The 52001-nt window shown below is 38.7% G+C and overlaps 1 protein-coding gene across 1 annotated transcript; it reads left to right on the top strand.

Annotated features, from left to right (window-relative positions):
• The first annotated feature begins 1517 nt into the window (after positions 1–1517).
• LOC140152480 (tetratricopeptide repeat protein 37-like) lies at positions 1518–46816 on the top strand. The gene is made up of 20 exons (XM_072174813.1): positions 1518–1569; positions 31519–31794; positions 32264–32407; positions 32525–32686; positions 33209–33340; positions 34361–34447; positions 34670–34790; positions 35176–35316; positions 35677–35778; positions 37454–37662; positions 38085–38197; positions 38420–38540; positions 41337–41416; positions 41683–41779; positions 42463–42581; positions 43237–43275; positions 43453–43537; positions 43723–43754; positions 44392–44750; positions 45061–46816. The coding sequence occupies exons 2-20, from the start codon at positions 31534–31536 to the stop codon at positions 45672–45674; spliced, it is 3018 nt and encodes a 1005-aa protein (XP_072030914.1). The 5' UTR covers positions 1518–1569; positions 31519–31533; the 3' UTR covers positions 45675–46816.
• Positions 46817–52001: the final 5185 nt, after the last annotated feature.

Genomic DNA, 52001 nt, shown 5'->3' with positions numbered 1-52001 from the left:
GGGGGCTCTCCCCCCTTGAAAAAGGTAAATTAGGCCTACTTCTGAGAGTTATTAATTAACCTCATATTTGGTCATTTTAACTTTAAAAACTCAATTTTTAAGGTTAAATAAATTGCATTTATCCCACTATTGGCCTATATGTCACCAGCTTTAATAGCTTAAATATGGCATTTGTACCATAATTTTTTTCAATCCCACCTCCCCCCATGTCAAAAAGAAATCTACGCCAATGTTCCGGGGACATATTCCAAGCAGATCCCATATCTCCTCAGACCCACTCCAGCCCTTACAAACCCAAACAGCATGAACGATGCCTGCCCCTCATTTATTATGTTGGCTCCCGCCTTCCCCCACCCCACCCCCAAATGAAAATATCTAGTTACGCCACTGTGGGTAAGTAATTGTTCGATTTAGTTGAACATTTCAGCATTTTATTTTAGCGTTCATTTGAGTTGATTTTTTTAAGTAGCTGTTGCTATCATAAGACCTACTCATTTTGAATGCATGATGAATTTTTTAACAACGAATATAATTTTTTTTTAATTCTTTCCTCCTCCTCCTCCTCCTCCTCCTCCTCCTCCTCCTCCTCCTCCTCCTCATCATCATCATCATCATCATCATCATCATCATCATCATCATGATCATATATACCACCTGTCCCTATCCAAGCCTTAATAGTTTGATACTCGTACTTTTCATAAGTAGGCCTATTATTTTGGAGTGTCTATATTATACCAGGTTGGACATCAATTTAATACAATAGAAGAGGACAAAATTGGTAAAGATATAGTAAATATTTGACACAAAACAATAATGCATGCAGAATTAAAACTGAATTTACGGATAAGATGCATATAATATTGCTATATCTTCTACTTAAATAATTATAAATATTGTACCAACAGATAACTTCATGTGAGATCTGAGAAGACTACTGATATCAGCAGTAGATAGCACGTTGGTTGCTTTCCTTTTTAGGGGAATCACAGATTCCTTTCCATTAGGCTTACAGTTTTACCCTTTTTGGGATGCAAAAAAAAAATCACGAGTCACGAGTATAAAGCATATACGTATCATTCATACAAGTTGGACTCATAAAAAGTCAAGTGGAAATAAAATAATACATAAAAGACACGAAAACAGACACAATAATCTTGCATCAAGTTGTGTAGGCCTACGGTATTTAGCCCAAGCACAAGACCGCGGGTCCAGGCTAGTCTTTGCGCCGGGAATATTGCGATAAATGAGACGGCAACCTTGTTAGTACGGTAAACCGTGAGGACCACAGCTTATGTACATCTACCTCCAACAGCCTATACAATTAAGTCGCTGGTTGAAAGGGACGAGGTTGTCAAGCGTTAAGCCTACAAGGCCACTAGGACTAGGTTGAATTTGCGTTGAAGAAATCCGGCTAGAGTTAAGACTCGGGCTTCGAGAGCGGGCTAGGCTTAGTAGCCTCAAAGCCACCTTAAGACTACGGCTTAAAAAGACTCCTGTCGGGAAACTCGCCCTAACTGTTTTGGAACACCGACTGCCGACATTATCGACGCAGTCTCTGAAATTGAAGTGGTAAGTGAGCGAGAATCATTATCTAATTGCAAAAATATCACGCTATCTGCTAAGTATAATATAACGCCTATTTATTCTGATTCTGTAGTAACCTGTTTATTCTCAGAAAATTAGATAAATCTGTCAGACTCTCCATATCCACGCACCATTCTCAAATAGAAACGCACTTTGGTTTTTGATTTAAATGTCGGTTTATGTTTTATACGAAAAAACACTACAACAGCATTTTAAAAATGTTATATCAAGATAGTTTTGCAAACAATTTTGTTAACACTTTTTAACATTATTTAATCTAAGAATGTTTAGCATCAAGTTTTGATTTAAAAATGTTTTCTTGAATGTTGTGATATAACCGTATAGTAGTTGATTAACTTTATGTGCATTTTTGATGTACAGGGTGAGTAAAAAAAAAAGTGCAATAGAGATAAGAATCCATTTTTATTTAAGAACCGATTTGAACCTTTAAGGTTTTAAAACATTTTATAAATGATATATCCATTAGTGACCTTGTGTGAAATAACCAAGGAATTGGCATTTACCGTTTTGTTTTTATGACACATTTTATAGCGATACCCAAGTTTAATGTTTGTCCAAGAAACATCTAAAATTTGAATGTCAGCCCACTCTGTGTAAGGTAGATTTAGAACAACTGCTATTTTCTTAAGGGATCTGGAATGAGCGTTTTGAGCGTTTCGACAGTATTTTTTGTGGGACATGAGAGCACACCAGACATATCGAATTGCATTCTCAATACGAAGAATGTCTTTCTGATATCAAATAATTTTCAATTTTTGAAATTCACGATATAATACAAATTTTATGACAAATTATTAAAATTTGATATTTTTCACATTTTTGATATATAACAGTCCTCGAAGTAAATTTTATAAATCTAATGACATATTCTTAAAGTGTATGTAGCTGGGAGGAAAAGCCGACGATCAATTGAAAATTTTGACCTTTCATATTGAAGATATGGATTTTTTTCCAAAAAGACCTAATTTTTTTGGTGTTTTAGGAAAAAAATCCATATCTTCAATACGAAAGGTCAAAATTTTCAATTGATCATCGGCTTTTCATCCCACATACATACACTTTAAGTATAAATCATCAGATTTATAAAGTTTACTTCGAGTACTGCTAAATATCAAAAATATCAATTTTTAATCATTTGCCCTAAAATGTGTATTACATTGCGAATTTTAAAAATCAAAATTATTTGATATCAGAAGGACATTCTTCGTATTCAGAATGCAATTCGATATGTCTGATGTGCTCTAATGTCCCACAATAAATACTGCCAAACGTTCATACCCCACCCCTTAACCTCATTGGCATTGAAATAAAATGGAGCACCCAAATTGTTATTGTCCTTGGTCTTGTTTAAGGAAAAGAAACATTATTTGTTGTTATTTTCATTTTACCTTTACTTTAAAGATGTTTATTCTCTATCAAAAACATACACATTTGTTGGCGTATTTTTTCAAATGTCGAAATGAAATGCGCGCAAATTGAAGTGGAGTGATTATGAAATATCCAGTAAGTTGGACATATTGTGATTAAAATAACGTTTTGAACCACCAGGTTAAAAACCAGTTTGACCCCTGCAGAAATAATGGTTTGGTCCTGTTAGTTTATTGCTAAAAAATCAATATGAAGTGATATAAGATCAATATGAGGTGATACATGTGTATTGTCTATTTGTTTATCATGGGCACCATCAGTGTTCATTGGGCCAATCAGCGATCACCTTTAACAAGGCTTGATTCTTGTGTGTGTGTATGTACCACCATTATTCTGTCAACATTCATGCAGACAAGTCATGTGGTGAATTTTTTCTCCCGAATTTCGTTGGAGAATTAAAACAAATTTGTCATGATCGTGTATGAAGGAAATAAATTGAGGGGACCGCTGTGGATAAATGATGCTACTAGCTGGAATAAAAACTTTAGGTCTATTATAATTGCACAAGTACCGGGCAATTCGCCGGGTGCATGGCTTGATATTTCATCGGTTATTTAAGTGCATTCATAGACCGTTTAAATCTACATCTAAAAAGAAATACTTGGACGGGACCAATGCAATTGGTATCGACGTCCAGATTCTAGTGGCATCACAAATGTCTAAAACATCGCAACTACAAATGGTAGTAATAGTTTGGTCTCCTTTTCGCATCTGAAGTGGGCAGAAAATAGACGTTTTAATTTGAAGTGTTTACGCACGAAACAACCAGCAGCAGGGCGAGTGAAACCATCGAGATGAGGTTTACAGCGGCCTTGCAGCAAGCATGGAAGGATCGAAGGGTAAATAATTTGCGACATTGATCGGAATTTTATTTGCATCAAATACCTGGTTAAAACTAACCCGATTGAGGGAACGGAAGCCGCTGGATTGTAACAATTCTACGTAAAATAACAGTACTGAAACGTAATTTTCAAGTAAGATGTCTGCAGTCATCTATCCCGAGTATCCATGAAGAGGAGGCAGCAGTGGTGTTGAGGTCATAATGGCAGTCATAATGAGTTGATTTGGTGAGAAACTTGCTTTTAAAAAGTTCGTCATATCAGTTTCAGTATAAACGTAGGGAGATATATTCAATAGTGAGACAAAGTATTAATATTGCTTTATAAAATTTAATTCACAAAAATGACTGAGCTAAAAGTACGTCAAACTTTGATTCACGAAAACAGAACACAAAACACAAAGCCCGTCAATCAATCGGTGGTGATTATGCAAATAGCCGATTTTCTATGACGTGTCAGCAACCCATTACATGCATTACAATGATTGCGACGGTCGTATATTAATATTAATGAGATGACGTTATACCTAAATTTACACTAGTATATAATACATCGTTGAATACGTACGACATTTAGTCGAATCCAAAACAAATTGTATGAGCTTTTATGTATCAATAAACTTGTGCAGTTAATGGGTTAAAATGTTATAAATTAGTATCATATTGGGCTTTTACATTCAATTTACGTTGTTCACGTAATGCATTGACTTAATTGAGAGAAAAATATCGGACTTCTGCAGGACAAAGATAGGCATGACAGGCTGCAGAATTCAACGCACTTGATTATATCGAATTGGCGTGTTTCATTGTTATAAAAAGAAAATATGATCGATATTATTTCAAAACAGGGCGGGGCAATGAATGCCAGAATGAATGACAAGTTGGGGCAATGATTGATATTAAAGGGTGCTTTGATAAAAAGCATGGATCAGAAATAATAAGCGTTGGGTCAAGAGAACTCAAACTTTTTGGGGAGTACCAAGCCTTAATTGGTCCAAGGTCCAATAAATTCACGGATTTTGATTGTTGTAGTGGATTAGAAGATCTCGGGGTTTTCCCCTTGTTGGAGGTAAATTAAAATAAGAGGTGGGCCATGCCGGCGACATGCATCGTACTACTGTTTATGCTCTCTCCATTCATATGCCGCGCTGTTTTTTTTTTTTGTGGGTGGGGCATCTTGTAGTAATGTCAATGACCATCAGGAAATTTAATGAGCAGCTTTAATTCTGAATGGTGCACTCGTGTGCAGTTTTAATTTTGAATGATTTTAATTTTGAATGGTGCACAGTTTTTGCTGATAGCATGCCATCATGAAAAATTGTAAAATGGTTAGCAGGTTTAATATTCAAGGCAATCGGTGAGCGTCATGTAAATAGAGATGCTTGTGTATGAAACTTGCAGAAAATGTCAACAGAATTGAACAGCACTATAATAATTTTAGCATTTTGGAAGGTCGTTTAAGGGTTTCTCGGACAGTAGACTGCCTTGTACTCCACTTATTTGCATACTCTGGCTGTTAGTATTACATGTACATTAAATTAACACTAATCATTTGACCACTTAATGTTGAATACAGTAATTGTAAATTGAACGCATTCATAATGGTTAACATTTATTATCGAAAATAGTCTATGACATATTCTATTTTGTCATATATGCAAAAATTGTGATTTTTAAAGGAGCTTATGGAAAATTTATCATCAGGAAAGCCAAAGTGATAAACAAGTTGTTGGATCATAGTCTATGGTCTATGGTTGGATTGCCCAAATTCTTCCAGCTAATTTGCCGAATGCTTATTGATCAGCAATGAGTTCCAACTCGGCATAGTTTACTTCAATTGTTTACTCCACTCGGTGACATCTTTATGTACCGGATTTTCAAAAAATGAGTAAATATTTTGTTTTTCTTTGAGTAAGGTATTTTCATTAGGCTTGTGTGTATATATAGGTGAAGGACTATATGCTTGCACAATTTGCTCCTCCTTGTTTTTCTCTTCTTCATTGCAGATTAAATACTTCTAGTCGGGTAGCAGAAGGGAAGATGCTTTGCCTGTTTTAAGAGTCGCAATTACCACAGCTACTTGACGTTGATCCCATCATTAACCTACAATACCTACAGGGGCTTACTTTAGCCACATATAACAATGACTTATATTGGTATAGTTTTGCACATAACATGGAATGTTACGAAGGAGGCTAAGGATGGATGCAAATACCACTGAAGAAGTTACTGCATGGTCCTTTATTAAGCAGTCAAAGGATGATACAAGAACAGCGTACAATATATTCAGCACAGATTAATAAATATACTCGATTAACATGATAATGGTATAATTAAACACTAGGTATAGATGCACTTCTGCCTAGGTGAAGAAGAAATTGTATAGTATTGCATGTTGCATTTATAAGCTACACAAGGACTGTTTCGATTGCTTGGGTTAATAAGCATAAAATAAAACGGCATGCAATCATGTATTAAAAAAAACAAAACAAAAAACCATGTACTCACTTCTTATTGAGATGGGACCAAAGTACTGGAATTGCGTGTGATTCAATTTATCGGAACATTTGACTGGCTCACCAGCATGTATTATACAGCATTATCAAATATTACTTTCAGTTGTTGTGTATCGGTATACTCCAAATGTCTGCTTAATGGAAGTATGGAGAAAGTATATTTAGCAATTGGAGTGCTCAAGTTATAAGTTTACATTTGCTGACACTGTGCAGTGGATAAGTTACATTGTACCAGAACAATAATTATTAAGAATTCAATTGTCAGGTTGGCGTAAGTTAGTCAGTGACCAAACTACATTTTCACATTTTCTCCAGAAACTTAAGAAACAGAATTACGGTGCCCGCAAATTTCAAGATTGTTTTCATATATAGTATTTGGTCGCTCTCGTGATGTGTCTTGCTCTTTTCATTTGAGCATTATACCTGGTGTAGATATGTTTGCTTCGCCACTTTGGTATTGTTAGTTCATATTTTGATATTATTGTATTATTAATAATTGTGCAATTTTGGTTATTAATTATATTTAAAAAAGTGTGCTATATGTTTCGCATAATATTTTGCCTACTCCACTCAAGTTATTTTCTTGGTGGTACTCGTGATTGCTCTTTTCATTGAGTATTATACCTGGTGTAAATATGTTTGTTTCGCCACTTTGGTATTGTTTGTGTTAAGTATCCATTTGTTTGCAATTTTTCATATTCAATTTGATACTGTGTTAAATTGCCATTTTGATATTGCATTGAATTGATCATGTGTTTAATTGCTTTGCGGTATACTTCATTTTCATTTTTTTTAGTTTTCAACTCACGTGTTATCTATGTAGTGTACAGCTTGGCTTTTAAAAAAATTGTGTTTTATGATTCTAATTTCATCTTCTGTTTGATATCTGTTTGCAGTATATTGCCGTTGTTTATAAAAAATTACTTTGGTTAAGCTTATTTTGCTTTATTGCTTTTGCCTTCACTTTAAACATTTCACATAGTTGTTTCTTTGCTCATTTTGCATGTATTTTTTTTTTGCAATCCCTTTTGTGCAATGTTCATCGTGTTCCTCATTTAAAATTTAATTGTTATTTTTTAATGATGTATATTTATAGTTCTATGGGCATTTTGTTTTTACGTACTCATGTTTTAATTGTAAAGCGCCTTGTGGTCTTTGATATAATGCGCTATATAAGATTAAGTTGCTGATAATCTGATAATCATGCATAACGGGCGATAACAGATCTATAAAAGGCCCTCGCAATATGTTGGCTACAATATGTTGGCTACAAAACTTGATAAAGTTTTATGAGGTATGGATTACAAATGGGTCACAAAAACTCACAAATTGTTTGACCAAAAGGTATTCACAATATAACGTTTAGCCGAATTTTCCATCTATAACTATTCAGCCACAGTTACATTGTATTGACGATGAATGCATTAAAGTTAATCGTATTATGCAGGTGATACTGCTTGGATTATTAACACTTGTTACTCAAATGCACTCATCTATTTCTTGGCAATACCAAATAATGCAAAAAAAAAAGGAAAGAAAGAAATCTATATACCCCTACCCTTCACCAAAAAAAAAAAAAAAAAAAAAAAAAAAAAAAAAGTAAGGAGTCACTTGCATACATTTTAATGTATGACTAGTGCCTCCTTTGGCAATGTTTTCTAACATGTATTTAATTATGTACATGTATACTTTATATATTTTCATATTGGATTAATATACTATTTTATATCCAAATTAACCTTTCAGGAATTTCTCTCCTAGGATTCCAGGAAGCAATCTCTTGGAAGAACAGTATTCATGCACAGTTATCGTAAAGATTCAGCCCACTATTCACTAATATAATTATTCATTTGTTTAGTTATGACATGATCAGCTCCTGATTCATGATCAATTCAGCTCCCAGGTAGATTGTTCACTGGGGAGGTACTAGATTCCAGGTAGATTGTTCACTGGGACGGTATATCCAATAATATATTCATTATGACATGATCAGTTCCCAGGTAGGTTGTTCACTGGGTTGAGGTAACTTAGGTAGGTTCATCTAGGTCCTGATTCATGATCAATTCAGCTCCCAGGTAGATTGTTCACTGGGGAGGTACTAGATTCCAGGTAGATTGTTCACTGGGGCGGTATATCCAATAATATAGTTTTGTTATGACTTAATCAGCTCCCAGGTAGATAGTTCACTGGGGAGGTATCTTAGGTAGGTTCATCTAGGTCCTGGTAATAATACTAACTATATTTTCAAAGTATTGTGGAAGCTGTTTTCTTAATGTGCATGCTAATTTATTGTAACATATGATATTTGATGCAAATAAATATATGAATGTCTGTCTGAATGCCTGACAGATACGCAATTGGTGTTTGTGGTCGAATTATTTCTGTCTGGGGGTAAAAACTGGAGTTGGAGTCGAATGAGGTACGAAGGACTTAAAGTAATGTTAGAAAGTTTGTTTGAACAGAAAAAAGAAATTAAAATAACACAAAAATCAACCTTATTTAAGTTTCAGAGCTGGTGCCTTTATCGCGCATTGTGTGCTCTCATTCACAATACATGGTACCTCGTGGACAAATAATGAAATTGGGTATCGTAGCAAAAGGACTCATAAAAGGTAAACGGTAGATGTGATTGACTTCATTTTTTCACAACAGGTGACTATTGAGTGTGGCATTTATAGAAACTTTCAATAATTGGAAAGTTCAACGTGGTTCTTACATAAATATCGATTCTTTGCTCTATTGCACTTTTTTTTACTCACCCTGTATGTGTATTAGGCCAAGAAAAAAATTGTTTGCTTGCCCTCCAGTGGGATTTTTAGGGTGGGTCGGTCGGTCGGAAAAATATATGTATTTTTTTAATGACTCACTACTGTATAGGCCTGTAGGCAATGAACATTGGTCATGTGAAAAGATACATGTACTTCACTTCAGACCTTTAATATACGCAAGATAGGCCTACACCATAGAAATTGACTCAATTAGAACGACTGCATACTTACATGCATACGACGCTAAGTATATCGGAAACATACATTGATGAATGGTTATAAATGTTGTAATGTGTTTACAGTAATGATTTTCTTCTTGAGAAAAATGTTGTTGGCCAAATTTAGCTTTGAAATAAAATTTAAGACACAGAAAAAGCAATAAAAACGCTTTAAAATTATAAACTAAAAATTTAATTTTTTTTTAAAGGGCCGACCCTGATTTTGGCCAATTTTGGGTCGGTCGGTAGAGGGCAAGCAAAAAACCATTTTGGCCTTATAAGTTATTACTGGTTTTATCCTGTTGATTTAAAGTATATAGTCGCTGGTTTTATGCTTGGTGTATAATTTCTGAACACTACCTAAACACGTGTTTTTTTGGCATTTGTGTTTGCTATTATGTTGAATGTTATCTATGCCCGTGTTAACGGGGCATAGATATTGTATTTGTTGTGTTTAGTCTTCGGCTTCTCCTTCTCCTTCTTATCTATGCCCGTGGAACGGTGGCATAGATATTGTATTTGTTGTGTTTAGTCTTCGACTTCTCCTTCTCCTCCTCCTCCTCCTCCTTCTTCTTAAGACCACTTCTTTGCACTCCTCTAGCTCAAGAACCAAAAAAGTCTCGGGACCCATACTTGGTACAATGATGGCCCATGACCCCTAGATACATCCTAGGGTACCCCCGACCCAAAGGTCAAAGGTCATGGGCTACAGGGGGGCAATATGTGTAAAATTTCAAACAGCTCTAGCTCAAAAACTATAGCGCCCTCAGGGTTCATACTTGGTACAATGATGGCCTATGACCCTAGAAGTATGCTATGCTAGCCACAACCCCAGAGGTCAAAGTTCATATATGCTTTAAAAAGCAAAATAGGTATGACCGGTTAACACAGTGTATCGCAATAGGTAGAATTTTGGTAGCTACCTGTATTTGCAATGATGAAGGCTTCAAATATACGTCACGACGTACAATGGGGTTAAGAGGTTAACCGCTTAAAGGGACAAAATGTTTTGGGATTAAAGGGGTTTTCTCCAGTCTGGTGGTGTTTCAGAGAGAATGAGGGTCTGATGGAGTATAAGAGAGAGTGATGGCTTGGTGGGGTATTAGAGAGTATAGGGCCAGCCTGGTGGAGTTTTAGAGGGAGTGAGTGTCTGGTGGAGTATAAGAGAGAGTGGGGGTCTGCTGGGGTATAAGAGAGAGTGAAGGTTTGGTAGGGTATTAGAGAGAGTGTGGGCCAGTCTGGTGGTGTTTTAGAGAGAGTAAGTGTATAGTGGGGTATAAGAGAGAGCGAAGGCTTGGTGGAGTATTAGAGAGTGTGGGCCAGTCTGGTGGTGTTTTAGAGAGAGTGAGTGTATAGTGGGGTATAAGAGAGAGTGAAGGCTTGGTGGGGTATTAGAGAGAGTAGGGCCAGCCTGGTGGTGTTTTAGAGCGAGTGAGTGTCTGGTGGAGTATAAGAGAGAATGAGGGTCTGGTGGCGTATTAGAGTATGGTCCAGTCTGGTGGTGTTTTAGAGCGATTGATGGTCTGATGGGGTATAAGAGAGAGTGAAGGCATGGTGGGGTATTAGAGAGAGTAGGGCCAGCCTGGTGGTGTTTTAGAGCGAGTGAGTGTCTGGTGGAGTATAAGAGAGTGATGGTCTGGTGGGGTGTTAGAGAGAGTGTGGGCCACGGGCATAGATATTCGTGTTTGGTCAAACACAACTGTGGGAGTTTCTAGTTATCTATGCCCGTGTAACGGGGCATAGATATTGTATTTGTTGTGTTTAGTCTTCGACTTCTCCTTCTCCTTCGCCTTCTCCTTCTCCTTCTTCTCAAGATCAGTCCTTTGCACCCCTCTAGCTCAGGAACTAAAGTAGCCCCTGGGCCCATACTTGGTACAATGATGGCCCATGACCTCTAGATACATCCTAGGGTACCCCCTGACCCCAAAGGTCAAAGGTCATGGGCTACAGGGGGCAATATGTGTAAAAGTTCAAACAGCTCTAGCTCAACTACTATAGCGCCCTCAGGGTTCATACTTGGTACAATGATGGCCTATGACCCTAGAAGTATGCTATGCTAGCCGCAATCCCAGAGGTCAAAGTTCATATGCTCTAAAAAGCAAAATAGGTACGACCGGTTAACACAGTGTATCGCAATAGGTAGCATTTTGGTAGCTACCTGTATTTGCAATGATAACGGCCTGAATCGTACGTCAAGGAAATTGATCACAAAAATTCCTTAAAAGGGAATGTGTAGGCTTTTGATATTAGTGCCTTGGACCACCTCAAAAGGTTGTCATTGTGGGACATGGCGTATGGTTGGTTAATGGGTGTTAGGAGGGTTAAGGGTTGTCACGGTTTGTAAGGGGTGGTCACCAGTTTTTATAGATTTGGCGCCCAATTGGGCGCTTTTTTTCATTTTAGGTGCTATGAGGATGATACTTATATCAATTACAGTTTAGGGTCTGGTGAGGCATTAGAGAGAGTGTCCGCCAGTCTGGTGGTGTTTTAGAGCTAGGGAATGTCTGGTGGAGTATAAGAGAGAGTGAGGGTCTGGTGGGGTATTAGAGAGAGTGTGGTCCAGTCTGGTGGTGTTTTAGAGCTAGTGAGTGTCTGGTGGAGTATAAGAGAGAATGATGGCTGGGTGGGGTATTAGAGAGAGTTTGGGTCAGTCTGGTGGTGTTTTAGAGCGAGTGAGTGTCTGGTGGAGTATAAGAGAGTGAAGGCTTGGTGGGGTATTAGAGAGAGTATGGGTCAGCCTGTTGGTGTTTTAGAGCGAGTGAGTGTCTGGTGGAGTATAAGAGAGAGTGAAGGCTTGGTGGGGTATTAGAGAGAGTATGGGTCAGCCTGTTGGTGTTTTAGAGCGAGTGAGTGTCTGGTGGAGTATAAGAGAGTGTAGGCTTGGTGGGGTATTAGAGAGAGTATGGGTCAGCCTGTTGGTGTTTTAGAGCGAGTGAGTGTCTGGTGGAGTATAAGAGAGAGTGAGGGTCTGGTGGGGTATTAGAGAGAGTGTGGGCCAGTCTGGTGGTGTTTTAGAGCTAGTGAGTGTCTGGTGGAGTATAAGAAAGAGTGATGGCTGGGTGGGGTATTAGAGAGTTTGGGTCAGCTTGGTGGTGTTTTAGAGCGAGTGAGTGTATGGTGGAGTATAAGAGAGAGTGAGGGTCTGGTGGGGATCTAGAGAGAGTGTGGTCCAGTCTGGTGGTGTTTTAGAGAGATTGATGGTCTGATGAGGTATAAGAGAGAGTGAAGGCTTGGTAGGGTATTAGAGAGAGTATGGGTCAGTCTGGTGGTGTTTTAGAGCTAGTGAGTGTCTGATGGAGTATAAGAGAGAGTGATGGCTGGGTGGGGTATTAGAGAGAGTTTGGGTCAGCCTGGTGGTGTTTTAGAGCGAGTGAGTGTCTGGTGGAGTATAAGAGAGCGTGAGGGTCTGGTGGGGTATCAGAGAGAGTGTGGTCCAGTCTGGTGGTGTTTTAGAGAGAGTGAGGGTCTGGTGGGGTATAAATGGGAGGGAAGGCTTGGTAGGGTATTAGAGAGAGTGTGGGCCAGTCTAGTGTTATGAGCATTACATGTATATCAAATGAAAGTTTAAAACAAGGGGTTTCACATGGTGCTCACCAAGTTTTCGTTTTTGAATAGGGGAGGTGGTTAGGTGTGGTCATCACGGGCATAGATATTCGTGTTTGGTCAAACACAACTGTGGTTATCTATGCCCGTGCAACGGGGCATAGATATTGTATTTGTTGTGTTTAGTCTTCGACTTCTCCTTCTCCTTCTCCTTCTCCTCCTTCTCCTTCTCCTCCTTCTCAAGATCAGTCCTTTGCCCTCCTCTAGCTCAGGAACTAAAGTAGCCCCTGGGCCCATACTTGGTACAATGATGGCCCATTACCCCTAGATACATCCTAGGGTACCCCCCGACCCCAAAGGTCAAAGGTCATGGGCTACAGGGGGCAATATGTGTAAAATTTCAAACAGCTCTAGCTCAACTACTATAGCGCCCTCAGGGTTCATACTTGGTACAATGATGGCATATGACCCTAGAAGTATGCTATGCTAGCCGCAACCCCAGAGGTCAAAGTTCATATGCTTTAAAAAGCAAAATAGGTACGACCGGTTAACACAGTGTATCGCAATAGGTAGCATTTTGGTAGCTACCTGTATTTGCAATGATGAAGGCTTCAAATATACGTCAAGACGTACAATGGGGTTAAGAGGTTAACGGCTTAAAGGGACACAATGTTTTGGGATTAAAGGGGTATTCTCCAGTCTGGTGGTGTTTCAGAGAGAGTGAGGGTCTGATGGAGTATGAGAGAGAGTGATGGCTTGGTGGGGTATTAGAGAGAGTTTGGGCCAGCCTGGTGGTGTTTTAGAGCGAGTGAGTGTCTGGTGGAGTATAAGAGAGAGTGAAGGCTTGGTGGGGTATTATAGAGAGTATGGGTCAGCCTGTTGGTGTTTTAGAGCGAGTGAGTGTCGGGTGGAGTATAAGAGAGAGTGAAGGCTTGGTGGGGTATTAGAGAGTATGGGTGTTGGTGTTTTAGAGCGTATGAGTGTCTGGTGGAGTATAAGAGAGAGTGGGAGTCTGGTGGGGCATTAGAGAGAGTTTGGGTCAGCCTGATGGTGTTTGAGAGCGAGTGAGTGTCTGGTGGAGTATAAGAGAGAGTGAGGGTCTGGTGGGGTATTAGAGAGAGTGTGGTCCAGTCTGGTGGTGTTTTAGAGCGAGTGAGTGTCTGGTGGAGTATAAGAGAGTGATGGGCTGGTGGGGTGTTAGAGAGAGTGTGGGCCACGGGCATAGATATTCGTGTTTGGTCAAACACAACTGTGGTTTCTAGTTAGTCTTCTCCTTTTCCTCCTCCTCAAGACCACTTCTTTGCACACCTCTAGCTCAGGAACTAAAGTAGCCCCTGGGCCCATACTTGGTACAATGATGGCCCATGACCCTAGATACATCCTAGGGTACCCCCCGACCCCAGAGGTCAAAGGTCATGGGGTACAGGGGGCAATATGTGTAATTGGTCTCCCATCCACTCGGAGGCCATGACCGACGAAATGTTCAATGTGTATGAGGGCAGCAGTGGTCTCCCATCCACTCAGCAGGCCATGATCAACGAAATTTTCAATGTGTATGAGGGCAGCAGTCTGAATGCGTGAATGAGTTGCATTATCAATCATGATTATCATGATTATTGCACGCCGGTTTAAATTCTCATGTTTACAAGTGGACCTGGATAATATAATTGTAATACTTGGATTTATGTGGATGAATATATAGTTCTACCATTAGGGTTTACACCCGGTAAGTAGGTTTTATAGGTTTTATAAATGTGATTACAATTTTATTGCCTTAAAATCAGAATTTTCTCTTGACCCACCAAAGGCTGACAATACCGTAGGCCTACCGGTGGCTGACAGTAAAAATAGAGCTCTAATTTTCCTTGCACTGTATCTTCAAATCTGTAGGCCCTATTTTTCCATATTGGCCAGCATGCTATATCATCATGATTACTACGCTCTTTAGCCTGGCTTGAGCATTTTGTTTAAGCCTGGCATTGCTGGTCAATATCAGGACCCAACCAAGCATCATGCCCTGCATCATGAGCGCGAGCATGCAAGTGTCTCTGCACGGCGCGACCGTTTTAACCGGGCCGGCCGTTTACCGAGGACCGTTTAAACAAACTTGCAGAATGATCCGAGAAAAATAGAATGGAACGATGCTCTAAAAATGAATTTAAAAAACAGTTCCAGGTTTAAATTACCTAACCCTAGGTAGCCTACTCACATCGTCACACCTCCGTCACTACGATGACTGATTTCCTATGGTGAGGAACAACAAATGCTAGGCCTAGCTAGCATGCTAGGCCCCCTGTGCCATGATGTTTCGGCTACATGATATTTGTTAAAGTCTTAGTCAGATTCCCTTTTACAAATTAAGCGTACTGCTAGCCATAGACATACCACTTGTTTGTCTGGGCTGCTAGCCGTCCAGCGCGTATTATTTGCACAAGGTCCAATGCACACGCTTGACGTCGCGCGCGTATACGCGATGGTTAAGCTGTCAAATGAAATCTGAATAAGACTTTAGGCCTACCATTTACAAAATGATTGTGAATAAATAATTGTTTATATTGTGAGGAACATGGGAAAGAACAACCAGCATGCCCGGCCAGCATGACTATTATAGGGCCATGAATTTGAGCTTCAAATTACCATACAAAATAATAAATAGGCATACTCAGTAATTTTCTCATCCGGATGATAATTAAAAATCAAGATTCAGATTTTGTTAGTGGTTTTAAAGCCAAAAGCCGGACGTGTAATTTATTTTACAAACAAAATACAAGATTTATTTTCCAATTTTGTCAATAGTCCACCATATATACTGCTATTTTCCTCGGTTTTTTTTTTTTTGGGGGGGCAAATGTTTCATTTCAAAAATATCTAATTGGCAATTTTAATGACTTTATCCTTCAAGTACACTTAAGCAATAACAAATTTGTATTTTTACACCTTCACTGGGATGTCACGGAGGCTAGGCTAGCTAAAATAATTTGATTGTAATATCGTTTGGTTGTAGCTGAGACCGGGGGCAGCTGAGACCTAGACGCAGATCGCAAAGCTCACTCCGGGAGCTCACTCGATTAACGTAAGGCCGTGTAAAATTAATATTTTGGTTCTCGTCCCTCCCTCCTCAATTTCTGGGATTTGTCAGATTTTTTTTTTTTTTTAGATTTTTCAATTTTTTAGACTTTGGAATGATTTATGAAATCTTCATACATATAAATAAGTTTATTAGAGAACAAGCATCACTTCCAAGTCTTTTGTGGTACTCTAGGGGTTTATCCTCAGAATCTCACATTTGAAAAAAAAAAAAAAAAAGGGCCTCATCGTTTCCTCGAGCACTGTTGGAGAAGACCGAAAACTACTGACAATGCTAATTTTACATTGAAAAAAAAAAAAAAAAAAAAAAACACCTCCCTCCCTCATCAATTCATGAAAATCCTCTGGACGAGAACCAAAACATTAATTTTATACGGCCTAACACAGGAACAAACATATCAGGAAAAATTGTTTATATTTATTCAATATTCATTCAAAACAGGACTCTGTTTTGTTTAGAATGTGTGTGCATATTTATTGGTTTACGTGCTGTGATCGGGGCTGCTTTTTATTTATTTTTTTGAGTAGTGGCCATAATTTAAATTGGACGCTGCAATTCGCAAATGCCAATTTTTTTGTCCATGTCCGGGGCCCCGATCACCCCATGTTTTGATTGCTACGTCAGACGCGGAAGTCATTGTTGCGCGTCCGGAGTCAATTGTGAGATATCAGTGACCCCAGACAAACAAGTGGTATGTCTATGTTAGTGACCTCGTATTGCGTTCGCGTTTTCACAAATAATAAAATACTAGCGGGTACCCGCGCTTCGCGCGGGCCCCCGCTAGATGAGTAAATGGGAGCGGTTAGTAAACGGGATCGGTTAGTATAAACGATGGAAATGGTAATCATGTCAATTGGTATCGCTTTTAACAGCTCAATTATTACGCGGTTAGTGATGTGGTAGGCCTACCATTTGTTGCCTCTACTTTGCAAACGACGTTCTTACTTTCCCGTTCTTTCTTTCTTGCTTTCCCGTTCTTTCTTTCTTGCTTTCCCGTTCTTTCTTTCTTGCTTTCCCGTTCTTTCTTTCTTGCTTTCCCGTTCTTTCTTTCTTGCTTTCCCGTTCTTTCTTTCTTTCTTTCTTGCTTTCCCTCCTTTTTGTTGCCTCTACTTTGCAAACGACGTTCTTTCTTTCTTACTTTCCCGTTCTTTCTTTCTTGCTTTCCCGTTCTTTCTTTCTTGCTTTCCCTCCCTTTCTTTCTTGCTTTCTCTCCCTTTCTTTCTTGCTTTCCCTCCCTTTCTTTCTTGCTTTCCCTCCCTTTCTTTCTTGCTTTCCCTCACTTTCTTTCTTGCTTTCCTTTCTTTCTTTCTTTCTTTCTTTCCCTTTCTTTCTATCTTTCTTTCTTTCTTTCCCTTTTCTTTCTTTCTTTCTAAGTTCTTTCTTTCTTTCCCTCTTTCCTTCCCTTTTTACTTATTTTTCTTTGTCTTTCCTTTTTTTTTCAGTTTCTCTCTTTCCTGCGTTCCATTTCTCTTTCTGTTTCTTGCTTGTTCACTTTCTTTCTCTCTCTCTCTCTCTCTCTTTCTTTCTTTCTTTCTTTCTGTCTGTCTATTTCTTCTTTGTTTTCGTTTCTCTCTCCCTTTCTCTTTCTTGCTTTCCCGTTGTTTCTTTTTCTTTCTTTCTTTCTTTCTTTCGTTCTTTCCCCCTTTCTTTCCCTCTTTCCTTCCCTCTTTCCTTCCTTTTTTCCTTCCTTCCTTCTTCTTTCTTTACATAGGCATAAATCCCGGGATGAGTAATAAATTCCTCAATATTTCGATAAGGGGCATGATCTACTGAATCACCCCCGGGGAATCACCTCCATGTTGACGCATGTATGTGGGTTCCTTTATTTCTTTCGTTCGTTTTTTTTTATATGTGTTTCTGTTTCATCAAGTAGGCCTATAGCAACATTGGGTTTCAAGAAGGTTGAGTTACATAGCGTAAATTCCGGTGTTGGGGTGGGTATACCCCCCCCCCCCCCAATGTTTTGATAAGGTCAATGGTCCGTACAATCACCCCAAGTTCACACATGTATAATAGATGTGGGTTTCTGACAAAATTAACCTCATTTTTGGCCAAACTAAAAAGTGCTAATTTTTGCGGCCTTCGTGCGAATTTGTTCCACTTTTGCACAATATAATTCACCAGTAGGCCTAATTAGCTTGCCATAAATTATTCTGTCGCCAAGATGCTGGCTTCACTGTAGGCCTATTGCAAGAAATTGATTTAAACGGACCCATCCCCCATGCCATGCCATGCCAAGAGAAATCTACGCCATCGTTAATGTTGCCAAAAGATTCACTATTAATATGCCTACTTCAAGAAATGTTTTCATCCCTCCCCTAATGTCAAAAAGAAATCTACGCCACGGATATTTAGCGGTTGCGGTTTTATAGTTATACCATGCTATAATCTGCTAATAATGTCCCACACTCCCCATCGAAATTCATCACAACCTGACAAACGAATAAACTCAAATTACTTTCCAATACCGTATATATGCCTAGGCCTACCTTGAATTTAAAATCTTCGGAAAGTCATCACAAAAGAAGTTTCCGAAAGTCATAATTTGCATAAACGAATGCAGTTGATTTATTATTATAGCCGTTGCGGTTACCATGCCGCATAATGCCCACTCTCCGTCGAATATCACTTTCAAAATTATTAGATCACTTGGACCATTTATTTTCAAAATACGTAACTTAAAACCACCTTTGTCTCAGCCATTAATTTGTTAGTTCCGTCTAAGAGATGTGATATTTTCCGTCTTAGATGAAACTGGAAGTTTTGTTACCATTAGCGCGTCGGGAAGTTGCCACGACCTGTGCGTAATCCGCGTATAGCAACGCAGCAACGGACCGTAAATAAGCGGGCCACCATTGGTTGATCTACCGAATAAATCCAAATAATTATTTGTATTTATTAATTTATCTATCTATCTATGCATTTACCATTCATCTGGAAATGCTAGAACTTATTTATTTATCTATTTATTAATTTATAATTTATCTATAATCTCCGAGATGATACCGATGAATCGATCAGTTCCTCTTCAAAGTATCGATTATCGGCAAGTTCCTCTTTAATAGTATATAGATAGATGCTTAGATCACACGCATCATGCATATTCATGAGGTTATGAAAGAATTTTGGTACCTACCTGTATTTGCAATGATGAAGGCTTCAAATATAGGCCTACGTCACAACGTACAACGGGGTTAAGAGGTTAACCGCTTAAGGGACAAAATGTTTTGGGATTAAAGGGGTATTCTCCAGTCTGGTGGTGTTTCAGAGAGAATGAGGGTCTGATGGAATATAAGAGAGAGTGATGGCTTGGTGGGGTATTAGAGAGAGTATGGGGCCAGGTTGGTGGAGTTTTAGAGCGAGTGAGTGTCTGATGGAGTATTAGAGAGTGTGGACCAGTCTGGTGGTGTTTTAGAGAGAGTGATGGTCTGATGGGGTATAAGAGAGAGTGAAGGTTTGGTAGGGTATTAGAGAGAGTGTGGGCCAGTCTGGTGGTTTTAGAGAGAGTGAGTGTATAGTGGGGTATAAGAGAGAGTGAAGGCTTGGTGGGGGTAGGCCCTATTGAGTAGGGCCAGCCTGGTGGTGTTTTAGAGCGAGTGAGTGTCTGGTGGAGTATAAGAGAGAATGAGGGTCTGGTGGGGTATTAGAGAGAGTATGGTCCAGTCTGGTGGTTTTAGAGCGATTGATGGTCTGATGGGGTATAAGAGAGAGTGAAGGCATGGTGGGGTATTAGAGAGAGTAGGGCCAGCCTGGTGGTGTTTTAGAGCGAGTGAGTGTCTAGTGGAGTATAAGAGAGTGATGGTCTGGTGGGGTGTTAGAGAGAGTGGTGTGGGCCACGGGCATAGATATTCGTGTTTGGTCAAACACAACTGTGGTTTCTAGTTATCTATGCCCGTGTTAACGGGGCATAGATATTGTATTTGTTGTGTTTAGTCTTCGGCTTCTCCTTCTCCTCCTTCTCCTTCTCCTTCTCCTTCTCAAGATCAGTCCTTTGCACTCCTCTAGCTTAAGAACTAAAGTAGCCTTGGGGCCCATACTTGGTACAATGATGGCCCATGACCCCTAGATACATCCTAGGGTACCCCCGACCCCAAAGGTCAAAGGTCATGGGCTACAGGGGGCAATATGTGTAAAACTTCAAACAGCTCTAGCTCAAAAACTATAGGGCCCTCAGGGTTCATACTTGGTACAATGATGGCCTATGACCCTAGAAGTATACTATGCTAGCCACAACCCCAGAGGTCAAAGTTCATATGCTTTAAAAAGCAAAATAGGTACGACCGGTTAACACAGTGTATCGCAATAGGTAGCATTTTGGTAGCTACCTGTATTTGCAATGATGAAGGTTTCAAATATACGTCAAGACGTACAATGGGGTTAAGAGGTTAACCGCTTAAAGAAACACACTGTTTTGGGACTAAAGGGGTATTCTCCAGTCTGGTGGTGTTTCAGAGAGAGTGGGGTCTGATGGAGTATAAGAGAGAGTGATGGCTTGGTGGGGTATTAGAGAGAGTTTGGGCCAGCCTGGGGGTGTTTTAGAGCGAGGAGGGTCTGGTGGGGTATTAGAGAGAGTGTGGTCCAGTCTGGTGGTGTTTTAGAGCTAGTGAGTGTCTGGTGGAGTATAAGAGAGTGAGGGTCTGATGGGGTATTAGAGAGAGTGTGGTCCAGTCTGGTGGTGTTTTAGAGCTAGTGAGTGTTTGGTGGAGTATAAGAGAGAGTGATGGCTGGGTGGGGTATTAGAGAGAGTTTGGGTCAGCCTGGTGGTGTTTTAGAGCGAGTGAGTGTCTGGTGGAGTATAAGAGAGAGTGAAGGCTTGGTGGGGTATTAGAGAGAGTATGGGTCAGCCTGTTGGTGTTTTAGAGCGAGTGAGTGTCTGGTGGAGTATAAGAGAGAGTGAAGGCTTGGTGGGGTATTAGAGAGTATGGGTCAGCCTGTTGGTGTTTTAGAGCGAGTGAGTGTCTGGTGGAGTATAAGAGAGAGTGAATGCTTGGTGGGGTATTAGAGAGAGTATGGGTCAGCCTGTTGGTGTTTTAGAGCGAGTGAGTGTCTGGTGGAGTATAAGAGAGAGTGAGGGTCTGGTGGGGTATTAGAGAGAGTGTGGGCCAGCCTGGTGGTGTTTTAGAGCAAGTGAGTGTCTGGTGGAATATAAGAGAGAGTGATGACTGGGTGGGATATTAGAGAGAATTTGGATCAGCCTGGTGGTGTTTTAGAGCGAGTGAGTGTCTGGTGGAGTATAAGAGAGAGTGAGGGTCTGGTGGGGTATTAGAGAGTGTGGTCCAGTCTGGTGGCGTTTTAGAGAGAGTGATGGTCTGGTGGAGTATAAGAGAGAGTAAGGGTCTGATGGGGTATTAGAGAGAGTGTGGGCCAGTCTGGTGGTGTTTTAGAGCGAGTGAGTGTCTGGTGGAGTATAAGAGAGCGTGAGGGTCTGGTGGGGTATTAGAGAGAGTGTGGTCCAGTCTGGTGGTGTTTTAGAGAGATTGATGGTCTGATGGGGTATAAGAGAGAGTGAAGGCTTGGTAGGGTATAAGAGAGTGTGTGGGCCAGTCTGGGGTGTTTTAGAGAGAGTGAGTGTATAGTGGAGTATAAGAGAGAGTGAAGGCTTGGTGGGGTATTAGAGACTATGGGTTAGCCTGGTGGTGTTTTAGAGCGAGTGAGTTTCTGGTGGAGTATAAGAGAGAGTGATGGTCTGGTGGGGTATCAGAGAGAGTGTGGTCCAGTCTGGTGGTGTTTTAGAGAGAGTGATGGTCTGGTGGGGTATAAATGAGAGTGAAGGCTTGGTAGGGTATTGAGTGTGGGCCAGTCTAGTGTTATGAGCATTACATGTAGGCCTATATCAAATGAAAGTTTAAAACAAGGGGTTTCACATGGTGCTCATCAAGTTTTCGTTTGTGAATAGGGGAAGGGGGTTAGGTGTGGTCATCACGGGCATAGATATTCGTGTTTGGTCAAACACAACTGTGGTTTCTAGTTATCTATGCCCGTGTTAACGGGGCATAGATATTCTGCTTATGCTCTTTATTCTTCTCCTCCTCTTTCTTCTTCTTCTCCTTCTCAAGATCAGTCCTTTGCACTCCTCTAGCTCAAGAACTAAAGTAGCCTCAGGGGCCCATACTTGGTATAATGATGGCCCATGACCCCTAGAAACATCCTTTGGTACCCCCCGACCCCAGAGGTCAAAGGTCATGGGCTACAGGGGGCAATATGTGTAAAATTTGAAACATCTCTAGCTAGCTCAAGAACTATAGCGCCCTCAGGGTTCATACTTAGTATAATTATGACCCATGACCCCTAAAAGTATTATATGTTAGCAGTGACCCCAGAGGTCAAAGGTCATAGGCTACAGGGAGCAATATGTGTATATTTAGGAATGTCACTATCTCTACATAAGAGGTATATAGGATGTCAACCTTGAAGGTATATAGGATGTTAGCCTTGTGCTCATCGCGCTATTGCCAATGATACTTAAATCAGGATGTGGCAATAGCTTATTAGCATGTGTCCAATTGATTCTTATGTATATAGGTATTGTTATAAAGCTATTCCAGATGGAGTATGTAAATTCAATGGAACAGCCATTAAAGGGACACTCCGTTTTAGGATTAAAGGTGTATTCAGATTTAAAAAAAAATTTTTGATTTTTTTTTTGCATGGAACATGTTTATTAATTTATTTAAGGAGGAGCGCCCTCAAGCGTTTACACAGAAAATGCAATTAAAGGGGCATTTCTTGATTTTCAATTTAATATTTTAGTCGGTATACTGATAGCCCTTTTAGAATCAAACATATTACGGGGTGTCAGGTGGATTAAAGGTGTCATGATAGGTTAAGGGCCGAGGAGTGTTAGGGTGATGGAATAGCCATTAAAGGGACACTCCGTTTTGGGATTAAAGGGGTATTCAGATTTTTGATTTTTTGATTTTATTTTTTTGTATGGAACATGTTTGTTGATTTATTTAAGGAGGAGCGCCCTCAAGCGTTTACACAGCAAATGCAATTAAAGGGGCATTCCTTGATTTTCAATTTAATATTTGTGCTCATCGCGCTATTGCCAAGGATACTTAAATCAGGATGTGGCAATAGCTTATTAGCATGTGTCCAATTGATTCTTATGTATATAGGTATTGTTATAAAGCTCTTCCAGATGGAGTATGTAAATTCAATGGAACATCCATTAAAGGGACACTCCGTTTTAGGATTAAAGGTGTATTCAGATTTAAAAAAAAAAATGTTTTGATTTTTTTTTTGCATGGAACATGTTTATTAATTTATTTAAGGAGGAGCGCCCTCAAGCGTTTACACAGAAAATGCAATTAAAGGGGCATTTCTTGATTTTCAATTTAATATTTTAGTCGGTATACTGATAGCCCTTTTAGAATCAAACATATTACGGGGTGTCAGGTGGATTAAAGGTGTCATGATAGGTTAAGGGCCGAGGGAGTGTTAGGGTGATGGAATAGCCATTAAAGGGACACTCCGTTTTGGGATTAAAGGGGTATTCAGATTTTTGATTTTTTTGATTTAATTTTTTTTTGTATGGAACATGTTTGTTGATTTATTTAAGGAGGAGCGGCCTCAAGCGTTTACACAGCAAATGCAATTAAAGGGGCATTCCTTGATTTTCAATTTAATATTTTAGTCAGTATACTGATAGCCTTTTAGAATCAAACATATTACGGGGTGTTAGGTGGATTAAAGGTGTCATGGTAGGTTAAAGGCTGAGGGAGTGTTAGGGTGAAAGTCATCACGGGCATAGATATTCGTGTTTGGTCAAACACAGCTGTGCCATCTAGTTATCTATGCCCGTGTTAACGGGGCATAGATATTCTGCTTATGCTCTTTATCTATGCCCGTGGTAACGGGGCATAGATATTCTGCTTATGCTCTTTATTCTTCTCCTTTTTCTTCTCCTTCTCCTTCTTCTTCTCCTTCTCAAGACGAGTCCTTTGCACTCCTCTAGCTCTAGAACTAAAGTAGCCTCGGGGTCCATACTTGGTATAACGATGACCCATGACCCCTAAAAATTTCTCGGGGTAGCCTCGACCCCAGAGGTCAAAGTTCATTGGCTACAGGGGGCAATATGTGTTAAATTTGAAACATCTCTAGCTAAAGAACTATAGCCCCCTCAGGGTTCATACTTAGTATAATGATGACCCTTGACCACTTAAAGTATTATATGGTAGCCACGGCCCCAGAGATCAAAGGTCATAGGCTACAGGGAGCACTATGTGTATTATGTTACCATCTCTACGTGAAAGGTATATAGGATGTTAGCCTTGTGCTCATCGCGCTTATTGCCAAGGATAATAAAATCAGGATGTGACAATAGCTCATTAGCATGTGTCCAATTAATTCTTATGTATATAGGTATTGTTATAAAGCTATTCCAGAGTGAGTATGTAAATTAAATGGAACAGCCATTAAAGGGACACTCCGTTTTGGGATTAAAGGGTATTCAGATTTTTTATTTTTTTATTTTTTATTTTTTGTATGGAACATGTTTGTTGATTTATTTAAGGAGGAGCGCCCTCAAGCGTTTACACAGCAAATGCAATTAAACGGGCATTTTTTGATTTACAATTTAATATTTTAGTCAGTATACTGATAGCCGTTTTAGAATCAAACATATTACGGGGTGTCAGGTGGATTAAAGGTGTCATGATAGGTTAAGGGCCGAGGGAGTGTTAGGGTGATGGAATAGCCATTAAAGGGACACTCCGTTTTGGGATTAAAGGGGTATTCAGATTTTATTTTTTTATTTTTTTTTGTATGGAACATGTTTGTTGATTTATTTAAGGAGGAGCGCCCTCAAGCGTTTACACAGCAAATGCAATTAAAGGGGCATTTCTTGATTTTCAATTTAATATTTTAGTCAGTATACTGATAGCACTTTTAGAATCAAACATATTACGGGGTGTCAGGTGGATTTAAGGTGTCATGGTAGGTTAAGGGCTGAGGGAGTGTTAGGGTGAAAGTCATCACGGGCATAGATATTCGTGTTTGGTCAAACACAACTGTGCCATCTAGTTATTCTTCTCCTCCTCTTTCTTCTTCTTCTCCTTCTCAAGATCAGTCCTTTGCACTCCTCTAGCTCAAGAACTAAAGTAGCCTTGGGGCCCATACTTGGTATAATGATGGCCCATGACCCCTAGAAACATCCTTTGGTACCCCCCCGACCCCAGAGGTCAAAGGTCATGGGCTACAGGGGGCAATATGTGTAAAATTTGAAACATCTCTAGCTCAAGAACTATAGCGCCCTCAGGGTTCATACTTAGTATAATTATGACCCATGCCCCCTAAAAGTATTATATGTTAGCAGTGACCCCAGAGGTCAAAGGTCATAGGCTACAGGGAGCAATATGTGTATATTTAGGAATGTCACCATCTCTACGTAAGAGGTATATAGGATGTCAACCTTGAAGGTATATAGGATGTTAGCCTTGTGCTCATCGCGCTATTGCCAAGGATACTTAAATCAGGATGTGACAATAGCTTATTAGCATGTGTCCAATTGATTCTTATGTATATAGGTATTGTTATAAAGCTATTCCAGATGGAGTATGAAAATTCAATGGAACAGCCATTAAAGGGACACTCCGTTTTAGGATTAAAGGGGTATTCAGATTTTTTAAATTTTTTTTTTTGATTTTTTTTTGCATGGAACATGTTTATTAATTTATTTAAGGAGGAGCGCCCTCAAGCGTTTACACAGCAAATGCAATTAAAGGTGCATTCCTTGATTTTCAAGTTAATATTTTAGTCAGTATACTGATAGCCCTTTTAGAATTGATTCTTATGTATATAGGTATTGTTATAAAGCTATTCCAGATGGAGTATGTAAATTCAATGGAACAGCCATTAAAGGGACACTCCGTTTTAGGATTAAAGGGTATTCAGATTTTTTAATTTTTTTTTTGATTTTTTTGCATGGAACATGTTTATTAATTTATTTAAGGAGGAGCGCCCTCAAGCGTTTACACAGCAAATGCAATTAAAGGTGCATTCCTTGATTTTCAAGTTAATATTTGTGTCAGTATACTGATAGCCCTTTTAGAATTGATTGTTGTTATAAAGCTATTCCAGATGGAGTATGTCAATTCAATGGAACAGCCATTAAAGGGACACTCCGTTTTAGGATTAAAGGGGTATTCAGATTTTTTTAATTTTTTTTTTTGATTTTTTTTTTGCATGGAACATGTTTATTAATTTATTTAAGGAGGAGCGCCCTCAAGCGTTTACACAGCAAATGCAATTAAAGGGCATTCCTTGATTTTTAATATATATTTTTTAAACATTTTAGTCAGTATAATGATAGCCCCTTTGGCATTAAACATATTGTGTGTGTCGTGATGGATTAAGGGTGCTATGGTGGGTTAAGGGGGTTAACCGCTTAAAGGGACACTCCGTGTTGAGCTAAGGGGTAATCAGATATTTACTTTTTAACATTTTTTTTGCATGGAACATATTTATTGCATTATTTAAGGAGGAGCGCCCTCAAGCGTTTACACAGCAAATGTTATTAAAGGGGTATTCCTTGATTTTTAATTACTTAATTAATTTTAATTCTTTTAGACGGTATACTGATAGCCCTTTTAGAATTAAACATATTACGGGGTGTCAAGGTCGATTAAGAGTGTCATGGTGGGTAAAGGGGGTTAGGGTGGAAAACACGGGCATAGATATTCGTGTTTGGTCAAACACAACTGTGCCATCTAGTTTCTAGTTCTCCTTCTTCTCCTTCTCAAGATCAGTCCTTTGCACCCCTCTAGCTCAGGAACTAAAGTAGCCCCTGGGCCCATACTTGGTACAATGATGGCCCATGACCCCTAGATACATCCTAGGGTACCCCCGACCCCAAAGGTCAAAGGTCATGGGCTACAGGGGGCAATATGTGTAAAATTTCAAACAGCTCTAGCCCAACTACTATAGCGCCCTCAGGGTTCATACTTGGTACAATGATGGCCTATGACCCTAGAAGTATGCTATGCTAGCCGCAACCCCAGAGGTCAAAGATCATATGCTTTAAAAAGCAAAATAGGTACGACCGGTTAACACAGTGTATCGCAATAGGTAGCATTTTGATAGCTACCTGTATTTGCAATGATGAAGGCTTCAAATATACGTCAAGACGTACAATGGGGTTAAGAGGTTAACCGCTTAAAGGGACACAATGTTTTGGGATTAAATGGGTATTCTCCAGTCTGGTGGTGTTTCAGAGAGTGAGGGTCTGATGGAGTTAAGAGAGAGTGAGGGTCTGGTGAGGTATTAGAGAGAGTGTGCGCCAATCTGGGGGTGTTTTAGAGCTAGTGAGTGTCTGGTGGAGTATAAGAGCGAGTGATGGCTGGGTGGGGTATTAGAGAGAGTTGGGGTCAGCCTGGTGGTGTTTTAGAGCGAGTGAGTGTCTGGTGGAGTATAAGAGAGTGAAGGCTTGGTGGGGTATTAGAGAGTATGGGTCAGCCTGTTGGTGTTTTAGAGCGAGTGAGTGTCTGGTGGAGTATAAGAGAGAGTGAAGGCTTGGTGGGGTATTAGAGAGAGTATGGGTCAGCCTGTTGGTGTTTTAGAGCGAGTGAGTGTCTGGTGGAGTATAAGAGAGAGTGATGGCTGGGTGGGGTATTAGAGAGAGTTTGGGTCAGCCTGGTGGTGTTTTAGAGCGAGTGAGTGTCTGGTGGCGTATAAGAGAGAGTGAGGGTCTTGTGGGGTATTAGAAACAGTGTGTGCCAGTCTGGTGGTGTTTTAGAGCTAGTGAGTGTCTGGTGGAGTATAAGAGAGAGTGATGGCTTGGTGGGGTATTAGAGAGAGTTTGGGTCAGCCTGGTGGTGTTTTAGAGCGAGTGAGTGTCTGGTGGCGTATAAGAGAGAGGGTCTGGTCCCGGGTCTGGTGGGGTATTAGAGAGAATTTGGTCCAGTCTGGTGGTGTTTTAGAGAGATTGATGGTCTGATGAGGTATAAGAGAGAGTGAAGGCTTGGTAGGGTATTAGAGAGAGTATGGGTCAGCCTGGTGGTGTTTTAGAGAGAGTGAGTGTATAGTGGAGTATAAGAGAGAGAGTGAAGTCTTAGTGGGGTATTAGAGAGAGTATGGGTCAGCCTGTTGGTGTTTTAGAGCGTGTGAGTGTCTGGTGGAGTATAAGAGAGAGTGGGAGTCTGGTGGGGCATTAGAGAGAGTATGGGTCAGCCTGATGGTGTTTTAGAGCGAGTGAGTGTCTGGTGGAGTACAAGAGAGAGTGAGGGTCTGGGGGTATTAGAGAGAGTGTGGTCCAGTCTGGTGGTGTTTTAGAGCGAGTGAGTGTCTGGTGGAGTATAAGAGAGTGATGGTCTGGTGGGGTGTTAGAGAGAGTGTGGGTCACGGGCATAGATATTCGTGTTTGGTCAAACACAACTGTGGTTTCTAGTTCTCCTCCTCCTTCTTAAGATCAGTCATTTGCACCCCTCTAGCTCAGGAACTAAAGTAGCCCCTGGGCCCATACTTGGTACAATGATGGCCCATGACCCCTAGATACATCCTAGGGTACCCCTGACCCCAAAGGTCAAAGGTCATGGGCTACAGGGGGCAATATGTGTAAAATTTCAAACAGCTCTAGCTCAACTACTATAGCGCCCTCAGGGTTCATACTTGGTACAATGATGGCCTATGACCCTAGAAGTATGCTTTGCTAGCCGCAACCCCAGAGGTCAAAGTTCATATGTTTTAAAAAGCAAAATAGGTACGACCGGTTAACACAGTGTATCGCAATAGGTAGCATTTTGGTAGCTACCTGTATTTGCATTGATGAAGGCTTCAAATATACGTCAAGACGTACAATGGGGGTTAAGAGGTTAACCGCTTAAAGGGACACAATGTTTTGGGATTAAAGGGGTATTCTCCAGTCTGGTGGTGTTTCAGAGAGAGTGAGGTCTGATGGAGTATAAGAGAGAGTGATGGCTTGGTGGGGTATTAGAGAGAGTTTGGGCCAGCCTGGTGGTGTTTTAGAGCGAGTGAGTGTCTGGTGGATTATAAGAGAGAGTGAGGGTCTGGTGAGGTATTAGAGAGAGTGTGCGCCAATCTGGGGGTGTTTTAGAGCTAGTGAGTGTCTGGTGGAGTATAAGAGAGAGTGATGGCTGGGTGGGGTATTAGAGAGAGTTGGGGTCAGCCTGGTGGTGTTTTAGAGCGAGTGAGTGTCTGGTGGAGTATAAGAGAGAGTGAAGGCTTGGTGGGGTATTAGAGAGAGTATGGGTCAGCCTGTTGGGGGTTTAGAGCGAGTGGGTATCTGGTGGAGTATAAGAGAGAGTGAAGGCTTGGTGGGGTATTAGAGAGAGTATGGGTCAGCCTGTTGGTGTTTTAGAGCGAGTGAGTGTCTGGTGGAGTATAAGAGAGAGTGATGGCTGGGTGGGGTATTAGAGAGAGTGTGGGTCAGCCTGGTGGTGTTTTAGAGCGAGTGAGTGTCTGGTGCCGTATAAGAGAGAGTGAGGGTCTGGTGGGGTATTAGAAAGAGTGTGTACCAGTCTGGTGGTGTTTTAGAGCTAGTGAGTGCCTGGTGGAGTATAAGAGAGAGTGATGGCTTGGTGGGGTATTAGAGAGAGTTTGGGTCAGCCTGGTGGTGTTTTAGAGCGAGTGAGTGTCTGGTGGAGTATAAGAGAGAGGGTCTGGTGGGGTATTAGAGAGAATGTGGTCCAGTCTGGTGGTGTTTTAGAGAGATTGATGGTCTGATGAGGTATAAGAGAGAGTGAAGGCTTGGTAGGGTATTAGAGAGAGTATGGGTCAGCCTGGTGGTGTTTTAGAGAGAGTGAGTGTATAGTGGAGTATAAGAGAGAGTGAAGGCTTAGTGGGGTATTAGAGAGAGAGTATGGGTCAGCCTGTAGGTGTTTTAGAGCGTGTGAGTGTCTGGTGGAGTATAAGAGAGAGTGGCTGTCTGGTGGGGCATTAGAGAGAGTATGGGTCAGCCTTATGGTGTTTTAGAGCGAGTGAGTGTCTGGTGGAGTATAAGAGAGAGTGAGGGTCTGGTGGGGTATTAGAGAGAGTGTGGTCCAGTCTGGTGGTGTTTTAGAGCGAGTGTCTGGTGGAGTATAAGAGAGTGATGGTCTGGTGGGGTGTTAGAGAGAGTGTGGGCCACGGGCATAGATATTCGTGTTTGGTCAAACACAACTGTGGTTTCTAGTTCTTCTTGTATTTGGTGTTTAAATTGCACTAGATTTATAGTTTTGAATTTTATCAAATTACCACAGCAAGCAAATTGCTAATTGCTAGAGCAAAAAAAAATCACTTTTTGCTATTCGCTGTTTTGCACAATTACAGGCGCTTGCATTTAAAATCATATGTCAGGTACAGGGTGCTTCTAGAAATTTAGAAAATTCCATAGGAAAATTGCCGAAAAACGGCTTGTGCCCCTCCCCCCATCATGGTCGGTGCCCCCTCCCCTTCCATAGGCCTATGATGACTCACGCTACGCCACTGCTTCTATAGTATGTATGCCTCTTTTCTTCTGCAGGAACAGACTCACACTGTTAGGGACCGATCGTTATTTACGGCAGGGGGGTAATGGGCGTTTTGGAAAAAATATCGACAACAAAATTCGCGTTCCCCCCCTCGCGTCCGCTCAAAATTTTGGATTCCCCCTTGTTTTCCCGAATTTCTCCATTTAAAACTTAACATTCCCCCCTCCTGGTTCAACGAAAAATTTCGTGTTCCCCTCAAGACCTAAAACATATTCGGATTCCCCTCAAAACGCCCCCCCGTCGTAAATAACGATCGCTCCCTTAACTTTTCTGAATAGAATCCCTACTCATTCCGTAACTATTCGTTCAGATGAGATATACTATTCATTTTGATTATAGGTAGGCCTATAAGTTATCACTTATTTAAGGGGGTACTACACCCCTGTGGTAAATTTGTGACTATTTTTGTATTTTTCTCAAAAAATAATAACACACTGGTAACAAAACGTATGTATATTATTGGGGCAAGGAATCCAATTACTACACTGAAATTTCAGTGACTCGAGACAAACGGTTCGTTATTTATGATAAGAAATGAGGTACATCCTATCGGTACCTTATTTCTTATCATAAATAACGAACCGCTTGTCTTGGGTCACTGAAATTCCTGTGTAGTAATTGGATTCCTTGCCCCAATAATATACATACATTTTGTTACCACTGTGTTATTAGTTTTTGAGAAATATGCAAAATAGACACAAATTTATCGAGGGTGTAGTACCCCTTAATAAGTACTCAAACTCATTATTTGAGAAGATTACCCAATTCATCTTGAGAATAATATTATTCTGTTATAATTCTTTTCTTTTTGGTCATTTTTGAGAAGAATCTATTCATTTTTTTAAAATGACAAGGCAATTTTATCAAATTTCTTGAGTTTCTTTTCATTTTGATGAGAATATCCAATTCACAAAATAAACATAATTTATCAGGCAAGTAGAAAAAGTGATCTGCCCTGAAATCGAACCCACAACCTCAGGTTTACAAGACCGCATGCTGGATTGAAGAATTATCGTGATTAATCGCACTCTTTTAACATTTTTTCTCAGAGTGGAGGAGAGATCATGAATTACCATTCCCAATCCAGACATTCCTCTTCGGAAAACGTGCAATTTCCCTTTAATCCAATCTTGGCTAGAGAACCCAGTCGCTCCGTAGCAACTCCAATCCGTGAGCAATGGCCCAACCGGCCGGTGGATACTCAGGGCGGGAACTCATTACATCAGTTTGGTGCTATACATGTACATTCTAGATCCTGTAACATACAAAATGCCTTAGAACATTACCAGACTGGAAACTATCTTGCTGCTATGAGAATGTGCAAGGTAAGCAGGAAAGTACATATATACTTATTTATTTATCTCTGTTGACAAGGGGCGGTTTTCAGTGAACGGCTCTTTTCAGGGCCACCAAGAACTTTTATATTAGAGAGGTCTGCTTATTTACTGTTCACAAGGGACAGTCTTCAGTGAACGGCTCTTTTCCGAGCCATCAGTTGTACATGTCTCATACTTAGTTATTTTGTCCTGAAGAAGTCAGAGCTATATACTCCTGATGAAAGCTCGACAGTTCTAAACTTGTCCGACGGTGAAACCGTTAAAAACATACTAATTATTATGAACTCATGTCGTAAAAGCCTATCTCACAGTAAGTGGAGGGAAAACTAAACTTTCTAATATTCTAATAATTACGATTGCATCCCGGAGCTGGAGATTTCCTCATCATGCAAAATGTATAGTTCGTCGTTTGTTTGATTGTTTGTTGTTATCATAATTTTTACTTGTGATGTTCCAGACATTACTCGCTTCCAATAGCTCCAATTATGAAGCCCAACTCTTACTCGGTTGTTCTTTGACTTCGTATAAGATGTTGCCAAGTGCCGAAGAAGCTTTCCGTGCAGCCATCAAAATTAACGAACGAGACTATCGGGGTTGGAAGGTAAGGAAGTTATGATAATAAGTAACATAAATTATAAAGCAAATATTGAACTTTTTTGTTTATTTATAAACCATGCGGAATGAAAATAACTTTGAAATTCTTTCTTTGCATATACAGAGTTTAAGTGATATTTTAGAACATAATGGAGCGAGAACCCTGGTGCTATTTGACATCTATTTAACCATTCTAACATTGGCACGACCAAACACTAAAGAGGAATGGGACCAAATGTTTGAGAAAGCTATGGTTCTTCACACACAGCTTGGAGGAAAAGACACGGTTAGAAACAATATATTTTGTTATACGAAATAAGAAAAATATAAGATGCAAAATGTGTAGAGAGGAGAATTTTCAGGCTTTTGTCTGAATTCAGGCAGTTTTGTTGTCCAAATTTACGCATTTTTAGCCTGTTTTGGGCCTTTTAAGGCCGAATTCACGCGCTTTTTTAGTAAGTTTTCAAAAAAGCCATTCTCACGCCTGCGTTATATAGAGGGCAGGGAAGAGAGGGAGAGAAAGGAAGAAGAGCATAATAAAAGAAAGAGGGGAGACATGGTAGGAGAAGGAAATAAAAGGGGAAGAGGTTGGAGAAACAAACAGATTTAGATAGTATGTGCAAAATGATACGAAAATGGGGCAGCCGTTTAAAAAGGGTCGGTAAGGAAGCCCTATATAAGCTGAGAAGATCAAGTTGAAAGGAAGATCGAGCTGAGAAAAGTTTCGAGAGCGAGAAATGATGAAGGATGGAATCGGAACGGGAATACTGTCATGTTCATCACGGATAAACTTGTGGGTTTTTTTCAGATTCACTTGAAGCTTCGCAATCTCAAGGTCTTTTCAGGGTATCCTGATTTCGATGGCATTGTGATGAGCAAATGGCGAGATCTTATCTATTCCTTTCCAGCAAAGATCACATCCAAAGTTGACGAAAGCATCGTATGTTTATATTTGATATAATTGTCCGTTTATTTTGTTTGTTGTTTGTTTTTTTGAAAAGACGTATAACAATACTTAGAGGCCAATGAAATACAAGTAGCCTATGTTATTATTAGTAAACTTGAAACGTGATTTCAGTATTCGATGTTTGTTGGTTCACCCTGCATGTGCAAGTTATGCTGATTTTGCCATAAATATGAGTCGTTCCGACTCGTTCGTCGCGCCAAAACTGTTTTTTATCCTCTCCACGCTGCAGAAGACAAGACAAGTTCAAAAATTTCATACATTTGCATGACTATATTTGGAATCAGCATGAAAAATGCATTAAAACAAGTAAAACCGTGCTCAGTATTTGGTTCAGTGGTTCTTGAGATAGCTCTTGATCTCAAATCTTGGACTTTTTATGTTGAAGCCTTTGGCCAGCACGTGCACGTAAAGTCTTATCTTTAACTAAGCACATTTTGATCTAAATTTATATTGTGTTGAAAATTCTATTGAAGTTGGTATCACAGTTCTGGAAATATGATTATTTTCACGGTGCTAAAACAATGGGTTATAAAAGATTTTCACTTCACGTTTGGTCACTATCAATTCGATGAAAGCACAGCACTATATTGATATGCCTAACATGTCAATTTGTGTAGACTTTGGACTGTAAATTACTTGATTATTTAAAAATCAAGTGATCAAAATAGATTTGACAAGTCACTAACACGTTGTCTACTGACACGTGAAATAATTTATGTGCGGGTGCCTGTGCGGGTCAGCGGATATTGCACGATGACGTCACTCCAAAAAGGAAATTCCCCGAAAATAATGCAAGGTTCAACAACAAAGAATCCCTGGTAAAATATAGTTCAGTAGTTCCATTGAAACATTTCTAATTAATATTGCACAATAAATGATTTTCTACTTAAATATTTGCTGCAGGTGTAGCAATAAAATAAGAAGTTGGCCCTGTAATCGTGAACATTTATTTTTAGATGAAGGGAATTCTTTATTTATAAATGGCATTTTCAGATGAGAGCAGCGTGTTGGTTGGTGAAAGACTCAGTATATAGCAATAAACTGGATCAGATGAAATGCGACATACTGCTTTCTATGACTGTAAGTAATAGTATAAGCTGAACATGCTTTTTTTTTCAATCATCATTGATTTACGACTCATTATGTTTTTGGTTTTGGTTGGTTTTGTGGTATTTTTTTATTTTTTATTTTTTATTTTTTGGTTTTTTTTTAATTAATTAATTTTTTTTGTGCTTTTCCCTCTGTAGTTGATAATTATGCTCTAAATGTTCGTTTATACATTCAATATGTGTTTATTTTTAGTGCAAAGAACGTCACGTTTGGACAGAAGTTGAAGCCAAGTGTTTGCGTATGCAAAAAGTGTTTCCATCAGATAAATTTCCGTTGAAAATACTCGCCAAACACTACATCAAATCAGACATGGGTATGTTACATGCAGGATTTACTTCTTTTGTTTCGTTTCAAATAGTTCCTTCAGATATTTCAAATCTGCACAGGCCGACTTATATAAAAATAAAAAAGTGCAGTGATTTATAGTGCGCTACGCACAGGCACAACGCCTAGACGTTGATCCACAAGCCTCAGCATACTTATACTTCTTATTCGATTTCTGAATATTTTCTCAATCATTCGGCACATGATATTAATCAGGAATTTCTGATCAGTATTTTAGAAAATAAATTAGTCTTTCAGGACTGCTTTTATTGCCTTGGTAATTTTCATACACTATGCCAATAAACAATATACCTTGCCGTAAAGTACATGGTCAATAGTATGATTTTGTATCAACATATACATTTTGTATATAGGTTGTATCAATGACAAAACAATACAGATCTACCACGATCTCTTCAAGACTGATCAGCAATCAGCGCTTGCAGCCATTGGGATTGGCCAGACACGCTTAGCACAAAAGAAGTATGAGTCTGCTAAAACATGGTTACTGAAAGGTACGAACTATATAACTATTAGCCGTCTTCATGATTTATATCAGAAATGAAACACATTGTAATTGGAAATTAATTTAATGAAACACATTGTAATTGGAAATTAATTTAAACTATTTTAAAACAACAATACCAATGCACATTCATGTACTTTTTACTTGGTATGTCTATTCCAGTTATTGTTATACCTTTGAGAAGCATTTTAAAATATTATTCCAGCCGAAAGTCTATTTTGTAGAGTACTTAATGATGTCATGATCAGTAGTATCAAAAGCCTTTGATAAGTCCAGGAATATTCTTTTTAATTCTTTGTTGCCAATGCCATTATGAAATTCCATCTTAACATCATTATTGACTCCATAGGTGTAGCAGCAGACGAACAGAATGTTTATGGCTGGTTGTATCTCGCCCAGGCTCAGCTGGCGACAAAAGACGTGAAGGAGGCTCATAAATCAGCTCTTAAAGGTAGATACAAGAAATTATTGTAATAAAAATTATTTTAAAACGTATAAAATTATTTCGGAAGTGAATACAATTTGCTGCGAGTCTGTGTGTAATATCAGTTATGATTACGATGCAGTGAGCGCGCGTTTACTTATCACTATGTTGATTTACCAGACTTTGCCATATCTCAAAGATAAAAACAATATCCGCCGCTGGTAGTGCTCTTTAACTCTGTGTTGGTAGGGGTGCAAGTGTGTACTAGTATGTATTTTTTGTTTTTAAGCAATGTTTTATTAACGCGGCTGTGTACTCTAGCCATTGTTTCTTTCTCAAAATTGAGTTTTTATGATATGTTTGTACCTTGTTATGTTTTTTATAAATACAAGGAATGAAAATCCAGATTTGTAAACTCCAACTGCAATATTTTAAGGATTTTATTTCACTATTCCACTCGTGTTTGAAATTGAAAAGGAAAGAAAATCTTTGTTGTACCAGCAAGGTACACGCGCGCAACAACTCATCGCGTTGCGTATCGCGCAATTTGTTAACGCACAAATACGCGACGCAAACGCGACGCTTATCTGCAAGCGTGGCGCATCTTATGGAAACACCACGGAAGCACTGATTTCACAAAAACCTAGTGGTCAAATGGCTCCGTTTTAGCTGATAAAATGTGGGGTTTTTCAAGTTCTTTCCCCCGATTTAAATATCAAGTTATGAATGGATTTCGCTCAAACTTCTCAAGGGGCTGTGGATTTACCCGATGTTCACGTAATATAAGTTACAAAAACGAAAACTGTCGCATTCTCCTGTGAGATTCGATGAAAGTGCAAAATGTGACCACTTTAAACTTCAACGGCCATTATTTCAATGTTCATTTTCTCGGTAAAATGACGATTTAGGTACACGATAACTCAATAAATACAGCATCTATAGGTAAGCAAATATGATCATCGTAAAAAGCATGATCGACTCAAGAAACGGTTTTCTCATTTTTTATATTTTGGTCTATTTCCGATTTTGGGCATCATTTTGTGCAAATAGGCGTTTTGAATTTTAAAAAGTTCATTTTGATGCCTTATATGGTCAATATCTCAAAAATAAGGCCAATATCAAAAAATAAAAAACCGTTTTTGGAATGGAGCCTCAAGATTGAGCTAAAAACAAAATAAAATATTTTGGAAGAGTGTTTTTTGTTATGATGTACCTAACAAATATTGCCAAAACTTCACTTTTTGTGATTTTCTTCAAAATTGTTGTTTTTACCCCAAATCTGTATTTATATTAAGATTTATTGATGTCTTGCCTTCATAAAATGTATACTTTTATATGTTTTGCGCGAATAATTACAAAGTTATTGCACTTTTACTACACGCATGTCTGAGAGTACACAGCCACCTTAAAGGTCTCATTCCCAGTTTTCTTCATCAAAACTGTAGCAGAAGAAAGCTCATATTTTTCTCATTATACCAGTCAAATTTATTAGTCAAGATATGTTGCGTTTAAATGGTGTGAACAAAACGTGTTAAATTATGGTATGGGGCATTGGCATACACGTTTTTGCTTCCCATATCAAAACCGCTGGAGCAATACAACTCAAAATTTGGGTAGGCCTCAATGTAAGATAGAAAACAGAACATGTTAATATTGGACCACGCCCATTTAAGTTGAAAATGTTGCTTTGTTAAATTTATAGGTTTAGAATTGGTAAAGGATAAACCTATTTCATCATCAACAAAATCCGTGAGAAGTCAACTGGAATTGTGTCGAGCCAAATCGGCTGCGGGAGCTAGTGTTACAAAGGCTTCATCAGCCAATTCTACTAGAAGCAAAGTAGGACTGAGTCCATCACAGACTACTGAGGTCATCGATCCTAATTTGGCTACGCTGGCTTCACTTGTGGAGGTACGATATAAGAAATTCATAACATCAGACATAAGAATTTTCAGGTTTATGCCTGAATTCACGTAGTTTGTCCAAATTTACGCATTTTCAGCCTGTTTGGGGCCATTTAAGGCCGAATTCATGTACTTATTCTGGCATTTTTCAAAAAAGCCATTCTCATGCCTGTGGGGCAGCTGGGATCGGATAAATAAATCACATTTTAAACATTTGCAAAGCATATTTGAGATGAAGACGAAATAATGTGACAACAGAGGTGGCACTCTTATAGGTCTAAAGTAACATAAAATTACGGTATTAAAGCTATAGCATACATTCCGGAGGCATATGTCTTTGCCACTTCTATTACGTGAACACTGAATACCAATTATATATTTGTCAATAATTTAACTGACACGGGCTATATTGTCTTCTTTCTAATTTAGAGTATACCCCTACAATCATTGAAGAAGGCAACACCAACAGATCTTTACAAGAAGCTGATCCAAGTTTGCAAGCGTATTCATAGTCAACGTCATCGTGGCCCTGAAGCGGGAAGGTCAGTATGCATTATTAAATGTCGAGTAAAACTTCAATGATACAAAGCAGCAAACATAAACAAGTGGAAAATTCTCAATATGATGCTATAAGATGTGAAACACCACTTATGGTATGATGTAATTATAATCTAAGAATATATTATTGTCGATACATCGCAGTAATGTATACCTGAAACTTCTCGTTAACTGTAAATGTCTGGTGCCTATTGAATTTGTTATAGTTTGAGGGATTGGCGACGTGGAAATCGAGCCGACTATAATCTACAGCACGCCATAAAGTATTGGGACAATTCAATGGAAACCAGAACGGATCCATGGATGTTCCTCACTTCCATTCTCAAGGTACCTGTATATTCTTAAAAGCATTACTCAATTTTAATTTAGTTGATAAATTTTGTTTTGTTCACCATTATTCATTATTTCAATACGCGCATATTTCAGTAGGCTAAATACAAATCTTTTTAAAATCCTTTTAAACAGGTTATATGTTGGTTTTGGTAAAAACGTTTTAATAACATTAAATTCCGGGTTTTATAAAGGACATGAAAACATTTTAAATTTAAAACGGTTTGTGTGAAAACATTTTTAAAATGCTATTATAAAATAGTTTTTGCAAACATTTTTGCCAAATATTTTATGAACACTTAAATAGCATTACGTTAGAATATTTTGCAGCAAGTTATCAAAAACGTTTTTGAATGTTATGAAATTTTTTTTTTATAATACTCTTTATATAACCCGACATTCAAACGTTTTTTGACAACCTTTTCTAACCTTTGAATAATATCGAATTGTTTTGTTTGCTGGGATAATGGACAATGAGCAGTAGATAGCTACTTCATCAATACCTGTATCAGCAGTAGATAGCTACTTCATCAATACCTGTATCAGCAGTAGATTATAGCTACTTCATCAATACATGTATCAGCAGTAGATAGCTACTTCATCAATACCTGTATCAGCAGTAGATAGCTACTTCATCAATACCTATATCAGCAGTAGATAGCTACTTCATCAATACCTGTATCAGCAGTAGATAACTACTTCATCAATACCTGTATTAGTAGTAGATAGCTACTTCATCAATACCTGTATCAGCAGTAGATAACTACTTTATCAATACCTATATCAGCAGTAGATAGCTACTTCATCAATACCTGTATCAACGGTAGATAGCTACTTCATCAATACCTGTATCAGCAGTAGATAGCTACTTCATCAATACCTATATCAGCAGTAGATAGCTACTTCATCAATACCTATATCAGCAGTAGATAGCTATTTCGTCAATACCTGTATCAGCAGTAGATAGCTACTTCATCAATACCTGTATCAGCAGTAGATAGCTACTTCATCAATACCTGTATCAGCAGTATATAGCTACTTCATCAATACCTATATCAGCAGTAGATAGCTACTTCATCAATACCTGTATCAGCAGTAGATAACTACTTCATCAATACCTGTATTAGTAGTAGATAGCTACTTCATCAATACCTGTATCAGCAGTAGATAGCTACTTTATCAATACCTATATCAGCAGTAGATAGCTACTTCATCAATACCTGTATCAACGGTAGATAGCTACTTCATCAATACCTGTATCAGCAGTAGATAGCTACTTCATCAATACCTATATCAGCAGTAGATAGCTACTTCATCAATACCTATATCAGCAGTAGATAGCTATTTCGTCAATACCTGTATCAGCAGTAGATAGCTACTTCATCAATACCTGTATCAGCAGTAGATAGCTACTTCATCAATATCTATATCAGCAGTAGATAGCTACTTCATCAATACCTGTATCAGCAGTAGATAGCTACTTCATCAATACCTATATCAGCAGTAGATAGCTACTTCATCAATACCTATATCAGCAGTAGATAGCTACTTCATCAAAACCTGTATCAGCAGTAGATAGCTACTTCATCAATACCTGTATCAGCAGTAGATAGCTACTTCATCAATACCTATATCAGCAGTAGATAGCTACTTCATCAATACCTATATCAGCAGTAGATAGCTATTTCGTCAATACCTGTATCCGCAGTAGATAGCTACTTCATCAATACATGTATCAGCAGTAGATATCTACTTCATCAATACCTTTATCAGCAGTAGATGAGTACTTCATTCGTACTATCTGTATCAGCATAAGATAACTATTTCATCAATTGTATCAGCAGTAGATAATTACTTCATCAATACTTGTATCAGCAGTAGAAAGCTACTTCATCAATACCTGTATCGGCAGTTGATAACTACTTCATCAATACCTGTATCAGCAGTAGATAACTACGGTACTTCCTCAATGCCTGTATCAGCAGTAGATAACTACTTCATCAATACTTGTATCAGCAATATTTAGCTACTTCATCAATATCCATATCAGTAGCAGATAGCTACTTCATTTCTGTATCAGTAGTACATTGCTACTTCATCAATACCTGTATCAGCAGTAGAGAACGACTTCATCAATACTGATAAGTGATATTGCTTTTCAGTGCTACCTGGCAGCTCAGGAGGCATCTTTTATGTTATTTTCTGCTTTTGATGATGTTATAAAATAAATAAATCAGCAGTAAATAATAACTTCATCAATACTTGTATTAGCAGTATATAGCTACTTCATCAATACCTGTATCAACAGTAGATAGCTACTTCGTACTACTTCATACCTATATCAGCAGTAGATGGCTACATACTTCATCAATATCTGTATCAGCAGTAGATAGCTACTTCATCAATGCCTAAAATTTTAATACATCTTGCGACACTAAAATACATCAGGCAGCGACTTCTTCAGTGCTCATAAAGAGGGGGAAATACATAACCTGTTTAAAATCATTGATGCAATTACTATTTACTAAAGGGAGAGCATTTTAACTTAAAAACGTGTATGCAATATATACATTGAGTAAAATAATACTACCAAGAGTCAAATGCAAAATAAATCCACAATGTACTCCACTCCACAATCACACAAACAGAAACATCGCAGCACAACTTTATCCAGATAGCGGAAATGCAACTTCTTGACAGGTTTCACGATTGCTCATCACCCTCAATCGGGCTGTCAATGTGACCAATATAATAATGAATAATAGCAACGATCAAACTTCTTGTTCTTTTTAGGCTTTGAAACATGATCCTTGGAATGCAGATGTATTCTTTCGTCTTGGAAAATACATATGTGAAGTTCTTGCTGAAATAAGGTAAATAGTCATCCTAAAGTTGCGTTGTTAAGATTGAAGATAAGATTATTGAATGTTGTCAGGAACATCTGACATTGTCTGACTAAACATAAACGTATAATAGCTAAGCTAGATGTCAAGATTCGGAAATTTTAGTATTTGATTTATTTATTGATTGATTGATTGATTGATTGATTGATTGATTGATTGATTGATTGATTGATTGATTGATACATTTCACATATATTAACTAGCCTATATTGTTTTAAAATATCTATCATTTATAGTTTAGGTCAAGAATTTGTTGAATTGTCTTACAACCTTCAACCAGACGGAAACACAGGCTCGTATCTCATTGATATATGCATGGTACTACAAGAAAAGGTAACGGTGCACATCTATAAATGTATATAAAGTCTTCATTTATGTAACAGCATTGAGTTAAAAAGTATAAAGAATGTAGACGTAAAAGTGTTTAATTCCATGAGGGCACTGTGGTGTAGTGCTGCAGGCTCGTGACTTACAATCGGAGGATTGCGGGTTCGAACCTCGGACGGATGGTGCCATACTGCCATTGCGTTGTACCCTTTGGCAAGGCCCATTTACCTCACTCCACCCAAGTGGGAAAGATGTACGGGCTCTGACTCACAATCGGATGGATGGTTCGAACCCCGACGGTGCCATTGCGTTATGAACGTGCATGAACAATGCGCTTTTAGTACTCATTTCCTTATGAGGTCAGTGGGCCCTTGGGTTCAGGGACCCCGAGCAAAAGCGAAAATTAAATAAGACTGATGTTAATATGGCCCAGCACTATATACTCCTTGGGGCCAAGGCTCTTGCTACGCCCCTGCACCAGGTGTAATGGGAAGCTGTTATAGGCCTATGTGATAATCACAATCGAAGTGCTTTATTCTGATATCAGTGGCAGCCGAATAACTTATCAGTTTAACAATGATGTAAAAAATAATTATGCAACTTTTTGTTTGGTGAACAAAGTTAAATCATAATTTCTCATAAAAAAAACCCCAATAGGCCTAATTGTTAATAATTTTAACTTGTTTCAGACAAAGGCAGTACAAATACTGGTTAGTGGTCTTCGTAGTTCACCCAATGCTAAATGGGCGTGGTTACGACTAGGGTTGATACAAATGAGTGGGTGTGAATACAGCCAGGCAGAAACAAGGTAACTTGTATTTACAATGTAGGTATGCCAGGTGAATTCAAATTTGCCATCAAACTGCATCATTTTATATATCAAATTAAAGCCCTTGAGCTAAGAAAGCCAACACTGAAAACCTTTTTGTCAAAGCACTTTCCGTAGCAAAGTTACATCTTGTCAAAGATTGACTTTCATCAAAAAGATTCTGCTAGCAAAATTCCCCAAAACAGCATTCGGGGTGTTTCTAGATCTTAGTCTCATGACGATAGCACTTTTTTTTAATGGAACTGCTATCAAAATCTCTCTGAAATTCCATGTGCGAGTCTCTCATCACCAAAAAAAAAATCATATATTTGGGTCAAGTGAAGTATAGACAACATATTTATGAAGGTTTCTTTCTTTAAAAGCTTCTTTTAAATTTCAATGTAAATTTGTATTGCCGGTTTAGGCCATTTTGACTGACTAGCAAATGTGTTAACTGAGGTTTCCCTGTGATACCTATATCATGTTCAATGAGAGCTTATAAAAACCCAAGAAATAAAAAAAAATGATATAAATCGTTGTAACCTAAAGTTTCAATTTGTGTGTAAATTATTTTAATATAATTCGCAAGAAAACCATTAATTTCACATTCTACCAACTCAAATCAATATGAAATATTTTTCTTCTTCGTTGACAGTTTATGGAATGCCATAAATGGTGATAGCAGATCAAACAGGTAAGGTGCGCGATCATTGCGTCAACCTAAATCATGATCAGCTTTATAATGATATAAATGAAACATGAAAAGTATGTTAAAGTGTTTGAAGATACAAAATAAAATTATGGATGCATTCTCTATCAAGTTGTTTTGTTACATTAGTAAAGTTTGGTTTATTCTATTTTCCACAAACAGACAAGCATACGAATGTCTTGGACGCAGTCGCCTACGGATGGGCCTCAAGTATGACTCATTGACAGCGTTTGTTGAAGGTGCTAGGGTAGGTATATGTTTTGAATTTCTAGTCTTCATTCAGATTTACAAGTAAGATAAATATTACTATTTACGCATAATCTTTAAAAGAAAATATAATAAAACGTCTCAGACAAATAATAATTATGTTTTCTTTGCAACCGATTTGGTTAAAACGATGTGACATTTCGACTACTACTGTTTATTTTGCAGCTCCAGCCACATCCAGGGTTTATGACATCCATGTAAGTACTGTCGATTCATTTTGCTATCTTTAATAAACACATTAATATGCTTATCAATTCTTCCTAATCTTCTCTTCAGGTCAGAGAATCTAAAATGAGAGTGGCTAATTTTAAGAAACCCATTACTCGAAATGGATAGAAAGAAGAACATGCATCCGATTATCGTTGTCAATCTACGCATAGTTTTAATATTTTCAGTCAATTTTACACATTATTACCGGTATGTTCTCAGAATCTTCCTTCCTATACTTTGTACAGAGTTGAATAGTCCAATATAATCAACACTTGGACTCAAAACTTGGACTGTGTTGGATAGGCTCACTTTTTCCCCAAAAATTTTGTTTTCTACAATTTTTTGACCAAAACTCATTTTTGACTTGCTCATTTTTGACCAAAAATGTGCGCGGCCCATATACCCTCCGCAACTCACAGCCCTGCTGCAAGGGATGAGTTGTCCCCTTGGACATGCATGTCATGTATTGGATCGTCTGACCCTTCGTCCTGAAATTCTGGTAACACTACTGCCCGCACCACTGGTCCCCACAATTCATCAAGCAAAATACATTTGACTTTTGAGAATAAACCATCAAAGTGCCTGTATTACAACATTGATGATTTTTATTCCTCTGCTCTTCAGATCCGACTCTGATGTCACATCACTAGAAGCCGTAGATCTGCGAGCCATATACAGCGATACAACGCAATGGACCAGCTGTCCCCAAGAAACTGGTGTCCAGTTTGCCTTCAGTCTCCTTTATGCAATCTGCCCAGAACTCCTTCGTCCTATTGGTTACAATTTTAACACAGTTCACCAAGCTAGGAAGGCGATCACTAATAGTTACGGTAATGGTGGACTCTGTCATGCGGGACAGCGCATACATTGGGGAGAACCAGATAAACAGTGTGCCTACATGATCAGGTTCTTCTTGATCCATTGTCAGTTTGTGCCTTGGCTTCTCAGATGTACGCCTAACATCTTGACCAAATTTCCTGCAGGTATTTAAAGTTTTTTCCCTACTAATGATTGGCAATATATATCCCTAAAGAACCAAAGACTTCAAGTATGATTTAAATTTACTTTCATCGGTTATGATTGCAAATTTTGTAGTGTAAAATTTATTGTATAAATGTATAAAGGAAGTTAACTGCTCATTTATTTTTTAATTAAAATCTGCATGATGAAGAAAAAAATGTATGATTTATCTGAAATAGTAACGGGCCTGCAAAGTCGATCAACAAGAAATAATTCATGAAATTGACAAACATGCAACGTTGCAACAATAATTACTGACTTGTATACTTGCAGGGAACCATCTACGAGTTTGCTGCATCGGTGGCGGACCTGGATCAGACATTATCGGTTTGATTACCTTCCTACGATCCATCAACCGCAACACGCGTCTAACCTGCCATATCCTGGACAAATATCCTGATTGGAACAAAGTCTGGAAGACCATCCAACCACGCCTTCCTCCACCGGCTGTAAATGCATCCTACCTGCCTCTTGATATAACATCTTCTAATCCACTGGACAGTCGTATAGTGGAAGCCATACGAAACGCTGATATCGTCACATTTGTGAAGTCAGTCAGCCCAGCAGTGGCGTTCATAAAGGATCCCCCACCACTCAATCAGAAGTACCCCTTCATGCCGATCCAATCACAAAGAGGTGCCATTCCTACTATCTTGCGGACACTCAAATCAGGCGCACTTGTGGTGTATATCGACAATCAACAGGGTGATCAGAATAAGTTGTTCCGTAGTATGGCGGTTTCAGAGGGTTTGAAGCTGATTCGTCAGAATGTTTGGAGATGTGACATAAAGGCCAATGCCGCAGAATACAATGCTGTATGGAATAATTTTAGTTGTCTAGCGTGTGAATCATGTAGTGTTCATGGTATTGTGTTCTACAAACCATGAATATATAGCCTAAGACACGTTAGGAAGTGCAATGCGGTAAACTGTGAGTTTTTATCTTGTAGAAACATCTATCTGTCCCTAGAAGTAACGACGAAGAATGTTATGTAGACTTACAACATGTACAAACCATGTATTGTTTTAACTCAGTAAACATCATCAGACATGTCAAAAAGACTAACCTTTAATTCCAATCCCAGTTGGATATAGAGTTAGCCATTCTTGCCCTCGATGGTTGCACCTTTTTTTACTGTCGGGTGGGTGGGGGGGGGGGGCTCAAATATGGTTTGGGTAAGGATGCGCCTCCAAAAATCTGCAAGTGGACCCATATTTACAGCCTGTCTCAAAAATAATTGTGCAAGTGAAAAGCGCCCTTTTGGCAATTAGAAAATACTGTTGTGACATAATGCTTACATCAACGTCAAGGGCGTAGTCTTTAGCTCTCAAATGCCGATTGTTTTGTTCAATTTGCTTGTTTTAATCGCGAGATATATGCTTAAGTCGATCTTTTGTGCGTAATTATAGAGGGCCAGGGGATTCACTCTATCATTAAAAAAAATATTTGAAGAAGTCAAAGAGCCCTAGGAATAAAAACTGTAGTGTAATTCACGCCAGATACAATTTCTTTATACGACAAAATTAATTTTTGTAATCGATCAAAAACGAACGTTTTATATCAATTTTAAATTTAGCCTGAATCCGTAAATATGGTACCTCTCGCCCTTTTTTGAGTCAAGGCTATTTTTACCATTATGCAGCGAACCATTGAAGCTATTTCACATACATGTACAAAACATTCTAGAGAAAGAATGAGGACATATAGTGTTGAAATATCTTTTGTTGATTTCGAATGATAATGTCATGAAGTCGTAAATTTTAAGGTAAAATTCCTAAAAGCAAAACAAAACATTGCGACGCAGATAATTCCCGACTTACGCAATTTCATCATCACATCAGTGTCTTTATTATTTGTTTGAAACCTTTCCCAAACGTTCGTGCTATTTATGCATAAAACGGCTAATCTATCTTTACAAAACGCGTCTTTTTTAGTAAACAAAAGGCTAAAGATGGCATTATGAGATTTATCTTTTATCATTACACTCCATCGCTCAACTGCCACGGTGGCCGACCGGTAAAGCGCCAGACTTGTACCCGAGTCCAGCTTGTCCGAGTCCGAGCCGAGCCGAGTCCAGTTGTATCCGAGTCCGAGCCAAGTCCGAGTCCTTTTGTGTCCGAGTCCGGACTCGGGTCCAAGTCCGGGGTGCCGAGTCCGAGCCAAGTCCGAGTCCAACAAAATAAGACGCGAGTCCGGACTCGAGTCCGGCTCGAGTCCGGACTCGGTCCGGACTCGGTCAGAGTCCATTCCCGGTGGGGGGGTATTCAACTTTAATGTGACATGTATCTACCTACTGGCATTGCTTAGTAGGAGCCTATTTGTATAAAATGGGTCATTGGGTATAACAAATTGAAAATGGGGTAATTGGGTATAAAAATTTTGAAAGGGGGTCATTTGGTATAACATTTTGAAAAAATGGATCAAAAGAAATGGAGCAAAATTTTATATTTTGTTTCTAATTTAAAAATTTACAATATAAATTTGCTGAAAAAAAAAGAAAATTTCAAAGATTCCACATAATTTTATGGCATTTTGATGATAAAATTGTAGAAAAACAAGGTCATTGGTCAAAGGTCACTCACTACACCACACCACACACCACTCTCCCTATACACTCCCACCCTACCAAACCCCACCCCACCAAACCCCACCCCAGTGCACCTCACACAGTTGACATTTCAAGGACTCAACCCAAGTCAATAAATACACACAATGGTAGATGTAACTCCTGAAGGTAAAATCTACATGCATCAGATCACCTGTATCAGACAGCAGTCATGTGGGGATATTTGTGTGTGTGTGGCACACTGCATGTAAACTTTTGCACCCAGAGACTAGAGAAGCATATGAATTGCAATGTATTCAAATACATTACATAAAAATAACATCATCATCATCATCATCACCTTCGTCATCATCGTTATCATCATCGTCATAATAATAATAATACTAGCAGAAATTCACCATTAATTCTAAACATCATTTCAAAATTATCCCACACGAATGTGCAGTGCCAGTGAGTAGTGAACACACACAAACTACAGCACCCTACACCCTATGTTTTAGTACCAATTTACTGAGTGGAAGCTGAGATGTAGGGTCCAGTGTGCATGTTTCTCTCTTTCAAGAGTTTTAATGGATTGGAAAGTTACATGAAAGAACTCTTCGATATTTTTTATAGTGCAAATATTTAATAAAATAATGCATTTACATGTAATTAATTATCAATTATTTCATTTTAAATGATAACAATACATGTAATATGATTCTGCTAAGTGACAGATAAATCTAAATAATTTGGTGGATATGTAGGATATATGACAGATCACAGATTTGACAGCCCCCAATTAATTTGGAAAATGGCCAAATAAGTAAAGTCAACAAATTTGATATCTATTTTGACATTTTTAGATAATCATTTCACATTTGACATGGATTTAATTGGACTGGACTCGGACTGGACTCGCCTTCGAGTCCGAGTCCTTTGTGTCCGAGTCCGAGCCGAGCCGAGTCTTTTTGTGTCCGAGTCCGAGCCAAGTCCGATGCCAACAGAAAGTGGACTCGAGTCCGGACTCGAGTCCGAGTCCGGACTCGAACGATACATCACTGTAAAGCGCTAGACGCGTAATCGAAGGAAGTTTAGAATCGCTGGTTCGAGTCCCAACGAAGCCCGTGGAAACTTTTTTTTCTTCAAAATTCATGATCGCATTCCGAAATGAGTCACTTGTCGGTAAATCATGTCTCGTATCCTTAACAACGAAAGGGTAAAATCACAATTGTGCCACTTTTGCTAGGGAAGAGGGCTGTACATGTAAATCAATGGTAGCATCAAGAGTTCCTTCGTAAAATCTAAAGAATGCAACAATTACACAACAATACAAAATTGTTTTTAATGTTTTACTGTTTTATCATGATACATGTATAATGATTCTCTTTTCCACTTACGAAAATTAAAAGATAAATAAATATTTCACGTGGTGCTGTAAAAATAAATACATATGCATGTCAATGATTTTATCATGGAAAATACTGTTCTCGTGGTCACTCAAGACAGGTTAAAAGACAAACAAATATTGCACACTTATAGGTTAATTCATGAAATTTGACAAATTAATAAAATTAGACAAAATAATGCACACTCGCTGATATTGTTGATGCGTCTAATGCACGAGCCCCGAAGGGGGGAGTACATTAGAATCTAATTGCCAAAGAGGGCGCTTTTCACTTGCACAATTTTTGAGACAGGCTGTATATCAAGTTTCCAAGAACATTTGACCCATTTTTATATTTTGGGGCCTAGGACTTTGCCTTTGACAAAAGTGGCCCAAGTTTGGGCTCTAGTTTAGGGTTTTTTCCTCACAAAATTTGAAAAAGAATTCCACAATTGACTAGAAATGGGGACCGATATTGTTAGGCCTATACCAGAAGCCTGCAAATGAGACCCATAATTGTGGTCATTGCATGTTTCTAAAATCTCCATTATGTGTTTGATATCGACATAAGCCTACTACTTTTTTTAGTAGCTACTAAGCTGCCCAACCAAGTCAATACGTCGTATCTGCTATGTTACTTACTAGCAGTTATTTTGAAGCAATAAAAAGTTTTTTATAAAGGCAGTGCAGTGCTTGGTGCTCTGTAGTTACTATTTTTGTACACTGTGCATGCATACTGATAAAAAACAGCGAAACTTAGGCACTGGTCTGCTTTGTTAGTTAATATTTTACAGTTTGTGTTGTAAATGAGGGGGCATATAAATAACTGCACGATATAGAGTTCAGTGGCGTAACCAGCGGGGGCAGGGGGCTGGAGCCCCCCCCCCATTTTGAACCCTTGCCCCTGTTTGCCCCCCAAATGAAAAAAGTTAAAAGTAGGCCTACTTCTGAGAGTTATTAATTAACCTCATATCTGGTCATTTTAACTTTAAAAAACACAAATTTTTGCGCGCTTCGCGCGCATTTATTCCACTTTTTTACCATATGTCACCAGTTTAGCTTCAATATGCCAAAAATTTTCTCGCGCTTCGCGCGCATTTGTACCATACACTTCTTTTGTCGCCAAAAGGTGCTGGATTCCTGCCCCCTCATTTATTATGTTTGCCCCCGCTTGCCCTCCCCCAAATGAAAATGTCTAGTTACGACACTGATAGAGTTGGCATAACGAACACCAAATGCTGAGCCAGCCCAATTTATAAAGTGGATTGATAAGCCAATCGAATTGAAGTATTTCTATGTCCAATCTGTACTTCAATTATTGTGCACCAAACTTAAAACAATCCACTATATATTATAAGTATCGATACTACTAGTATTTAGATATAAATGAACCTGAGGGTTAAAGCCTTAATGTACGATTTCCGTTAAATTTTAATTCAGTTATTTTTTATTCAAAATGTTGAAATAATATTAGTACTAATAACTGCCGAGAAGGGTTGCTGTCCATTTTAAGTTGAAATAACAAGGTAAAGTGAAAGAAACCCCACTGGTTATTTTAACCATTTAACATGCAGTTATGGGAGGACATATTATCATAATTTTTAAATTATGATAATATGTCGAACTCTGCTCTGTTGACATACAAAGACAACAAATTTGGCCGATTCCATTTAGGTGCAAGTTGGGACATGTGTAAACATTAGAAATATGAAAAAAAATTCGGGTTTGAAAAAAATTAACCAATTTCATAAGATCGTACATTATGGCTTTAACGCATTCTACTTATAATTATTATTTTATACATTTGGCATCATTTTGCAATCTTTGTACCAAATGAATAGAAATACCAGAGCGACATGATTTATCTCTAGTTTTAAAAAGAAAGAACAACTGTATTTTACTTGTATATTACATGTACATAAACTTTTGAAAACATTTAAATCAAATGACATGTGTCATTTCAACTTTTTAACACAATATGCCTCAAAAGAGAAATATATTTTTGGGACTGTAAAACCTGTTAAGAAACAAAAAATGTACAGCATTTTTATACTGTTGCAACATTTTGGTCCAATGTTATCAACTTGAATCGGAGAAATAATTTGTAAGCATATACAAATCAAAAACATTACATGTCTTTGCGCAAAATAAAAGGAAAAGGAATCATAATATACAAATAAATAATGCAGAACCAACAAAAAATCAGCAAAAAGAGTCAGCACCAAAAAGGCGAGAATTGAAACGATTTTATTACAAAATAGGTCCACTGTTTGTCGATATTTTGTAAGAAATACCATAGTTTTATCGAATTCATCGTTATTACCATTGGAAGATAATAATCTCCAAAATGTTAAAGGGTCACCTTTAATTCAAATACGGATATCCCGTCCATGAGCCATGCTCAAGATTTAATGAAAATATATGCATTATGTAAATAATATTGTTAGAATAGACATAGTAATAACTGAATAGTGTATACCATTAAAGTACAATAGGAAACGAATTTGGAGAAAACCTTCCGTTAATAAATACTATGCTGAGCCACCAGCCTGGGTGGCTCACGCTCCAGTAATTTCAGATGATTGAGCTCAGTAATACATCAAAGAATGTCTTCCAATTCATGAAAACAAATAGATAATCAGCTTGTCGGATTAAAAGCTTAGAGGGAAGGTCTTGCTGCTCAGCAAGTGTTTGTAATTATCAGAAGGTCTTCTCCAAATTCATTCTCTAATGATAATTGTAATTATGCAAACTTGCAATACGGTACGTCAGGATTTTATCATATCCCTGATAGTACCGAGATTTTTTAAAGTAATATATATTATAAAAGTAATTAATTAGTTTTTACGTATTTTTTCAAGTCGATAAACACAATTCGTTACGTGACCCGCTCCAAAACTGTAACACGGAACCACTGTGCAATACCAGCGCAGCGCAGTGCCACTGCTCCTGCATGCAGTACCAGGGTAGTACCGGTGCAGTACCACTGCTGGTGGTCCCGTGCAGTAACTCTGTTTGTACCACTGAGGCAGGTACAATGTACCTGGGCGACATGTACATAAAAATGCAAGCGGCTGCAATAGGAATCTTGTAGTGTAGGTCTGCCTCCATTTTCCGTGGTTTGTTGGAACGGATCACACACTGAATGCATTTTCTAGAGTCTGATATAAAATAAAGGTTCAATCATAATTGTAATTGTGATATAATATTTTTAATGTACATTCCAATGAAGTATATACCGTGCTCTTTTAAGGGAAGAGTTTTTTAGTTTATTTCTATAAT

This window comes from Amphiura filiformis, chromosome 1 (assembly GCF_039555335.1).
Source record: "Amphiura filiformis chromosome 1, Afil_fr2py, whole genome shotgun sequence".
NCBI lineage: Eukaryota > Metazoa > Echinodermata > Ophiuroidea > Amphilepidida > Amphiuridae > Amphiura > Amphiura filiformis.
Note: the sequence above shows the minus strand (reverse complement) of the source record. Positions and strands in the feature narration are given on the sequence as shown.

Bases quoted from the DNA above. Each gene is read 5' to 3' on its own strand.
- LOC140152480 (XM_072174813.1), top strand. From the start codon at position 31,534: ATGAATTACCATTCCCAATCCAGACATTCCTCTTCGGAAAACGTGCAA. The intron at 33,341-34,360 runs GTATGTTTATAT...TGGCATTTTCAG, and splicing joins CCAAAGTTGACGAAAGCATC to ATGAGAGCAGCGTGTTGGTT. The intron at 41,417-41,682 runs GTAAATAGTCAT...TATCATTTATAG, and splicing joins GAAGTTCTTGCTGAAATAAG to TTTAGGTCAAGAATTTGTTG.